At 36.7% G+C, this 64,870-nt stretch overlaps 2 protein-coding genes, 1 long non-coding RNA gene and 1 other non-coding gene across 13 annotated transcripts; 3 read left to right on the plus strand and 1 right to left on the minus strand.

Moving 5' to 3' along the window:
- Positions 1-20,842: 20,842 nt before the first annotated feature.
- LOC110905657 (peamaclein) lies at positions 20,843-21,454 on the plus strand. The gene is made up of 2 exons (XM_022151236.2): positions 20,843-21,001; positions 21,121-21,454. The coding sequence occupies exons 1-2, from the start codon at positions 20,887-20,889 to the stop codon at positions 21,312-21,314; spliced, it is 309 nt and encodes a 102-aa protein (XP_022006928.1). The 5' UTR covers positions 20,843-20,886; the 3' UTR covers positions 21,315-21,454.
- Positions 21,455-27,807: 6,353 nt separating this feature from the next.
- LOC110908835 (U-box domain-containing protein 2) lies at positions 27,808-32,460 on the minus strand. 10 transcript variants are annotated; one of them, XM_022153820.2, is made up of 7 exons: positions 32,224-32,460; positions 31,725-31,805; positions 31,372-31,477; positions 30,986-31,273; positions 30,779-30,895; positions 28,546-30,273; positions 27,808-28,028 (listed from the first exon to the last, which is right to left on the minus strand). In XM_022153820.2, exons 4-7 carry the CDS (start codon positions 31,259-31,261, stop codon positions 27,969-27,971), a joined length of 2,181 nt encoding a protein of 726 aa, XP_022009512.1. In that variant the 5' UTR covers positions 31,262-31,273; positions 31,372-31,477; positions 31,725-31,805; positions 32,224-32,460; the 3' UTR covers positions 27,808-27,968. The 10 variants fall into 10 exon arrangements, with proteins under 10 accessions (XP_022009512.1, XP_022009518.1, XP_022009516.1 ...); XM_022153826.2 differs by having other exon boundaries at positions 28,546-30,261; positions 32,224-32,453; XM_022153824.2 differs by having other exon boundaries at positions 30,986-31,285; positions 32,224-32,453.
- Positions 32,461-39,705: 7,245 nt separating this feature from the next.
- On the plus strand, positions 39,706-42,590 carry LOC110905656. The gene is made up of 3 exons (XR_002573317.2): positions 39,706-39,818; positions 40,827-40,915; positions 42,380-42,590. It is a non-coding gene; the product is annotated as an uncharacterized LOC110905656 (long non-coding RNA).
- Positions 42,591-52,521: 9,931 nt separating this feature from the next.
- LOC118480778 lies at positions 52,522-52,628 on the plus strand. Its single transcript, XR_004863755.1, has one exon. It is a non-coding gene; the product is annotated as a small nucleolar RNA R71 (small nucleolar RNA).
- Positions 52,629-64,870: the final 12,242 nt, after the last annotated feature.

Genomic DNA, 64,870 nt, shown 5'->3' on the forward strand with positions numbered 1-64,870 from the left:
AACGTGGTTTGTTGACTTTTAATTAGTTAAAATCGGTCAAAATTGGCCTACTCGGCCTTGTACTCGGACTCCTCGACCTTGTACTCGGACTACTCGACCTTGTACTCAGACTAGTCGGACTTGTATTCAGAATATTTGAACTTTAAACATGTTTCATTTTAAATTATACTCAGTTTACATGAATTATGCTTATTTTAACATATATATATAATATATAACAATTAATTTTCTTTATAGTTACCATGTCCGCGTACTCCCCGAGTACTCTCCGAGTACTCCGATTACTCCCAACTCCCCAGTCGGCCGACTAGGGACCGCCTAGCGACTTTTACAACACTGGTCGTGATTGTTAATGACTAGTCTAACCACCTTGTAATGTTGACAATAGTTTGACGCTTAACGACCTAGGTGGAGGCTTGGGAAAGAAGCGGTCAAATGAATCAAGCACGAGAAGAAAAGCGTAAACCGGATGAGAGGTAAGTGAAACTTACACCTTTTCTAGAATACTTAATTATTCTATAAGTTATAAACTCGATAAAGATAATATTGGAAATATGGATTCTGACGCGATTGATACGAGTCGGAACAGATACAAAATTGATAAAAACCTTGATGAATGGTAAACATGGGTAAATGGTAATATAGCCATGGAATGACAAACATACAATGAATCTTGAGATGTTACCGTATGGGGTAACTCATAATAAGGATAGGGATAAAATGGTAACTTAGTCGCGTGTCGACAAACATAAGTTAAAGTTAAAAGACACCCTAGGGCGTAAGCCGAAATGGGTTAAATAACGAAATGGTAAATATATATATATATATATATATATATATGTATGTATGTATGTATACCATTCTAAATACACATGCAAAATGTTTGGTCGTTTATACCAAACGGGTCAAAGGGTGATTTTTAGCGCCAACTGACAAATGACGACTAATAAGTACTTGTCAAGTCTTATGCTTACAGGATAATAATGGTTTATGGATTAAAAATGCTACGAATTAGCATATTATGGAGGAAATGTATCGAAACGGGTCAATTGGTTGACCCGAGCCAGGTATGCATGACTAACTTTTAGTTAAATATACGAATTTGGTCAAATGGGTAGCGAAAGTCCTTCGACGTAAAATGAGGGGCTAAAGTTGACGGAAACACCCTTGATGGGTAAATCGGGCAAACGACCCTTAGTGATGGTTTAAGAACATATGTCGTAATCATGTAAGTTATAGAGAAGCATAAAAGTTATAGGCATAAGCCTTTTTGGGTCAAATGTATCAAAATGGCCTTTGCCGTAAATTGAAAATACGAAAGGGGTAAATTCGGGACAAACAATAGAATCACATAAAAGCCACCACAATAGTAGTTGTGGTGGAAGGCCCCTCGAAAAGCAATGTGAAAATATGAAGTTAGAAGTGAATGAGTGAGGTTTATGCATTAAAGCGCTTAGATACCCTTAATGAGTAAAAAATAAGCGCATAAGTATAAACAGGTCAATGATGTATAACAACCCGTGATTTGAACTTCGTGTGATAGAAAACATTTTAATATATGATGTCCGTAGTAATTTAGGTGTATCAAACTAGTTGGTTTGATGAAAGTAGGTAACGGGTCAAAAGCTTTACAAAAGGTTTAATAGTTAAAATAAGGCCGAGGGCTTAAAATCGAGAAAATTTGGAATCCGGATGTCGGAATTTAACCCATGTGATGGAGAATTAAATTACGGACTCATAGGAAAAAGAACCGGGTAAAACGGATGAGTAGACAAAAAGTTATGACACTTTGAAGTTCGTTTTTCGATTAAAACTATAGCTGGGCATATGCAGCACTAGCAACAACACATTCTGTCGAAATGGAAGCGTGGCGTCGCGCGACGCCTAAAGGGTTTTACCGTCGCACGCGGCGACGGGGTAAAATCTTGAAAATTTTGTTTATTTTGATTATTTGACTAAATTACCTTGTTGTACTTGTTATGTAACCATCAAAACTAACTTTTAAGTTGGTTTTGATCATAGGTGAATGTCGAGAGTCCCGGATGAAGATCAAGCGACGAACAAGAACCGAACACACGTTAAATGAAGCTTCCGTGTTAAACCTTGTTTTGTTTTGTTATAAATGAATTATGTAAACACTTACAACTATGTCTTGAAAAGTAAAACATATGGGAATGTAGGCATGACAAATTTTTGAAAAGTCACATTTTTAGCATTAAAATGCGTATTATATTATTAAAATCTTGATTAATTGAGACGGGTGTTACAAGTTGGTAATCAGAGCCCAAGGTTAATGGGTAAAGTGTTCGGTTCGAGGCTTGATCGCAAATCCGGTAAGTACATGTATAGTAATGGTTTTTTTTAGATTAAAGTGTTGTGAACAACACATAGAGTTATTGTGTAATACAAGTTACACCAATCAAATCGATAATTGATAAATATAGCTAAAAAAATTACGTGCGTTGACATGGATAGTAGAAAAGCCTTGTATTATGATACGGGCGTTTAGTGAAGCTGACATTACTAATCTTTGTAAATGTTTTAAATAAAAGGATACTCGCATCTGAAGATGGCGAGGGTGTAACAAGTGACGGATAAGATAGAAGAACGGTCCGAAGTATGACAAGTGGAGCATGCTCACCAAGAACCAAATTGCGTAACAATCGCGAATAAGAATAATGGCAAGGAACGCCCGTCGGGCCAAGCATTACCAGGTGCACGCTTTTAAATTTAATCGCACAAGTAGTAATATGCAACAAACACGTAGGGGAAAACGGTTGCATATATCTGATAAAACCTGAATAGGATATCTATTCAGGATGATGTTTCTAGGAGAAGTTTAACAGAAATATGTGATATTCACGATGATGAATAACAAAGAAGTAATAGTATTAGTTCATATGGAAACTTGGACGGGGGGTAATTATCCAAGTGGAAAACTTTCAATATAATGTTATTGAGAAAAGTAGCGATCACATTAACGAATGTGATTATATAATAGTTTGATAGAAAAGAAAAACATTTTATATCTTCAAACGTAAAAACTAGTAAAACTAATGATTGTTGTTTTGCAATTAAATAAAGTTTTACTAAATGAAATTAGAGATATGAAATAAATAGAGGCGTTACTTACATAGGGTGTGATGTGAAAACTATAAAAAGGTCATGTGTATTATGTGCTAATCGCTTACTCTGGCCAAGTAAGTAGTGGCATATGATACCATGAACTTCTTGTAGCGGACACATTTACGTCCGATGTAGTAAGGACGGGGTGAGTGGGACAAATTAAAAAGTACCCAAATGAATCAAATAAGTAAACTGTTTGATAATAATGTAAACGCACAGTCGGGTGACGGAAGTGTATTACATTAGAATAATGAACCCGAGAGAAGGGACAAAGATTAATGTAAATGACGATATAAATGAATGACTTAAGGAAAATTCGTGAAAATAAATCATTTTGGACGGAAGAGCCAAGGTTGACAAAAATGGGCGGGTAAAACCAAAGTATAGATGATCCGTAAGGTCATAAAAACAAAGGTATTGCCCACACGAAAAAGATAATCAAGGTTGTTAGCTTTGGTCGTAGTGAAGAAAGAATGGCAATGATAATCGTCACCCAGAATATTTAAGGCCGTCAAGGGTGGTCACATAAAGAATAAAAGACATGGTTGAATAAAAGCGATGGATTTCGCTAAGACGATCAAATAAAAATCGAATCGAAGTCTTAGTGCATACCGGAAGGGATGCAATGATAACGACTTCGGTAAAATACCCGATGAATGGATAGGGTTTTTAATGCATGTGCGTAAACCAAGAGACGGGAACGCAGATTTGAAAGTCAAAAGACTCGGGTTTCGAGTCATGACTAAAAGACGATAAGAAACTATAAATAGAAATTTTGATAAATTACGTTCAACTATTTTAAAGTTGAACGAGTCGAATAAAGAATGAAGTTTGACAATTCATAAATGATGAAATTTCACACGAACAAGTCAAACGAATTAAATAAAGAGTAACGCTTGCTAATGTAAGTAAACGCGAACCGAATAAATAAAAAGTGCAAAATATTAATAAACCTATGTAAAGGGTTATAGGCGTTAAAAACATTAAGATAAAAGAACCCGGGTAAAGGCTTGTAAAGAAATATAAGCATGAATCGGGAAACGATGAGCGTAGAACAAACCGACGTGTAAATGACGTAAAGAGTCATAAAGTCGGAAGATTAGTCCAAAAGTAAACGAATGAAGCCTTAGACCATGGTCAAGGTCAACTAAAGTTCAAAAGTGAAAATAAATGATTCCAAACATAACAAAAGATGCTTTGAAGCTATATATATATATATATATATATATATATATATATACATTTGAATATAGACACGAATAAAAGACCATCTACGGGATCATCATAACCTACGGGATTAAAAGTAGAGTTAAGGTCTAAGGGACTAAGAAGACCCTTGGGTCATAAATGGAAAGAAACGAACTGTTAACGTCTCGCCTTAAAAAGGGTGAGAAATCTAAAGAAATAGCTTATGAGGCTAAATGAAAGAACCTACGGGTCAATAGTACAAATCGAGGGAACTGGTTACGACTCCCCATGTAAAACGAGAACGGAAAGGATTAGATTATGGGTTGTCAATTTCCTTGATTTGAGTAATTGAAAAAGTTAAAAAGGAAAAAACGTTAAACTAAAATTCAGTTTTAGTAAGGAATAACGTTTTAACAAATATGAATATTATGAGATGAATTCGGAAAATGATTTATATCAAAGAATAAAGATCTTAACACCGATAGGTGCAAGGCGATATATTCAAAAGAAAGATTTTCGATAATGGAAAGTCGGCATAAACTTAAACAAGACGTGATGTGATCACGGTCACAAAAAGTGATATAGAATATAACCACGTCGTAACGTGAGTTACGGGATATGAAATCAGAAAAACACGCAAAAGGCCGGGTTGGCAATAAGGTATAACCAAATGGTGGGGTATAAAGTGATGGCGACAAATCAGTCTAGCCGTTAAAACCTTTCAAAGTCAGAATAGTGTTACGACTTATATAAAGCGCATGTCGATATAAGATTAGTTGAAGTAAACATGTTAAAAATAAATACAACCGAGGGATCAGATGACAACTCGGTCAAATAAGTGACCAGAATAAGAAATACAAGATGAAAGTATAGGCCTATGAGGCCATACACGTAAAAGGCGCATACGTTTCAAAACCAAAAACACATTACCATACTTTTTGGTAAAATTATTATATACGAGCAATGCTCAAGTGATCACCGAAACTAAGGTTCAGATGATCTGAACCAATAAAGTACGTGAGAAAGGTTTCGGGGATGATAACACCCCGAAAACGGGTTTGGTAATCAAACCCCGTTAATACTAAAAGACGGGTAAAATACTCTTAGTGGTAAAAGTAAGCCGGTAAATATTAAGATTTAAATAAATAAACCTAATATTAAATAAAGATTGAACAAATCCTTTTGAGGAAAAAAAATAAAGTTTATAAAAAAAAGACCCGAGTTAACGGGGCTTAAAACAAAATTAGTCGTAAACCTACCCAAACCCATTTTGTAACTAGGAACATTTGACCCTAGTTATGAGGGTTGGTTTATTTCTATTAAGTGTTGTAAGGAGGTTAAATAAAAGCTAAACTCGAGGGACTTAAGATGTAAAAATAGAAACTTAAGTCTAATATTAGAAAATTAGACATAAGTCACACACACTTAGTGTGTGCATACGTATGTTCGACCAGGAGATGAGCTCCAAGAGCTCTAACCCTAAATCCAACAAAATCAACAAATTGAAGCTCAATTCAAGCCCCAAATCAATGCATGAACACATATAAATGATCACCTAGTCGTGGGGATCACAAGGTATGTTGAATTTTATGATTTGGTGATACTTTGAGATTATGATGAACAAACACAATCGAAATTCTGGAATGAATGTTGAATCTATGAGTGTTATTGTGATGAAATCTTCGTTTAGAAACAAACCCTAGTTGAAAACTTGATGAATTGGTGTCAAAACTAGGGATTTGACAATTACCCTATTATGTGCTAAGTGGGTTTTAAGACAATATGATGAACACTCGGATTAGAGTGTTAAATTGATGAATATTGATGTTATGATATAAGTTCTAAATGTAGTTCATGAACATTAGACATAGAGGTTTGATTTTTGATGTAAATCTTGGTAAAAATAACTAGTTATGAACTAGTTAGTAAATATGTAAAATAATGCACAATAGGTGTTTGTTAAAATGCCTGAATGAGAACTAAAGTGTTGAAATTTAGAGTGAAGCACGTATATGAATGATATGGTAATTATGTAACGCCTCGCGTTTTTGAACTTTCTATTTATAGCTTGTTGACTTGTACTTTCCTATTTTAGACAATTGTACTCTCGTTTATTCCCAAATTTCATTCCGAGACTTGAATCCTAATGAAAAATGCATGATTTCGTTCATATTTGTGTATATATGCTATGTTATGTTATTACACGTTGAAAATATGTTAAGCACGTAAAAACAGTGAAATTCCATCTAAATCCCAGCTCTTAAATTCATTGCTGCCAAGAGATTACCCTAAACCGTACGAAAATTTGGGAATTCGTATGTTAGTTGCGTAAAATCGAATAATTACAACATTTATTAATATCAAACAATTAATTAGATTAAATAAATAAATTATTTTTATTTATCATATCTTAAAAAAAATATATATATATATATATAAATATAAATAACAAATTTTATTAGTTATTAGTTAGCTTAAACTAACTAAGTTAGTTAAACCTTTGTAACATTGAGGTTAACCAAGTTAAGCCTAACTTGGTTAGTTTATTAAAGGGAACAACTAACTGAGTTTGAAAACTCAGTTAGTTCAGTTAAAACCAAAAGAATCAAAAAAAAAGGGGGTATCATGCGCGTGCCAGGGATCGAACCGGTGACCTCTCACTCAACAAACGAATCATCAACCACTCGGTCGGGAATACCACATCCGCTGATTTTAGGAAACCAATTGTATTTAACCGTTAATTACGTTAAATCATATTCAAATTCTTTTAACCGCCAAACCTGCAAAACCGTGTATATGGAAACGTCCAGCCAACTTTCCTTTCTATCAAGATCAAAAATTCCGGCCATCATCGTTAAATCATACCATTTTAACCACCTTTCCTTTTAAAACCAACCCTTCGAACTACTATAAATACCCGACAACCCCCATTCGGAAACCGCACACCCATCCCTCCTTGTCCGAACAATCCCGACACCCTCACACTCACCAGAACCCCCGAGCATCACCACCAGCCACCGCCGTGCCGCCGACGCCGCCGGAACTCGCCGGAGAAGACGACCGGCCGGTAGCCCTTCTTCTCCGATTTCCTTTTTCTTCTTTCGGTTCGATTCTTTTTACTGTTATGTTGTTATTTTATCATTTTATTCATTATTATAGTTGTTATATATACTTATATGAACTCAGTATTTATAAACATTTTTTTTACAATAATCAGAAATTAGTATTAATATTACTAATATTATATTATTCAGAAATATTAATTAAATCAGAATTTATATTTTTAGAATTATTATTAAATCAGTTATATTTAACAATATTACGATAATTATTCCGATTATTAATATTATTATTAATATTATTAAAACAGATTTATTAATAATATTATAAAACAGATTTATTTATTATAATCTGAATTATGATATCAAATCAGAATTATTTAATAATCAGAATTATTGTTCATTTAAATCAGAATTTTTATAACATCAGAATTTAGTTATAAATTTTCAGAATTAGTATTTATTATCTGAATATTTATTTTTACATTATCAGATTTATTATTCTATTAAAATCAGAAATTTTATAATAAATAGATTTACTATTTTATTTAGACTAGCAAAATTATTTTATATATATAAATCAGATTTGTTATTTTAATTATTAATCACTATTTTAAATGCCAAATAATTAGGAATCTTTACTTATAAAATCCAACATTTTAGTAATAATATTTATATCATTTTGGAAAAATGAGTATTTATTTTACTCATTTAGTTGTAAATAAATTGTCTTATATCTTAGGAAACATGTGATTATTATTATGTCTTGTTATTTCAATAATCCCTAAATTCCCAATAATTAATCAAAATACTCAAAATTAATAGGGTAATTCTCTTGTGCAACAACACTTGGAACAATCCTCATATTCTCTTTCCAAGAAATACGCAACGCACTCCAAGGTGAGTATACATGACCCATTTTCGTTTTACACTTTTGGGTGCAATATGTATTACATATCAAACATCACAACACATTAAACATTTTATGCACACTCATTCCATATTCTATGTGACACACTCTATTCATGTTAGACATGTTATGCTACTGTAAACACCTAATGACTATGTGTTCATTAACTTCGTACAAGCCTCCCCTAACAATGGTAGCGCTATAGGTTGAGAAACGCCCCTCCTGTTCTATGAGCAGGTATTGTTAGGTTAAACTATGTCAACCTACTCAAACTCGTTTGGGTACACTTTAATTGCGTTAAACTTTGGTTTGGGCACATAGAGTAACATCGTTTCGAGTATATACTGTTAACATGATATTGTATTTCACATTTGGATATGAGTAAACATTTTAAACATGTACTATGCTATGTATGAAAACTTGTATACTCGCCAACATGTTTTTGTTGACATTATTTTAATACATATTGCAGGTTGAAAGTACAAGATTCAAGAATCAAGCTAGGATGAACTCTAGAAACCCACATAACATTTGAATTATTGTTGAACAATATGTTGTATTGTTTGGAACTATGTATTTCACTTTAGAGTTTATGAAATGAATTAAATAAATTATTGTCACATTTAGTGTTATGTTGTTTTGAGCAATTTGTTCGTCTCATCCCGATGTTTCCGCCATCGGTTGGGGTGTGACAGATTGGTATCAGAGCCATAACTATAGGGAATTAGGTAGGATTGCCTTACCCTTCCCTAGTCTATAGTAGGAATACTCTGATACCATATTGGTATCAGAGCCATAACTATAGGGAATTAGGAATGCCTTGCCTAGTCTATAGTTTAGGAGCTTTCTCACTATGTGTTGCTTAAAACAACTTCTCTTCTATCTTCTTTGCTTCCCTCTACTTTCTTTTGGACTCTTAATATACATGCCTTTCCTAAGGCTAACACAATACACACTTGGAGGCTTTGAAGACACTCTTACAATACAATCGAAATGATTCATCAAGATAGGGGTGATTCCCACACTTGGTGATGATTTTCACTCAGCTATACTTTGATTTTTGCACGAAATCTACCCTCAAGTTAGGAGTGATATCCAAACCTTGATGGGAGTTTTCCATTTCATACTCTAGTGGACCCTTATCTTTTGTTAAGTACCAACCACGTTAGGGTACGATGTTATCAAGTTAGAGGTGATACTCGCATCTTGTTAACTAGTCCCACTCCTTGATTTTCGCTCTCGCCAAAGTCTCGACTTCCCAATCGATTAAGAACGTGTAGTAACTGGAGGGGTTAGGTACCGGTAGTCGGGACGTCCTGTCTAGGTTTGGCATTCGTATAAATCCATTAAGGACCCGTTGCCTACCTGGGGACCATCGATGAGAGTACTAATACCTATTAGGCCAAAGCACGTTTCCTTAATTCGAGAAGGTCTTCGATTCACTTTGGAAGTGTCATACGTTACGTTCCGTGACAATCCATATTTTACGTTAAATCTCTTTTATGTCATCTCAATTATTATGTGTTTTACGTTTGAGCGTTTCATTCATTTCTAGCTAGGAGACACATTTCGCACTATTGTCGAAACCCAAAATAAATAATGATACCCTCTCGTGAACAAATTAAATTTATTATGCTTTCATTATACATATTGCACTATGTGAAAATCTATGACATTTCATTCATTTTATTCTATGCGAACAATAATGTGAAAGACAATGTGCTATGTGATGCATTCATGAAACCAATTTTCCTAAATAAAAATCCTATGATCAAAGTCTCATTTTATAAACCTTTAGATATAACCTTTTCAAAAGTTTCATCTTGATTTCGAGGACGAAATCTCCTAAAGTAGGGGAGACTGTAACGCCTCGCGTTTTTGAACTTTCTATTTATAGCTTGTTGACTTGTACTTTCCTATTTTAGACAATTGTACTCTCGTTTATTCCCAAATTTCATTCCGAGACTTGAATCCTAATGAAAAATGCATGATTTCGTTCATATTTGTGTATATATGCTATGTTATGTTATTACACGTTGAAACTATGTTAAGCACGTAAAAACAGTGAAATTCCATCTAAATCCCAGCTCTTAAATTCATTGCTGCCAAGAGATTACCCTAAACCGTACGAAAATTTGGGAATTCGTATGTTAGTTGCGTAAAATCGAATAATTACAACATTTATTAATATCAAACAATTAATTAGATTAAATAAATAAATTATTTTTATTTATCATATCTTAAAATATATATATATATATATATAAATAAAAATAAAAAAATTTATTAGTTATTAGTTAGCTTAAACTAACTAAGTTAGTTAAACCTTTGTAACATTGAGGTTAACCAAGTTAAGCCTAACTTGGTTAGTTTATTAAAGGGAACAACTAACTGAGTTTGAAAACTCAGTTAGTTCAGTTAAAACCAAAAGAATCAAAAAAAAGGGGGTATCATGCGCGTGCCAGGGATCGAACCGGTGACCTCTCACTCAACAAACGAATCATCAACCACTCGGTCGGGAATACCACATCCGCTGATTTTAGGAAACCAATTGCAATTAACCGTTAATTACGTTAAATCATATTCAAATTCTTTTAACCGCCAAACCTGCAAAACCGTGTATATGGAAACGTCCAGCCAACTTTCCTTTCTATCAAGATCAAAAATTCCGGCCATCATCGTTAAATCATACCATTTTAACCACCTTTCCTTTTAAAACCAACCCTTCGAACTACTATAAATACCCGACAACCCCCATTCGGAAACCGCACACCCATCCCTCCTTGTCCGAACAATCCCGACACCCTCACACTCACCAGAACCCCCGAGCATCACCACCAGCCACCGCCGTGCCGCCGACGCCGCCGGAACTCGCCGGAGAAGACGACCTGCCGGTAGCCCTTCTTCTCTGATTTCCTTTTTCTTCTTTCGGTTCGATTCTTTTTACTGTTATGTTGTTATTTTATCATTTTATTCATTATTATAGTTGTTATATATACTTATATGAACTCAGTATTTATAAACATTTTTTTTACAATAATCAGAAATTAGTATTAATATTACTAATATTATATTATTCAGAAATATTAATTAAATCAGAATTTATATTTTTAGAATTATTATTAAATCAGTTATATTTAACAATATTACGATAATTATTCCGATTATTAATATTATTATTAATATTATTAAAACAGATTTATTAATAATATTATAAAACAGATTTATTTATTATAATCTGAATTATGATATCAAATCAGAATTATTTAATAATCAGAATTATTGTTCATTTAAATTAGAATTTTTATAACATCAGAATTTAGTTATAAATTTTCAGAATTAGTATTTATTATCTGAATATTTATTTTTACATTATCAGATTTATTATTCTATTAAAATCAGAAATTTTATAATAAGTAGATTTACTATTTTATTTAGACTAGCAAAATTATTTTATATATATAAATCAGATTTGTTATTTTAATTATTAATCACTATTTTAAATGCCAAATAATTAGGAATCTTTACTTATAAAATCCAACATTTTAGTAATAATATTTATATCATTTTGGAAAAATGAGTATTTATTTTACTCATTTAGTTGTAAATAAATTGTCTTATATCTTAGGAAACATGTGATTATTATTATGTCTTGTTATTTCAATAATCCCTAAATTCCCAATAATTAATCAAAATACTCAAAATTAATAGGGTAATTCTCTTGTGCAACAACACTTGGAACAATCCTCATATTCTCTTTCCAAGAAATACGCAACGCACTCCAAGGTGAGTATACATGACCCATTTTCGTTTTACACTTTTGGGTGCAATATGTATTACATATCAAACATCACAACACATTAAACATTTTATGCACACTCATTCCATATTCTATGTGACACACTCTATTCATGTTAGACATGTTATGCTACTGTAAACACCTAATGACTATGTGTTCATTAACTTCGTACAAGCCTCCCCTAACAATGGTAGCGCTATAGGTTGAGAAACGCCCCTCCTGTTCTATGAGCAGGTATTGTTAGGTTAAACTATGTCAACCTACTCAAACTCGTTTGGGTACACTTTAATTGCGTTAAACTTTGGTTTGGGCACATAGAGTAACATCGTTTCGAGTATATACTGTTAACATGATATTGTATTTCACATTTGGATATGAGTAAACATTTTAAACACGTACTATGCTATGTATGAAAACTTGTATACTCGCCAACATGTTTTTGTTGACATTATTTTAATACATATTGCAGGTTGAAAGTACAAGATTCAAGAATCAAGCTAGGATGAACTCTAGAAACCCACATAACATTTGAATTATTGTTGAACAATATGTTGTATTGTTTGGAACTATGTATTTCACTTTAGAGTTTATGAAATGAATTAAATAAATTATTGTCACATTTAGTGTTATGTTGTTTTGAGCAATTTGTTCGTCTCATCCCGATGTTTCCGCCATCGGTTGGGGTGTGACAAATTATGCGTAATATGAAGTGATAAGGGTTGTAAACATCATCTTGATGTTGACTAAATTGTGTAAACCATGTGATTGAAAGTAGTTAACTTTTGATAAGTTAATCGAACTAATGATGAAGTCGAATGGCAGTTTCGACATAGAGAATAAGTAGGGTTGAATGGGCGTGATTGTTAATGACTAGTCTAACCACCTTGTAAATGTTGACAATAGTTTGACGCTTAACGAGCTAGGTGGAGGCTTGGGAAAGAAGCGGTCAAACGAATCAAGCACGAGAAGAAAAGCGTAAACCGGATGAGAGGTAAGTGAAACTTACACCTTTTTCTTGAATACTTAATTATTCTATAAGTTATAAACTCGATAAAGATAGTATTGGAAATATGGATTCCGACGCGATTGATACGAGTCGGAACAGATACAAAATTGATAAAAACCATGATGAATGGTAAACATGGGTAAATGGTAATATAGCCGTGGAATGACAAACATACAATGAATCTTGAGATGTTACCGTATGGGGTAACTCATAATAAGGATAGGGATAAAATGGTAACTTAGTCGCGTGTCGACAAACATAAGTTAAAGTTATAAGACACCCTACGGCGTAAGCCGAAATGGGTTAAATAACGAAATGGTAAATGTATATATATATATATATATACCATTCTAAATACAAGTGCAAAATGTTTGGTCGTTTAGACCAAATGGGTCAAAGGGTGATTTTTAGCGCCAATTGACAAATGACGACTAATAAGTACTTGTCAAGTCTTATGCTTACAGGATAATAGTGGTTTGTGGATTAAAAATGCTACGAATTAGCATATTATTGAGGCAAGGTATCGAAACGGGTCAATAGGTTGACCCGAGCCAGGTATGCATGACTAACTTTTAGTTAAATATACGAATTTGGTCAAATTGGTAGCGAAAGTCCTTCGACGTAAAATGAGGGGCTAAAGTTGACGGAAACGCCCTTGATGGGTAAATCGGGCAAACGACCCTTAGGGATGGTTTAAGAACATATGTCGTTATCATGTAAGTTATAGAGAAGCATAAAAGTTATAGGCATAAGCCTTTTTGAGTCAAATGTATCAAAATGGCCTTTGCCATAAATTGAAAATACGAAAGGGGTAAATTTGGGACAAACAATAGAATCACATAAAATCCACTACAATAGTAGTTGTGGTGGAAGACCCCTCGAAAAGCAATGTGAAAATATGAAGTTAGAAGTGAATGAGTGAGGTTTATGCATTAAAGCGCTTAGATACCCTTAACGGGTAAAAAATAAGCGCATAAGTATAAACAGGTCAATGATGTATAACAACCCGTGATTTGAACTTCGTGTGATAGAAAACATTTTAATATATGATGTCCGTAGTAATTTAGGTGTATCAAACTAGTTGGTTTGATGAAAGTAGGTAACAGGTCAAAAGCTTTGCTAAAGGTTTAATAGTTAAAATAAGGCCAAGGGCTTAAAATCGAGAAAATTTGGAATCCGGATATCGGAATTTAACTCCATGTGATGGAGAATTAAATTACGGACGCGTAGGAAAAAGAACCGGGTAAAACGGATGAGTAGACAAAAAGTTATGACACTTTGAAGTTCGTTTTTCAATTAAAACTATAGCTGGGCATATGCAGCACCCAACAACAACACATTCTGTCAAAATAGAGGCGTGGCGTTGCGCGACGCCTAAAGGGTTTTACCGTCGCGCGCGGCGACGGGGTAAAATCTTGAAAATGTTGTTTATTTTGTTTATTTGACCCAATTACCTTGTTGTACTTGTTATGTAACCATCAAAACTAACTTTTAAGTTGGTTTTGATCATAGGTGAATGTCGAGAGTCCCGGATGAAGATCAAGCGACGAACAAGAACCGAACACACGTTAAATGAAGCTTCCGCGTTAAACCTTATTTTGTTTTGTTATAAATGAATTATGTAAACACTTACAACTATGTCTTGAAAATGTAAAACATATGGGAATGTAGGTATGACAAGTTTTTGAAAAGTCGCATTTTTAGCATTAAAATACGTATTCTATTATTAAAATCTTGATTAATTGAGACGGGTGTTACAAGCTTGCACTCTAGCTCCCCTACTCTTCTCCCAAGAAGCCCCGAGTACACCGTCGAGCAACTTCTTCAACAAGCTCAAGCTGCACCTTAGCATCCGCTAGGGGTGTTCATCAAATCGAATATCGAATTTTTGAATTATTCGAATAATTTTTATTTTCCCTTGAATTCAAATTCGATTTGAATTCGATTAAAACATACCGAATTCGATTCGAATAAAAAACCCAATTCGTATTCGATTAAATATTCGAATTCGAATCGAATTCGATTTAATTCAAATTCTTTTAAAACATGTAAAAAACTATTAAGATGAAACATAAGTTTTAAAGCAACCATAAAGCACGATATCACATTAAAAAGTTCCAAATAAAGTACCATAAGAATTAAATTCAAAACAAGAAGTCGGTACTAACCACTCCTCAATTACAAGTTTATATTTATAGGGTTAAAAATCTATTGATAGATTTGTTACTTAGATTTTAGTTATGGCCATGTAGTGGGTTTGGTAATGGGTAATTTTAATACTTGGAACAAATTTTGAAAATAATTTATAGTATAGCCCAATAAAAGTTATATATGTATTATATAGAGTTAAATGCCTGGTTGGTCCCTGTGGTTTGCGAAAATTACAGACTTAGTCCCAATGGTTCACTAATTACATAGTTGGTCCTAATAGTTGTAATTTTTTCACTCGGGTGGTCCTTGTCACTAACCCAAGTTAGATTTCTTAGTTAAATCTGTGTGAAATGTCTAGATTACCCCTAGGATTAAAAATAATAAAACAATTAAAGGTCTTTCTAAATCTGCCATCCTCATCTCTCTCTCTAACATACAAAACCACCTCCACTCTTACTGCCACCACCACAGCCTTAATCGATCCCACATCGTCTGAAAACGATCCCCTGATGTTGTCGGACAGCTACATCGAAAATACTTGTGCACGTTGTCGATTCCGGCCCCGATGTGTGTGTGTGTGAATCGGATGACATTAGATTGTCGTCACCGGATACATTTAATCTAGAAGGTGTTGTTTCTATTCTAGATCGAGCTTCGATCGGATCTGATCTGAAATTCTTGTTGGCCGACGGTCAGATCTGAACTGAATCCGAAAAGTCTGCTTGTTAATGAAGTGAATCTGAATAGGAATTATTTCTTGGGTATATGGAGATGCGATTATTGCAATTTGATTGTTATTTTTCTATTGTGTATGTGTCACTCAGTGTGTGGTTATATTGGATTGGATTTCATGGTGTAGTTTGAATTATATGAAACTAGTTATTTGTTTTCTATTGTGTATGTAAGCAACATCATATTTGTGGAATCACAACCACAGAAAGATACATGCGAAGCGAATAAAATTATGTGATCATTAGGGGATGGAGGTGTGAATAAAATTATGTGATCATTAGGAAAGAGGGGATGCATGTAATGTGTTTTGGGGTTTCTGCATATTGATCAGTTTAAAATTGCAGTAGCGACGACAGTGGTGGTGTAGTGCTTGTGTTTGATAGTCAGAATGTTTGCGAATGAGGTGGCGTTGGGTAGTGGTGGATGGTAATGATGGTAATGCACGGTGGTGGTGATGGCTGTTGGTTTCGGGAGATGGAGGTTGTGACGGAGATGATGATGATGATGATGATGGTGATTTGGGGAGATGGTGGTTGGTGATGGTAGTGCACGGTGGTAGTGGTGGTTTGGGGAGGTGGTAGTGGTGGATGGCTGTTAAAGGGTGGAGTGGGGAAGAAGAAGGGTGGGGATGGGTGGGGCCCACTTTTTTTATAACTTTAGGGGTAAAAAAGACATTACTCACACACTTAACTAGAAAACTTAACAAAGTTTAGTGACAAGGACCACCCGAGTGCAAAAATTACAACTATTAGGACTAACTCTGTAATTAGTGAACCATTGGGACCAAGTCTGCTATTTTCGCAAACCATAGGGACCAACCAAACATTTAACTCTATTATATATAAAAATAATAAATAAAAATGTATAATTTTTATTCGAATTTCGAATTGAATTTGAAATTATAAATTCGTATTCGATTTACTTGACTCGAATTGAATCAAATTCGAATTCTCATAATTGAAACGAATTCTTGATAATCGAATCGACTTTAATCGAATTTCGAATCTTTCGAATTCGAAACGAATTCTGAACACCCCTAGCGTCCATAAATGACCTTTGAAGAAGCCCTTAGATCATTGCCCTTGGCCAGTAGTGTCGTAGCCGCAAGCTTGTCACCATCCCCAAACTTACAGTATATCTTCCCCATGTATGGTGTCTAACAGCCTCATATAGTTGCCCTCCTGGCTCAATTAAGCCAGTAGCTAACAGGAAGTCATGTTTGGCAAGCTACTCCCAGTCAGGTCGGACCACAAGCTCATGTTCCGACAAGTACCCAGGCAGGCACTAGCAAAGTGGGGCAGGAATAAACCTTGACATACCCTCCATGTCTATAGAAAACCAATCTCTTGCTAGACGTATGAAGATGGTTATATAACATCTTACATCCTAAGAACATTTAAAAGGCCGGAGAATATTCTAAGACGGGGGGTTAAAAACTATTGGACATGTCATCTTTTCTTCTGTATTGTCACATTTCCCGCCCAAGGGACAAGTCGGCTATTCCCTTAGATGGCCACGATTTTAAGGCAAAGTTACATGCTATCCATGGTGTGGCTACAATGCTAAAATGTCATGTATGGCATCATTCTCTTTTCTAGAGAATATATAAGAGAAGAGTTTCAACTCCCATAGACGACAAGAATAAAAAGAATTTTATCATTAAAAAAATAATAAAGAAAAATATTAAAGAAGAGCTAAAATGCCATGAGCAAGATACCTTTTATCTTGTCTAGAATATTTCATGGGTTAAAACCACTCCTCCAAGAACATAACAACACAAATTTAAAAGTACTTTAAAAGAATCAATCAAAACCAACAAAATAATCGGAGAATCACAAAAATGGCTTTAAATATCAGAATTACATAAATATTAGTTAACTTACTTTTTTAAAAGATGAATCAGTACAATATCTATAAAACATAACTAACTAATACAAAATCTATAGTGGTAAAAGAATGCATGTCATCAAAAATTTTTGTCATGATGTTTTTTTTTTAACGGTAAACTTCATATATAAGGTTATCATATTCTCTAAATTGGAGAGCTCCGTATTGCCCCTCTTTGGCCAGACTATGTTGTCTTAACCGGACTTACGCTGGCTTCAAAGTTTGGTTTTTTGGGCGTTCCTCGGGAAACCATACCGCCGGCTGCCACTTGACAGTCGTTGTGCCACCACAAGAGCAGAACTCCCTGGCGTAACACACGGTGAGACGAAAACCCGGTTGGGTTCAGGAATCGAACTGACAACCTCACACAAGGCCTAGTCTAAATCCTTCATTGCCTATATCCACCCCAATATAGGACACAAGTAAAAATTGAACTTGAGTATTCATTGAAAATTTCAAGCCTTCTACCACTAGGTCACAAATGAGGGTAAGGAGATTATGTTTAGCAAATATGATTCACCATATCATTTTATTTTTAATGCTCACGGTGAACACAAGTCAAAGCTAATGTGCCATCTCATCACACTTAATGCAACTTGGAGTTTAATACCGTCAAAGCTAAAATGCCACCTCATCACACTTAATGCAATTTTGGAATTTAATACCACCACAAGTGTGAATGGTCAGTGAGAGTCAAAGTGGTCGTCACAAAGAGAGAGAACGAATAAATAATAAAGTATATTGTTCACTATGCTTATTAGTTAGCTGAATCGGGCGGTGTACACAGTGGCGGCAGCAACCTGCTGGAACATCTGGCTGATGAGGAACGCAGTTATCTTCAAAAGTAAATCTCCTGATATCGCAAAACTAATCAGTGATATTAAGGCCATCTCATACACTTGGATAAAAAATCGAGCAGGGTTGTCGGATATATCATGGGAGAACTGGAGAAATTTCAATTTCTAATGTAATTGTCTGTATTTCTTTCCTGTTTCCTGTTTCTATTTTCCACTGTTTGTACTTTGCTTGAGCACCTTGCTTAAGATTTTTATAAAATACCGCCTTTATTCAAAAAAAAAAAAAAGTTAACTAGTGAAGGTGATACATTTGATTGCTATCAGTTTACAATTCGTTTCGTTACAATTTTTGTAACAAAACAGATACTCGATATAGCAACGGTAAGAGATATGCTCAAAAGGATATCGACACGTGTTATACATCAATTAAAAACCATAAAAATGAATAGCAATACCGGTTCGGATAATAATGGTACTGTTGTTATTCGACTAGAATTGGTTCACTTCTTCACGACACCGGTAGGAACGTCAGCAAAACCACAAAATTTCTTATTTTGTTAAATAAAAAAAATTACACGAGTCCAAGTTGATACATAAATTTGTTTTTACATGACCACGATACATCACATCTAAAAAAATAATAATTTTATCATATACTCTATTTACAAACTTTAAACATAAAATAAAATAACAACAAATATAATAAGGTGGGGTCTATTCGCACACGCCCTTAGTCTATTTAAACACTCCAAAGCGCCCCGCTATGGCCAAAGCTGGGCGCTTTGGTGTAAAGTCAACAGACAAGGTCTGACAGGTTCAGTCCTTGTCTGTTAACTTTACACCAAAGCGCCCCGCTTTGGCCTAAGCTGGGCGCTTTGGTTTTTTTTTTTTTTTTTTTTTTTTTTTTTTTTTTACATTTTGGGCGTATTTTAATTTAATAGATGAAGTTTGATTTATGTGTGGAGGGCTTGTTTGTACAAAACTAAAATATCTAAAGCCAAAGCATTGTACAACTCTCAACGCATAAGATACAAGTTAATGTAAATGTGTATGTTAGATCAACATCATTTTTTTTTTTTGAAAGGTGAATTTCTTTAATCATTGTCGTCTGTGGGACTTGAACCCAAGACCTTCTCATTCCCAACCTAGGTGTTTTAAAGGCTTTGCCTTTGCCAATGGACCACCACCCTTTACTGTCCTTTTTTTACTTTTCTTATTAACAATTCATGTAATGAGTGTAAATAGGACAACACGGTACAGCCTTGCAGTGTTGCAGGGAAAGACTAGAGTACCTTTCCACTGTTCAATTAATTCCCGCCCAAACAAAATTGTTTGTTTGTGTATTATAATCACGTTAATTCTTTTACAATCCAAGAGTACGTTTGTGTTTGTTCAATATATGCGTTACATCACGTTAAAAGCCGAATGTCACTGACACGACCCAATCAGATTCAATACGCACTTGTATGACCCAAATGACAATATACATCATAATACTACAATTAATGAAAAAATACGTCATGTACATGTACGGTAGGCGGCTAATACACATAACACTACTCATAGGAGTACTTGTGCTTTCAAAACGAAATGATACGATATAATGGAATACGACATCACACGTAACCGATTTGATCCGGAACTTGCAGTATAGTCCATATATATTAAAAAATAATGTATAATGGAAAAAGCGTAAAATTTAGACTATTATCGACGCGTTTGTGAATTAAAAACAATTTTAAAAAATTTAAAAAAGACCCATAGCGCTGCGCTTTGACCTAAGAGGGGAGTTTTGCCCGAAAATTTAAAAATGTAAAAAAAAAAAAAAAAAAAAAAAAAAAAAAAAAAAAACCTCAAAGCGCCCCTCTTTGGCCATAGCGGGGCGCTTTGATGTAAAGCAACAGACAAGGTCTGACGCGGTCAGTCCTTGTCGGTTGACTTTACACCAAAGCGCCCAGCTTTGGCCATAGCGCGGCGCTTTGGGGTGTGAAAATAATTTTCTCCGTGTGTAAATAGCATGATCCTATAATAAATGGAATGTAAAAAGGACATAGGAGTTGTTGAATCAATGAATCGTTCGTACGTTGTTTGATAGCATCCATGTGGAATTGACGTTTACTCATGGTCCAACAAAATCACATGGCTCGTCCACCCACTATTCCACTACCACTAACCAACAACCACTATATATACCAACACATAACACTTCATTTCCTACACAATTCAACAAAATGAACCACCTTCCGTTATCGATCCTCCTTATCGCCACCCTCCTCTTCACCGCCGCGATCGGTTCCACCCCCACCGCCACCACCGGAGCGTCTCTGGCCCCTTCCCCAACCCTAGGTAAGTATGTTTAACCATATCATTCGTTAATTTCTAGTACGATGTGGTCCATTTTGGTGTTTAGATGATAATGTCACCACACATTAATTTGAACCTTTTGATGTGATTTGAATTTGTAGGTACGTTTGGATGTGACACAAAGTGTGGAAAACGGTGTGCGAATGCAGGATACAAAGAACGATGCCTAAAATATTGTGGGATATGTTGCGATAAGTGCCAGGGGTGTGTTCCTTCTAGTCCGTACGCAAACAAGGCCGAGTGCCCTTGCTATCGCGACTTGAAGAACTCAAAGGGGAAAGACAAGTGCCCTTAGTATAAAGATCTACTTCATGTTTCTTGATGCGAGTTGATAATTATGTTAAATTGTTTGGTTATTTGAAACTTTGAGTTATTTATAATAATTATGACGGACGATATTGTGTAAAAAGGTATGAGAACTCTCTCGTCTTAGTTTGTTTTGTCTTATGATGGATTTTATCTTTATTGTCACTAAAATAAAATGTGAACAATTCACGTATCTACTTTGTTTTCATGTATCAGAAGTTTCATTTCCAAAGTATAATATCTCGCGTACTTTTTATTTCTTTATGAAACAATGTGGGTTCAAATCTTGCAAGTACTAGCTTAGGTGGTATTTAGGTGTAATTTTTTTTTTGTTTAAAACAAATAAACGGAGAATAAATATGAGATACAAAAAATAACTCATCGTATGTCATTAGTGTACAAGATTATCACATAAATATACTGAAAATTGACTATTTTCAGCGTATAATATGGCTAAATTAACAAAGATAAATGCGAGTCTTAATAGGATTTTCGATATACTAATCTTTGTTAAAAAAAAAAGGATAAGTGTGAATTTTGACTAGTGGAAAAGGAAAAAAATAACATTTCAATATAGTACAAAAAATTCTTTTGACAATTCAATATAGTCAATGAGGTGTTAAATGATGTAATTATTACTATATATTACTAAACGAATGAAATGAACAGTGATTACTATATATTACTATATATTAATAAACGAATGAAATGAACAGTGAATTTAAGGGGGGTATTTAAGGCTTTTAATTAACCCATAAAAACATCCACCACTTCCCATTCTGGCGGTAGAAAGAGATAGAGAGAGAGAGTGTGTGACGGAGGGAGAGAGAGAGAGCGTGACATGGAAGGCTTAGAGAGAGAGAGAGTGAAATGAACAGTGACTTTGAGGGGGGTATTTAAGGCTTTTAACCCATAAAAACATCCACCGCTTCCCATTCTGGTGGTAGAAAGAGATAGAGAGAGAGAGTGCGCGACGGAGGGAGAGAGAGAGACCGCGACACGGAGGCAGAGTAAGATAGAGAGAGGCGCGGCGGTGATGGAGGAACCGGCTATGGTCTCCGGTCGATGGTAATGTTGCCGATCAGTCGCTGAAAGCAAACTTGACGGCCGGGGTTCTAGGGTTCCGGTGGCGGTACCGGTGACTCTAATCGGTCGACTCTGGAGACGGAAGGGGAGACTTGAAGGTGATCTTGAACTACCACAAGTACCTCAGATACTTGAATCGTATTTCAGCGACAATTTCGGTAAGCACTTTTGGTCTGCATGTCTCCATTTATTGGGTAGATCGGCTCATATAGTAATGATTGGAACCATTGTGTAAGAAGTACTATCATGATTCTACAAAATACGTTATATAAATTATAAGAAGGCCGGGGTTCTAGGGTTCCGGCGGCGGTACCGGTGACTCTAATCGGTCGACTCTAGAGACGGAATGGGAGACTTGAAAGTGATCTTGAACAACCACAAGTACCTCAGATACTTGGATCGTATTTCAGCGACAATTTCGGTAAGCACTTTTGGTCTGTAAGTCTCCATTTGTTGGGTAGATCGGCTCATATAGTAATGATTGGAACCACTGTGTAAGAAGTGCTATTATGATTCTACAAAATACTTTATATAAATTATAGAGTTAAATGCCATTTTAGTCCCTATGGTTTGGCCATTTTTTCAGTTTAGTCCAAAGGTTTCATTTTTAACCTGTGGGTTCGAAAAGGTTTCACAGTTGCCATTTTAGTCCACTTGGTTAACTTCATCCATTTTTTCTGTTAACGAGAAGGCTAAATTGACACCTATACCCAGTGTTGTAGAGATCGCTAGGCGTCAGTCGGGCGTTGGAGTACTGACTAGGGATTAATCGGGATTAATCAGGATTAATCGGGATTAATCGGATTGGAATTTATATATATAATTTTTAAATTTATATATATACACATACATTAATGTCAATATAATACTTAAAAATAGTTCAAAATTCAAACAACTATAAGTTTAAAACATAACAAATCAAGTATTTAAGATTCAATACACACATTAATATCAATATAATACTTACAAATAGTTCAAAATTTAAGCAACGAAGTTTAAAACATAGCAATTTAAGTATTTAAATATTCAAACATTAACACATCAGTCATGACATTATGGAATATGTTTTAATGGCTTAAAACATTTTTTTTTTTTGCCAGGTTAGAACTAAACAACTTGGGCCATTTATTTAATGGTTAAAAACATTTGTTTGGGCCAGATTTAGGAAACACTCCTACACTTTCTAAATTTACATCTACACCCCTTATTCTTTAACTAAGTTACATATTCACTTTTAACTTTTGGTAATTGACAACTTTCACCCTCCAAACTTTTCTGCTTAACAACTTGACACCTCATTTTGTTTAAATTACTCTTACGAGTTTACACCGCAAAGTGCGGCACCTTATTATATTTTTTTCTATGCATAACCACGTTAATGCCTAAATTAGTTTTACGACTTTATATCACTGTCTAAATTAATTATTTTTATGACTTTACACCACAACGACCGAAACATACTCTTTTTTTAATCTATGTCTAATCACGTTAATGTCACGAACGTAACGTGTGTAACAAAGTAAAAAACTAGTAACGTTACATGCAACGTTAATGTTATCATCGTACACTGTAACTGCAATGTTATACAGGACCTATATTTAGAAGATGAAAGTTCATCTCTATCATCAATGGATTTAGCCTGGGCGTTTATATTAGATCAGATACGTCGAAGCACACATTTTCATATGATTAATGCATCATATAACGCGTCGCCAGCTATAAACAACTAAGAATTCACCACCGCAACGCATAGCCTATGCCAACAATCTAATTCATATCACATTCCCTTCTCCATCTGTATCCCCATCCTTATGATTTGAGAAAATGTTTAACGTTTTCACTCAATTCGACATTCCATCTCATTCTTTATATGTATGTATAATGTATATATTTTGTGAGTGCAAAATAAAGAAAAACATAATAAATAAATGAATAAATAATTCCTATTTAATTGAACAGAAATAGAAATGCGGTGTAGGTTGTTTTTAAAAGACAAAACAAAAATTAGAAATACAGGTAAATTTTAGTAAAATTAGAAGGACGTGGACAGAGAACCCAAATTGAAGAAACTAAGGTAAGTATGAGTCAAATGATGGGTAAAGTTCTTGTACAAATAATCTTAACATACTAAACATACAAATTGAAGGAAAACTCAAAAAGACAAGGTGACATTTTTGTAATTATCAATAACTATCAAAGTTACTCTACAAATACCTCTAAAAAAACCTAACCACTCCCCCCACCCCCAAAAAAACCTAAACCCCCCACCCCCCAAAAACCTAAAAAAAACCTACCCCCCCCCCAAAAAAAACCTAAAAAAAAACCTAACCCCCCCACCCCCAAAAACCTAAAAAAACCTAACCCCCCACCCCCCACCCACAAAAACCTAAAAAAACCTAACCCCCCCCCCCACCCAAGCTAAAATGCTAAAAACTAAACCCCCAAAAAACCTAAAAAATCTAAAAAAATAAAAAAAAACACACAAATTATTTTATTTTATTTTTTTAACATTTTTTATTAAAAAATCGCTACTTTTAGTAGCAGCAAAAAAAAAAAAAAAATTTTTTTGCTAACGAAATGTAGCGATTTTTTAATAAAAAATGTTAAAAAAAAATTGTGTTTTTTTAGGTATTTTTTGTTGTAACTTTGATAGTTGGTGGTAATTACAAAAATGCCACCTTGTCTTTTTGGGTTTTCCTTCAATTTGTATGTTTAGTATGTTAAGATTATTTGTATTTGATCTTTTGCCGTCAAATGATATCAAATAGAAACAGGTTATACTAAAAAGCTTTTAAAAGGTTATAATCACTCGAGTTATAAATATTTAAACAAGTTATAATCACTCAAGTTTTAGTATTTAAACGATGTTTTTAGTAATGTCATACGTTAATTGGATAGATAGATGTGTTTTATTTTTTTAACGGCGAAGCTTCTATAAAAAAATATAGAAAAACCGGGCCAGCAAGTAATTGGAACCCGAATTACACTATTACATCTCTAACATTGAAATCGCTCCACCAATAAAAAGATAAGAATTTTTAATCATGTCCGTCTTTCTATTGTAGTTGAGATTCTGGTCATTAAAAGTCTTATCGTTTCTCGCCTTCCAAATCTCCCAAGCCGCCACTTGCAAGACCTCCCCAATAATTATTTTCCATATCCTTGAGCCGTTCATCTCCAAAGCCACTCCCAAAATCTGATTAACCGTTGACACTTGATCCGGGAATGGAATCTTTAACCAAGCGAAAGTGGTCCACCAAACCAATTTAGCGAATAATCACTCCCACCAAACATGTAACACGATTTCGTCCCTAATGCCGCATCTCCAACATAATACGTTATCTAAAGCAACTCCGCTGTTTAACAACCCCGTTTTAGAAGGGATCTTGTTCATTATAGCCCTCCAACAAAAAATATTTATATTAGGTGTGACCCAATTATTCCATACTCAAGTTTGCCACATATAACGAATCAGGCCCAGAGTCATTCCAAGCCCAACTGCCCATTTTATTTGTTAGATACTTCCCTCAGCTCATTTTGCAGATCAGGAAATTGTTGGGCTTCAGGCCCAACTGCAGGCGCACCATTGGGCTAAAGACGCATGTGAAAGTGGATTTGTGGTGCTATACAAAAAAAAAAAAAAATTATAATTAAAATCAACTTTCTTCGTGGGCTTAATTATTATGAGTTAAGTTAATGTATAAAGTGTAAAAAGTAATTACTTAGAAACTCAAAATTACGTATAAAGGAAATAACAATTGCAAATTGTGCATAAAAAAATAGGTATAAAGGAAATAACTAATGAAAATTACACATGAAGGGAAATGAAAATTACACAGCCTATAAAATTATTTTTACACATTGTACGTTAACAACCTTTTGTATTAAAACATTTTACTTATTTTATTATTTAAATCGTGCTTGTGAATTTTATATACCCCTTTTAATACCAACAATTAGGTAGATATTATGCATTATCTTTACCTCCTTTTAACATATTTAAAATTGACCAAAATATTTATCTCTTACAACATTCACATTCTATTCTTTATCTTTATCCAATAATTTAATTAAATATTATCATTCCTTTAATTTATCTCTATTTTTTTTTTAAATCTCCACCTACCTTTAAATTTTTTTTAATTTTTTCTTTCTTTTATTACATTTAGAATCTTAACTACTAACTACTTTTTCTTCTAATATTTTTCTTTCTATCATTTGATTCGTATTAAGTTTTTAGTAGAACGACTTCGGCTTAGGACGGTTCCGGGTCAGAACCGGTCCATCTAAAATGGCCATTTTGGTTCAGGTTAAGACGGGTCGAATAGAATTAGCAACCATTTTGCTCATATGACTGACTAAATGATACCCGAGCCGATCATGGTGAATCCCAATAAATAATAAGGGATTAAGCAAACCTGATGTATATGTAGTTGAATAGGATTAGCATAAAACAAAAAAACAAAACAATTGCATAATCAAACATCAACATGCATCTCATATTTGTTAAATACACCTGTAAGAAAACCTGAATGGAGTATGAACTTAAAATAAATGGAGAACCAAATTTAAAAAAAAAAAAATTAATGGGCTCTGCTACATCTAGCTGAAGTCTATTTGCTGCACAGATGGATATGATCATGATGCTCACAATGGTGATGGTATATAAAGGCATGGTTATAAAAATCACGCCTAGCCACCGATTAATCGCTAGTTGGAGGTTCACCAATTAATTTTCATCTAATTGGCCAACTAATTGCTAGGTGGTCAACAGTGGTCAAATCTGGTCCTAATCGAATCGTTGGCAGTCTAGCAATTCTGGCCAAAACCTGTAAATTCCAACAATTGATCCTATCTACCTCAAAATTTGTGTCGAAGAAGGTGTTAAAGGTTATAATGTCTACTTAAAAAAATTACATATCAAATCTCAATCCGATTAATCACTAGTCGGTACCCCACCGACCGACTAGTGCCTAGCGATTCTTACAACTCTAGTTTATATGAAGAACGAAGACTACAAGCAATACACACGGTGAAATTGCAAAATGTGCTTTTATGCAACTATTTATCACTAGATTGGTGGCATGATATAACTCAACTTAGTGTATAATGATTTGTCATCTTATGACTTTATTCAAGGCAACTGGTTTGCACAACTATGTGAATGACTACCCAATAATACACAATAATAATGATCCAGACAAAAGTTATATGAGTATTCTTGACAACAATCCTAAAAGTACTATAATCAAACAACCATATACAATAGTGTGTTTGAATCGACAATTAGAGACAAAGGTCTAGATTCTGTAAAAACTAAAATGGAGTCGGAAAATTACTTCAAGTTTATTTTGTAACATCACACGAAAATAAAAGAAACAACGCATCCAAGATCATAAATATCAAACTAATTTATTTTGTATATGTTATCATGAACTTTCGTTTAAAAGTAAACTGTTTTGTTACATCATAGAATCATTGTTACATAAAAAATGTTTGTTAAGTATACAACAATAAATTTGCAACTGTATACACAACTTATCAACTGAATTTTCCCCTATCTCCTCTCAGCGTTGCTACGCCGCTGGTTTCTAAAGTAGCTAAGTAACGATTGAGCCTGCAAGATAACAAAACCCGAATAAAAAACAGTTCCAATATGGGGTGTATGGGAAAAGTAACAATAAAAAAATAGGAAAATGCCATTTTCGTCCCTGAGTTTTGGCCAGTTTTGCGACTTTCGTCCAAAGGTTTGTTTTTCCGCATCTGGATCCAAAAGGTTTAAAATCTTGCCACTTTCATCCAGCTTGTTAACTCCATCCATTTTCTCCGTTAAGTCAAGGGTATTTCCGTCTTTTTTGTTTACTTGATGGGCAATTCGGTTTTTTTTTTACTTTATTTTACAAGCATTTAGCATAATATACAAGTATTCAGAAACAAAAACAAGTAGGTAAAAAGATGTAAATACCCTTGACTTAATGGAGAAAAATGGATGGAGTTAACGAGCTGGATGAAAATGGCAAGATTTCAAATCTTTTGGATTCAGATGCGGAAAAACAAACCTTTGGACGAGAGTTCAAAACTGGCAAAACCTCATGGACGAAAAATGGCATTTTACTCAAAAAAACAAAAACTACCTTTTCCTTAGCTCTCGGGGTACCCGTGCGCGACAACATCACCAACGGTGGGACCGCGCCCTCTTGAAGCACCATATTACAAAATCTATTACTATTAGTACACAACTGTAAGAGAGCTGCAGCAGCATTCTCCTTTCCTCGAGCCGAACCGAGTTCCAACACTTCAACCAGCATTGGAATCCCATTCTCCTGACCAATCTTGGCTCGGCCCTCGGGAATCGTAGCGAGATTTGATAGAACCGCAACTGCCTTATCAAACAACCCAGTTGTAGGGTCCATCAACTCGACAAAAAACCGAACCGCACCCTCCTGCACGATATGCGCCTTGTTTTCGTGAAACGTTGATAGGTTGAATAAAGCTGTGGCTGCATCTTTCTTTCCCCGTAGGGTCCCGTTTCCTAATAAGTTAACTAGCGGCCCGATCGCTCCAGCCCGACCGATTTTTCGCTTGTTTTCTTCGGTTAGTGAGAGACTATAAAGTGTTGCAGCTGAATTTTCTCGTGCCACTGAGCTCCCGGTTTGGAGGACGTGAATTAACGGTTCGATTGAACCAGAATTACCTATTACAGCTTTGTTAACTTCGTTTATCGATAAGTTTAAAAGGGCAGTGACGGAATTTTCTTGGATATTTTCGTCGGGTGAATTGAGTAGGCTGATTAAGAACGGGATCGCACCACAGTTTGCTATTACATTTCGTATATCTTTATCGTTTCTCGCAAGTACTCTTATTTCAGAAGTAGCATTCTTTATGGTTTCAAGTGAAGTGCTACTTAAACACTCAACTAGTTTATTGACTTGAGTTTCAACTTCACTGATATCGTTTCGGGTTTCAGTAACCGAAGAAATGTTTCTTGGTACTCCAAATCTTTCACTTGTTCTGTGCCGTATTTGATTTCTTAATCGGTTTCTAAATCGAGGTGAGTATTCGTATTCGTGCTGGTTCGATTGTGTGGCGACAATGGCGGGCTGAGCCTCTGCCACCACCTCTTCCGGTGAGCCTTCGTCCGCTCCACCGCCAGCCGAAGATTCTTTCCTTGCCGGTGATATGGATGAAGGTCCACCGGAGCCCTCATACTCATTAAATTCATGTTCATTTCCCGGTATTTCAGGCATGGAATCTTCTGACGATGAACACGCATGATGGTCTTCCAAACAACATTCTTCCTGATGGATCTCGTTAGACACAATTACGTTCTTCACATTGTTGGAATCACACCAACTCGCAATTAACGCCTTAACGGTGTAATTAGGAATAAGATTAGTGTGTACAAGCGTTTGCATTGTCTTAGGGCAAACAGTAAGACCAAGATCAATCCAATCACGGATATATTCCCGTTCATACGTTTGTCCTGACGCTACGATTACCGGATCGGTCATGAGTTCAAGCGATAACGGGCAACAAAAGTCGGGTGGGATTGGTACCGTGTTGCAGCTCTGTGATTGTTTCGTTTCAATAAAGCAATCGTGCATGTATGTAACAAGATTAATCATTTCTTCGATATACTCTACATCCGTTAACTTTTCTAACTGTTCAGCATTCTCCTTTAAGTTTTCGAGAGCTACTAACTCGATTAAAAGTTCTTGATTTGACTTTAAGCTAAGCGAATCAGCTATTTTTGACCGGATACCTGAGCTCGGTTTCGTGCCCTCCGCTTGATCTTTTATCGCTTTGGAGACGATATCCGATGGCTTTTCGTATCCCATATGTTTAATTTTCTGCATGCAATGCTGCAATCAATCATTTTAATTAAAATGAGGTCAAGAACATAACCGATTTTAACTAAAATGTAGCTTAAAATGCCATTTTCGTCCCTAGGGTTGTCCAGTTTTGCGACTTTCGTCCAAAGGTTTGTTTTTCCGAATCTGGATCCAAAAGGTTTGAAACCTTCCCATTTTCATCCAGCTCGTTAACTCCATCCATTTTTCTCCGTTAAGTCAGGGGTATTTCCGTCTTTTTTAAGGTTATTTTGAATACTTGTACATAATGCTAAGTGCTTATACATAAAGTGAAAAAGACCGAATTGCCCTTTAAGTTAACAAAAAAGACGGAAATACCCCTGACTTAACGGAGAAAAATGGATGGAGTTAACGAGCTGGATGAAAAATGGCAAGATTTTAAACCTTTTGGATCCAGATGCGGAAAAACAAACCTTTGGACGAAAGTCGCAAAACTGGTCAAACCTCAGGGACGAAAATGACATTTTACTCGAAATGTTATAACTTATAAACGTACCTCAAGTGACGCTGAACTCAGTTCATCAGGTAGCAGTCCTTCGCATGATTGTAGCAGGTCAACAAGGTCCAACCCGTGAGTCTGAACTTTTGTTAACAACGAGTCAACCTTCAAAGCCTTAAAATTACAAAAACGGGTCAATAAACTATGCACCAAGTGACGAAACTATTGAATTCAAACTTGATAGGTCAAGTTATAAGAACATACAAAGTAAACTTTACTCATTAACGGATGAGTATCTTCAAGAACCTTCCGGAGTTCATCAACAGACTGATTCATGCCTGCAAAGTCCTTTTCTAGCGATTGTTCTGATGTCACATCAGCATCAACGATAGTGTCGAGTATCGGCTTAATCAACTTCAGTACTTCTTCAATCATGATGTAACACTTTTCGACAATATCACAAAATCTGTTATCTTCACATGACAGATGAAGAACACTGGATATGTTTTCAAGAAGCGTTTTCAACAGTGATATCTCCATTACTGATTGCACCTACGTAAATAACTAACTATATTGATGAAAGATGTATTATTACATGAATGCCACCAAACTATTAACGCGATTGAAAAGTAAATGCAAACATCACTAACCTATCTTTGGAAATGAGTGATTTGTAAACCGGTAGGAACTTGTTCACATTGGCGATTTGTAAAGATGCAAAATCGACTGATGAAAATCTCTTGGAACTCTTACCACCTTCAGTATTACAGAAGATATAAATTATAATGTAAAAATTAAAAAACATGATAATCTGCGAATAATTCATGAACATCTTCATCAACATCATACAAATCCTCATCACATCAATAATCAATCAAAATTCAAACCTAACCAGTGAAACAAATCAGAAGTCATCTAAACATGTATATCACATGTATCACATGAATTATAACTGCCACAAAGCTATTAACGCGATTAATTAGTAAATGCAAACATTACTCACCTATCTTTGCAAACAACTGATCTACAAACCGAGAGGAACTTCTTCACATTGACGATCCATAACGATGCAAACTCGTAGCACCTTCAGTATTACAGAAAACATGATATAACATTGAATTAACCATATATTTCACATCAACAAACATCATAATCTGCATATAACACATGAATATCAATAAATCAAAACCTAAACAATGAAACAAACAACAATTCATCTAAACAAGCCCTAATTAGTAACTACAATCGACTTACGTATATTATCCGAACGTCGTAAGCCACATAGATCAACAGAACAAGTATGATTCAATATTTCAATGCAATAATCGTTGAATTCGACTATATAAATGCACGAAGACCGAAGAAATTTCAACGACGAGTCATAGTTGACCAAAACATCGATTCAAAACGCGTAAAAACGACTATTGAATAAGTCTAACAGCGATTACGAACAGGAACAAAACGAAACCCTAGAAATTGAAATTGAGAGATTAAGAGTTCACCTGCAGAACTACTTTTGGTTTATTTGTGTGTTGATCTGTGAATGATTTGAAATTTGTTCGTTGATGATTTGTAAGCAGATGAATGTAGATGTTGTGGTTGAATGATTGTTGCAAATTTAGTTTGAATTTGTTGTGAGTTTTCATCATTCAGTTGATGTTCTTGTTTCATTATGATGATGATTTAGTTATTTTTGTAGTAACAGAATTGAGAATCCACTCATCGTCAACTCAATGAACATGAGGTCTCTATTTTATTTATTTTCCTCATGTTTCTATGGTCAACGGTCAAGATTGACTTCAAATTTTTAAGTGAAGTTTAATAGTTTATTAATTCTTGGTTTTTTTACTAATTATTCACCTTTTACTTAAAAAAACACTTTTTTTATAACTTTATAAAATGTTTAGACGAATCAGAAACAGAAAGTGCTACCTAAGGCTGACGGCTGAGACAATTAAGTGTTCTCCGTCAACCAACTTAGACAGAGTTGGAAGGTCGAAAGTCTCCGGCTTGGATATATCTTATGACCTTTGGCGGGATTGATGTAGTGTTGGATAATGTCTATTTTAGTAATTTTTCTTAATTATTTGGTGAATTAATATAGAAAGGTGTGTTATAAATAATAATTTTGTTAAAATAAAAGAACAATTTTTGAGTGAGTTCTTTCAAGTTTGTTTTTTTAAGGGGCTATTTGGCAACTTCTAAACCATTAAATGTTGAACTATTAAGCGGTCTGAACCATCAAGAGCCAGTATAATGCTTAATCGTTCAGAGACAAATGTCTAACCATTCAGATGATAGGTTTTAACTATTCAGACTCAGTATAATGTTTAACCATTCAGAGGCAAATGTCTGAACTATTTAAACATCTGCTCGCGAAACAAATAGTCTGAACCATTAAGCGTTGAACCAGTAAGAGCTCTGAACCATTAAGAGTCAAATGTCTGAACTATTCAGACATCTGCTCGCGAAACAAACAGTCTGAACCATTAAGTGTTGAACTATTAAGAGGTCTGAAACATTAAGAGGCTCATTAAAAGCTAAACAAACAACCCTAAATTTTAATAGTATTTAGTTTGGTAGGTTGATATCATAAATAAGTTAAGGATGTTGTTACTCTAGGTCTTTAATAATCTTTAATTTATATGTATTATATTCATCCTCTTTTGCAATCTCTCTTTTCCCTCTCTCTCTCTTTTTTCCGATCGCCGGAGGCTCGACGTCGGGAAGATTCCTTGGTTAGTGTGTGAGGTCGCCTCCATTGCTGGCTCTGACCTCTCATCCTAACTAGTGTCTTTTCCCCTCCATTCGCCGACGGGATTTGAGAGTTCTTGTAGTTGGTCTTTTTAGGAGGCAACCTGTCGGCGGCTCGACGAAGTAAAGGTGGGGGGATAGCGGCGGTGGTATAACCTGACCAATACATCGCGTTACTGATCTAACATTACCACTGCTCCTATCTCTTTGTTCCGGCTGCTTCCATTCGTTGTCCGGGCGTTGTCGTCCTGCTCGTTGTCTTTATGGACGAGGAAGGTCCGTGGCTGGACCCACATCACCACAGGAAAAGGATCTCTTCCTCTTCTTCTGGGAAGCAAGGAAAAGATAACATCACCAAATTTTTTGTATCGAATCTTCCTCTGGGATGTACTCCTTGGGAAATCTCTGAGTTCGTTAAGGTGTTCGGGGAGGTCGCTGGGGTTATTTGTTTAGCTTTTAATGAGCCTCTTAATGTTTGGGAAACCGGTTCGGTTTTGTTAGTTTCAGAAACGTTCGGGACGCCAAGGATCTGGAGAGAGCCTTAAACGGGACGAAGATGGGGAACTCGAAACTTATAGTGAATATAGCTAGATTCGCTGTAGAAAACGCGGGTCTGTTTGATAACTCCTTTGCGCAGAAGAAGGATATTCCAGCGGCCCCTCCTGTTGAGAATAGGGCTAAAGAACAGGTTAGAAATCAAGCATTTATCAAAGATGGAGGAGGGAGACTCTTCAGTGATTTGTTCCGGAATGGAGGTCAAGAGAAACGAGGGAGCTCGTCTAAGCTTCATCAAGAAGGTTCTGTAGTGGAAGTTCATGATAGTATTTTAGCTTTCCAGGAAATCGTTGGTTTGGCGGCTGTGGGGAAATGTAAGAACTTAAAGATTCTCAACAATCTCAGTTCATTGGTGTCTAAGGCAGGAGGTGGAGAGTTCAGTTTGAGTTATTTAGGAGGTTTATCTGTCCTGTTTAAATTCGCTAGCGAGGAAAATTGCAACAAGTTTGTGTGTAATCACCTCCTGTGGCAAGACTGGTTATCATCTTTGGATCATTGGAACGGGCAATCTCTGCCGTTTGAAAGGATTGCGTGGCTCAGGGTGATCGGAGTGCCTATTCACTTGGCGGCGGATAAAGTTTTTGATTCGATTGCTCGAAAGTTCGGGAAAGTTATCCATGGATCTCAACGGTCGCCGGAGGATGTGGACTTATCGTCAAATTGTATCGGAGTTTTAAGGGGGGATGGGGTTAGAATTGCCGAGGAAATTTCTTTGATTTGGAAGGACAAAAGGTTCATAGTGTGGGTGGAAGAAGAGATGGCGGAGTGGATTCCGGATGGGTTCGGTGAGGAAGACCTGGGGGAGGAGGAAGTTGACTCGTCGGAGGATATCAGGAAGTCGTCGGAATTCCACTTCGACGATTCGGAAGCCCAAAAGGTTGCTAAGAACGTGCAAGAACCGGCTAAGAGCTTTAATGATCCGTTGGTTGAGATGCATGGGGACCCTTCATTGCATGGGGAAGTTTCTACTCGGTCGGGGGAATGTAATAATTGTTCGTATAATAACGGAACGAATTTGGGGGGAATTCCCGAGGTCTTTCCTGATGCTCAGAATCCTTTTAATGACGGAGGGGTGGTCCCCCCGGGCCCAACCTTGGGGAACAGTAAGAAGGTTAAAAAGAAGCCCTTTAATCTCTTTAAAGATAAGCACTTGAGGAAGCCCATATTAGTAAGCCCGGCCAGTAACACGACAGGCCCATCAAGAGATCTAGATTGGAGGCAGAGGAGCCCAAGTTCTTTTCGTGGCCCGAAGGGCTAGCTACTTATTCCATTTCTAGAGGTAGATCGGTGAATCCTAGGAACCCAGACCCGGGTCCCGAAAGAAAAGATGATATCGGCGTTGGTCTTATTAGTGGGACTGTTGAAGAAGGAACGCAGAGTGGATATAGAGCCGGTTCGGATGCGGTGCCAGAAACCCAAGTTGTGGGAACAGAAATCAGCAAAGGGGAGGAAAGATTGCAGCGAGAGATTGAGGCGACCATTGATCTTGGGAGAAAAGTGGGAGCATGTCTCGATGAGCATTCTAGTAGAATAAAAGAGAATCTGCTTGGTGAAGGTAATAATGTTGTGTTTAAATTAATTTTCTAAGTCTGAATGTTATAGGTCTTGGGGGTTGTCTCAAAGAAAGTTGGATTAAGGGTCTGAAAGTTAAACACAAATTGAATTTTTTGGCTTTACAAGAGACCAAGATGGAGGATGTTAATAATTTTAAGGTCGAGAATTTGTGGGGAAACAAAAACTTTGGTATGGATTTTTTTGGGTCTGTAGGTCAATATGGGGGTATTCTGTGTATGTGGAATCTGGGAATTTTTGTGATGGAGTCGTCTATCAAAAGGAGATATTTGTTGGAATTAGGGGGAAATTGAAAGGTAGTGGTGATGTGCTTAATATTGTTAACGTATATGCCCCGCAAGGCTCTGCTGCCAAGGCTGCGCTTTGGAACGAAATTCTGGTTATTATGGGGGGGTTGGGATGGTAAACGGATTGTGGCAGGGGATTTTAACGTGGTCAGGAATGAATCAGAGAGAAAAAATTCTGGGTTTAAAACGGCCTGTGCAAAAAATTTTAATAACTTCATCGCTCAAGCTAATCTTTTGGAGTATGACATGAAGGGTTTCAGGTTCACATGTTCGAGAGATAACGGTAAGAAGCTCAGTAAGCTTGATAGAGTGCTGATTTGTCATGAGTTTTTCAGTAAATGGCCAACTGCTGTGCTCAGAGCGATGCCTTTTCTTTATTCGGATCATTGTCCTCTTATATTGGAAGCTGGGGAAAAGAACTTTGGGCCAAAGCCGTTCAGGGTGTTTGATGTTTGGATGGGAAAAGAAGGTTTCAGTGAGGCAGTGGAACTTGCAGCTTCTTCAAGTCCTTCTTTCGGTCCTCCTGGTAGACGGCTTATGGAAAATTTACTAACATTAGAAAGGCTCTTAAAGTTTGGCGTGATAACTTTATCAAGAAAGAAAGCAAAGATTACTCACGTGCGATGGAAGAGATTGAGAATCTGGAAAGCTGTATGGATGTTCGGGGCCTCTCCGAAGAAGAGGAATGGGTCCTGGCTGAAAATAGAAAGGTCATTTTGGATTCGGATCTTAAAAAATGCTCTGAGGCAAAACAAAGAGCCAGGGTCAAGTGGGCTTCGAAAGGGGATGCAAACACTAAATTCTTTCATTCATTGGTCAATCAAAGGAAGGCTGCTAACCTAATCCCCGGGTTGAATATTGACGGGAGGTGGGTTTCCAAACTGGCTTTAGTTAAAAAGGAGATTATGTCTTTCTTTAGCAATCGGTTTAAAGAGGAATGGGTAGTGAGGCCTCAGGTTTTGTGTGAAGATATGAAGGTATTGGGGGAGGCCGATAAAGAGCTGCTGATGCAAAATTTTTCGGTCGATGAAATCAAAATTGCGGTTGCGGATTATGGTAGCGATAAATCCCCTGGTCCGGATGGTTTGAATCTAAGGTTTATAAAAAAAATTTGGCACTTGTTTGAGAAGGATTTCATAGAGATCCTTGACTCGTTTTACGTCAATGGAGAGTTTAATGTGGGGAGTGGTTCTTCTTTTATTACATTGGTCCCAAAAATTAAAGACCCAGTGGAGTTAAAGAACTATAGGCCTATTAACCTAATAGGGGTCATTAGCAAGGTGGATCCCAAGGTTCTCGCAAATCGCATTAAGAAAGTGATTGGATCAGTTGTGTCTGAATCTCAGTCAGCGTTTTTAGAAGGTAATTTCATTCTGGATGGTCCTCTCATTGTTAATGAAATTCTCAGGTGGGGAAACAAGTTTAAAAAGAAAGGTTTCTTTTTCAAAATTGACTTCGAGAAAGCCTACGATAACGTGAATTGGAATTTCCTCCTAGATACCATGTCTAAGAAGGGATTTCCTGATCGTTGGTGTCTTTGGATCAAAGGAATTCTCAAATCGGCTCGTTCCTTAGTGTTAGTGAACGGCTCCCCGACATTTGAATTTCAATGCTTCAAAGGCTTAAGACAGGGAGATCCCATTTCCCCGTTTCTCTTTATCTTGGTTATGGATGTGCTTTCGTGTATGTTCGGTAAGGCTAAGCTGGAAGGTTTAATCAATGGCATTAAGTTGCCCAACAACGGTCCTACTATCTCCCATCTCTTTTATGCTGACGATGCCATAATCATTGGGGAGTGGTCGAAAGAGATGGTAGTCAATGTGGTTCGGGTTCTTAGAGTTTTTCATTTGTGTTCGGGGTTGAAAATCAATCTAGACAAATCAAACTTGTTTGGGATGGGGGTGAGTTCGGAGGATCTCGGGGAGATGGCTTCTTTTATCGGGTGCAAACTGGGTCGTTCCCTTTTTGTTATCTAGGGCTTAAAGTGGGTGCCAACATGAATCGGGTTGCTAATTGGAACCCGGTGTATGAGATTTTTGATGCCCGATTGTGTAGTTGGAAGGATTCTTTATTGTCCATCGGGGGAAGAGTTACTCTTATCAAGTCGGTGCTAGAGAGTCTTCCTAATTATTACTTCTCATTGTATAAAGCTCCTAGCAAAGTCATCTCGGATTTAGAAGCGAAAATTAGAAGATTTTTGTGGGGTGGGAATGAGGAATCCAAAAAGCTCCATTGGGTGGCATGGAATACGGTTACGCTTCCTATAAATATGGGAGGTCTCGGTCTAAGCAAGCTGAAAAATATTAATGTCGCGCTTCTTTCTAAGTGGGGGTGGAGACTAAAGACGGAAAACAACAAACTTTGGGTCAAAGTTGTGGAGGCTATTCATGACACAAGACTAAATTGGGATTTCATTCCTTCTAGAAATTCGATGGGAGGGGTTTGGTGCAATATAACAAGGGTCCTTTTTTAAGTTTAAAGTGGACGGGAGTCCTTTGAGGAATTTTTTTAGAAGTAAGGTGGGAAATGGGAATAACACAGCTTTCTGGTTGGATCCCTGGCTGTATAATGAGCCGCTCAAAACTAAGTTGCCAGAGTTGTTTATATAGAAATTGGTACTCAGAGTTTTTATTCATTTTGGCATATGCCTTTTTTCTAATGATCAAATACAAAGAAGAATAGGCCTTAAATAGGCAATACAATAGACGAAAACGAAGGAAACTAATAAAAGAGAATTAAAATAATGGCTGGAGATATGAATGGATCTTTGATTGAGAGGGAAACAAGGAGAGATAATTATGCACAAAATAATGCATTCTCAATACTCCCCCTCAAGTTGGAGCATGAAGATTTCGAATGCCCAACTTGCTCAGTAAAGAGTTGAGGTGCTGAGCTCCAAGGGCCTTGGTTAATAAATCTGCAATTTGATTTTTGGAGCTAATATAAACTGGTTCAACTTCTCTGCTTTCAACTCTTTCACGGACAAAGTAACAATCCATCTCTGCGTGCTTTGTTCTCTCATGGAAGACTGGATTGTTCACTATATGCCTAGCCGCCTGGTTATCGCAGAACAAAACAGTTGGTTCTCCTTGTTTAGCATCTAATTCACTCAACATCCACCTTGCCCAAATCACCTCGCTGACAGTAGTACCCATGGCTCTGTGCTCTGCTTCTGCAGATGATCTTGAAACTACTGATTGCTTCTTTGACTTCCATGATATGGGCGCTCCTCCAAGAGACAATAAGTAACCAGTTCGAGACTTTCTTGACAAAGGGCATCCTAACCAATCCGCATCACAATATGACAATAAGTTCATGCCACCTTCTTTTGGTAACAATATACCTTGCCCTAGAATTGATTTCAAGTTCCGCAGAACTCTAGTTGCTGCATGCATGTGGTTCTGGCGAGGGTCTGTCACGAATTGGCTGAGGACATTCACTGCGTAGGTGATGTCCGGTCTGGTGGCCTGCAGGTAAAGGAGACGACCAACTAACCTCCTGTATTGACTGCTATCCACTTTATCTTCTCCTTCTCTAGGTTTACACCCTTCCAGGCTGTAACACCCCAAATTTCGTAAGATATATTACAATGTTTTAATCACAATATTTGGCGAAAAGAAATGATAAACATAGAATTCTACCATTAGTAAAGTTTTATAAACTATGAAAAGTATAAAACATATGTGCACATGAAGTTAACCAAGTTAGTATGTTAAAATGAAATAAATGCCATGTTTTAAAATATAAGGGGGTTAAAATGAAAGATGTTATAAATAAAACACTTGACCAAAAATTAGTCAGTGTTTGGTGAATGGTGTACGATCGAGAGAAGGGGCAGGGGAAGAACAAAACCCTAATCAGCCTAAATTCATCAAATTGAAAGGGGAATTGAGGGCTATTTGGATGCATGAACCAAGAATGTTGATTCCGTAAGCGTTTCTAATATCAACTAAGTCAAATTTTGTGGTTTAAGTAAAGTTGGATGAAGTGGGTTTGTGAAAGCTGTGATTTTATATGAAATTTAGGATGAATAAGTGTTAGAATCACCTTATGAAACTAGAATTATGCTAGAATTTCAGATTTATTTTGATGTTCATATGTAAACCCACTTGTATGAAATAATGTCATGGATATGTTGATGGAATGTGTGTTAGATTAGTTGTAGAATTGGTGTGGGAAGATGATTATGGTAGATTGATGATATATGAACCTGAATTAAATAGAAAATTTCATGAAAATGTTATATATGATGACCTTGATAGGATATGGTATGAATGTGCTTGAGATACTTGTACACTAGGCTTGGTAGATAGTACGCACACCAGGTGTTTGATGAAATGCATAAGTGAAACTATCGGATGAGATTTGATGTAAACAAAGAATGAACATGTATAGAAAGAAATGATGATTGTACATGGCAATGAAATAACATAAGAAGTGTGCTTTGAACATGATTCATGTAGAAGTTTCGGTTTTTGCTTGTATGATGCGGTGATAGTATTGGTTTGGAAGTTGTTTTTGACACATGAATGAAATTTAGGTTAATGCGTTAGTGAGTGACTTATCACATGGGAAATAAAATACATATGAGATCATTAGTATGATCTAGAATAACAATATGAGTTTGTTAGTTTGGAAGTGTGTATGATGGACACTTGACTTTTGAAAATCAATAGTGTAGGAGTGTCATGGGTGAGCCTTATGACACAATTGTATGAGGAGAGAAAATATGAGCTATGTAATAACAAATTATGTGTCATGAATGATGGTAATTAATTTACGTGGAATTGAAACAAGGTGATTATTAGTACGTGTCTTATTTATGTGATAATTGATTAACAAAAGTCAAGTGTAGTATGGTCTGAAAGTAAGATGAATGAATGTATGTATGATCATATATGCTAATCATGTTGTGATGAACGTGACGACATGTATAGATAGGAGTCATCTCAACATGGACACAAGCATGGAAGGGCAACGGGTCAAGGGTAAACCCGGAAGCTATGCACGAACTCGGACGCATGAGGTAAGTAAACTCCCGGACTCCCTTTTTAGTAGTAAAAAGAGATTTACTTACATGATAATTGATAGAAGTTAAGTTGTAATGTGTTGTTGATGATAATGTCAAGTAAGTAGTATTAAGTAAGTGATTTTCGTAATCACTTCTTGGTTTGTTAAGTAATATAATGTTTTAATTAATTAAACATGATGTTTGAGGTCAAATGTGTGTTGAAGCCTTTCGTCGTAAATGATGGGATTAAAGTTGACTAAAACGCCCTAGATGGGTATATGGGGCAAACGATCTTAAAAGTAGTTTAGAAACGAGCCATTCGATTAGTATAATGTTTTGGTCAAGTGTGAAAATGTGGAGTATGGTTTTGTATGTCATAAACCACTTAATGCGTAAATACTCATAACGGGTCAAAATAAGCTTTTGAGCGAAATTGCGCTAAGAGTAGGCAAGATATCCAAGAATTCAATCCTTTATGATAAATAACGTTGCTATTAAAAGGTTCCTGAGGAGTCGAGGTTAAATAATCAGATTATTTCTGATAAATGCAAGAACGGGTCAAAACTTGTAAAAAGGTAATAAGTCGATAGTGCGTAAGATAAGAATTTTCTTAATCCGGATATGGGATTTCAAGTTTATATGATAGATTGTGAATTTACAAGCATGTAGGAAGAAACGGGAGGTTAAACGGGTAAACGGTTCAAAAGTTATGCGCGTTTTAGTGCGTACGGAAGACGAAACGGAAGTGCAGAAAACTGCAAATTCTAGAGGGCGTCGCCGACGGGTATGGGGGCGTCGCCGACGGGCTCCAGAAAGTGAATTTTTGGCTGATGGGTTATTTGACTGTCTACAGGGATTTTTGGCTACGGGTAATTGCAAGGGCCGTCGCCGACGACCCTAGGGCCGTCGCCGACGCCCTCCCCATGTCCAAAAAGCTGAAATTTTGTTATTTAAGTTGATTTATGTATCGTAGGTTTCGGTTTGTTATCCGTGGTCTTTGGCGAGCCTTCCAAACATGATTTCGAGTGTTCCACTTGACGTTTATGCGTTGTAAACCCAAGTCTAAGCTCAATGCAATTAATATAAGAATACGATAGATGCAAGTAATGAGGTCGGATATGTATTGCATGTAATTTGGTATACAAGAACATGTTCGAAACAAGTAGGTATGAATACATGATTGTAAGTATATTTGAATGTATGTAGGAATGTAGACGTGTATGATTGTAAGTATGTATGTGTGGAAGTATGTGCGAACGCGCAATTTAGATGCATTGAGAATTAACATTACTAATAATACACTTGAGTTTAGAGTATAATGCAAGAATGAGAATGTCGGATTCTTATGAAGCTGAAGCTGACCTCGGAACAAGAGACTCCGAGAGAGTAGTCGAATGCTATACGAAAGTTAATTGTGTGAGATTAGGGTTGTATGAGTTTTTCAATGACTAACGATTAAGTTGTATATGATGTTCACAGGTACCACACGGATTCCTTCCACTACTAACGAAGATGAGCGGGCATAGATCGAGTCGAATAGCAGGGATTATAAGGAAAGAACGGTTACGTAGTCTTAATTTTGTAACGCATTAATTTGTAAATGGAAGTGAATTTTGTAAGCTTCTTCATGAATGTGTGTATTGTTATAAAATCATAAAGAAATTTTTAAAGCTATTTTTCCGCTGCGTTATCTTTAAGTTCTTACACGATGATCTTACAGGGAATTGTTCTTATTACGAACGGGTCATGCCCGAATATTTTCTAAATAATAGTATGGTAAAAATTACTTTTCGGATTAAGAAATATGGGCGTTACACAGGCCACTATCCCTCAGGATATCTAGCGTGTATTTTCTTTGACTCAAGATCAAACCTTCCTTAATACGAGAGACTTCGATTCCAAGAAAATATTTCAACGGACCCATGTCTTTGATGTTGAACATCTCGTCGAGCTGATCTTTAGTGTGTTGTATTTTTACAGAGTCGTTTCCAACTATGACAACATCATCAACATATATAAGCGCAGCTACATAGGACCTTTCTGACTTATAAATGAATAGAGAATAATATGCCTTTAACTGTCTGAACCCGAGCTCAACGAGAGATTTTGTGAATTTTTTATACCAATTACGTGACGCCTGTTTCAAACCATAGATCGATTTTCTTAATCTACAAACACGAGCCTCCCCTGTTTAGCAAAACCCTCTGGAATCTTCATGTAGACTTCTTCCTCTAAATCCCCATGCAAGAAGGCATTATTCACGTCAAGTTGGTGAATCATCCAATTTCTTTTCACAGCCACGGCCAACAAGGTACGAATGGTAACCAACTTTGCAACTGGTGCAAATGTATCATGATAATCAACCCCTTCGAGTTGAGTGAAACCCTTCGCCACCAATCTCGCCTTATATCTATCCACCTCTCTGTTTGGTTTGTACTTGATTCTGTAAACCCACTTTGAGTCAATCGCCCTTTTGTTTTTGGGCAACGCCTCAAGAGTCCAAGTACCATTTTGTTCAAGGGCCTTAATTTCTTTCTTCATGGCTTCTCGCCATTCATGGTTCAGTGATGCTTGACGAAAAGTATTGGGCTCATCGCATGAGTCGATAGCTGACAGAAAAGCTTTATGGGTGGGAGAAAAATTATCATAAGAGATGTAACAAGCTAGAGGATGTACCGTGGATGAACTTTGATTAGCTGTGGGTCGAGTATGGTCTATCGATGGGGGAAGCTTATGTGTTCGGTACACCCTGAATCAATGATCCAGTTGCCATCATCGCCTAATCTAGCCCCCATGTTTGCCATCCACTGGATTATCTCGTCATTCGTGAACGAGCTAATGAACTGTTCGTACTTCTCACGGTTTAATCCCAGGATTGGACTCGATTGATTTAGGTTGTCGGCAGCGGAATTGGATTTAGTTCGGCTCTGGTCATCACCGGCCATGGCGGTGAGCAGGAAGGAGTCAATTGAATGAGAGGCGAAGAAGAAGCCGAAGTATATATTTTTTTAGGGTTTAGGAACCTGCTCTGATACCATATAGAAATTGGTACTCAGAGTTTTTATTCATTTTGGCATATTCCTTTTTTCTAATGATCAAATACAAAGAAGGATAGGCCTTAAATAGGCAATACAATAGACCAAAACGAAGGAAACTAATAAAAGAGAATTAAAATAATGGCTGGAGATATGCATGGATCTTTGATTGAGAGGGAAACAAGGAGAGATAATTATGCACAAAATAATGCATTCTCAATAGTTTAAGCAGGAAAAAAACAAGAGGTGTAAGGTTTCGGACCGAATTAAACCTGAGTCGGCCAGTAACACTTCCGGATCGGCTTTCAAGTGGGATTGGAGCAGGAATTTATCGACTGAGGCTGAGGTCATCGAACTGGTAGATCTGTGCAGCAGATTGTTTAACGTGAGGTTGGTTGATAGGCCGGACTCATGGGAATGGATAGGTGCTGAGGATAAAATCTTCAGTGTAGGGGCAGTAAAAAGAATCCTGAATAGAAGTGTGCAGCCGGTTGTTTCTTCCGCGGTTATTTTAGAGGAATGTAAATGGTTGCCGGAGAAGATTAACATCTTCATGTGGAGATCAGCTCTCAACAAAATTGCGACAGTGGAAGCCCTCAATCACAGGAACATTCAAGTTCAAGACGACAGGTGCGTTTTTTGTAATGACGGGGAAGATTCGGTCTCTCATATTTTCTCTTCCTGTTATGTGGTGTCGGTCGTGTGGAACCAAATTAGCAGATGGTGCAACATTCAAAACTTGTTTTTCTTTGGGTTCAAAGATATCTTGGAGATACATGAGTTCGTGGGTTTATCCGGGATCAAAAAGGAAGCTTTCAAAGGCATCATAAGGATTGCGGTTTGGTGTATTTGGAAAGCTAGAAACAAGAAAAGGTTTGATAATAAAGAGTTTCGGATCAGGGGTATATTTAACGAGGTGAAAGCGTTAGGTTTCTTATGGTTTAAATATAGAAGTAAATGTAAAGTCATCGACTGGGTAGAGTGGTGTAAATTTGTAATTATGTAGGTTCGGTGTGTTGTTTGGGCCCTCGTTTTGAGGGTGTCGTTTTTTGGTGTTTCAATGAAGTTCTCCTTTCAAAAAAAAAAAAATATTTAGTTTGGTTAGGTTGATATCATAAACAAGTTAAGGATGTTGTTGTTACTCGAGTACAGACAAATGATTTTAATGCTGTTCACTAGTAGGTTAAGGGTGATGTTGTTCAACAATTGCTTGAGTTTGCCTACGATGAAGGTAACGTTGAACAACCACATGATTTGTGGTTTAAAATGTGATTTTGTTCATCAAGAATCAGTGGCGAATCTAGAAAATTCTTATAGCGACAACGTTTAAAAAAACGAGTAAAAAATCGGAAAAACGTCAATTTTTTTCAAAATTTACACTGCTGGCGGAGCATCAAAGGGTAACAAGGGCTGCCCCTATTTACAAGCTAAATCCGTCTCTGTCAAGAATTGTTGTCTAATTTTGAATTTTGAGTTCACTTGAAGTTTTCCTCTAATTCATAGCTAATACGTTCAAAACGCGTTTTGTAATATTTGAGGCGTGACCCAATATATCTCTTGTGACTAGAACAAAATAATATAGAATTTAGCTAAAGTGTTACAAATTAATTGCTAGATAAAGATAGGTAGAAGAAGTTGGAGGCATGAGGGGTTACCATGCATTGCTGTAGAGGAAGAGTGTAGGTTAATTCAAATCAAATGATGAAATGCAAACAAAGTCGATGTGTTGGTGAATAATCTTTTCTTTGAACGGCGGAATGACTCATTTATTTGATTGCTTTCACACATAAAACCCCACTTTTTTTTAGCAAACTTTGGTGTTTTTTCAGGATGTTAGGCTACACGGTATGGAGGTTAGTCCTCCACCATTTTGGACCGGCGACGAACCAAACACCACGCCCCCCCTCGCCCCCGGTCCTCGTCCTGGGCGTCCTCTGCTCGACGTTGGGGACGATCACAAGCAGGGGCGAAGGATAAGAGGGGCGGGGAGGGGCGCCCGCCCCCCCCCCCCCCCCCCCCGAATTTTTCGCTCAACAGTGTTATATATGTAGTTTTCGTATAGAAATTTGTGGGTATATACGTTCCCCCCCCCCCCCCCCCGGCCGAAAAATTCAAGCTTCGCCACTGATCACAAGAAGACAAAAATTATCCCCCCCTCTCACACACCCCTATACATACAATATATATATATATATATATATATATACACACATTTTAGGTCTATCCTCTCATTTCCACACCTCCATCCTCTTTGCCCCATCCTCATGCCCATCCTACGTGTCGCTTACGTGGCGGATCATCCTCCAAAAAAGAACCATCACCATACCGTATAGCCTTAATTAGCAATCTGATTGTGCATGGGGCTTTGAAACCTTTTGGAAATTGCTTTATAGAAGCAATCAATCATTCTTGAGGCATTTGATCTATCACTTGTGCACTATAATGCTAGACTTTTATCTTTTAATTCTTTTCATATAAAAAGAGAGATAATATATGCTTAAGATATTCATATATTATTATTTCGAACACAAGTGGTTATGTATGATATATATTTAGATATTTCAAACATATGAACTTATTATTTGATATTACTATATATATTATATTAGGTTAGAACCCCGTGTATTACACGGGTTGAATAAATGTAACTTTATATATTAAACAATAAAAAAAAGTTATATTTTTATGAACCCCGTATATTGTACGGGATAAATAAATGTAATTTTATATATCAAATAATAAAAAAGTTATATCTTTAAAAACCATGTGTATCGTACGGGTTAAATAAATGTAATTTTGTATACTAAATACTAAAAACGCCGTATCTTTAAAAACCATGTGTATTAGACAGATTAAATAAATGTAATTTTGTATACTAAATACTAAAAACGTCGTATCTTTAAAAAATCCGTGTATAATCGGGTTGAATAAATCTACCAAATAATAATAAAAAAAATACTTCCTTAAAAACCTCGTATGTTACACGTGTTGAATAGATCTAAAAAAGAGTTATATCTTTAAAAACCATGTGTATTACACATATTAAATAAACGTAATTTTGTATATTAAATACTAAAAACGTCGTATCTTTAAAAATCCCGTGTATAGTCGGGTTGAAAAATCCACCAAATAATAAAAAAAATTATATCTTTAAAAACCCCGTGTATTACACATGTTGAATAAATCTAATTTTACATAGCAAATGATAAAAAGTTATATCTTTAAAAACTTCGTGTATTACACACTAAAAAAGTGTTATATTTTTAAAAACCTTGTGTATTACACATATTAAATAAATATAATTTTGTATATTAAATACTAAAAACGTCGTATCTTTAAAAATCCCGTGTATAGTCGGGTTGAAAAATCCACCAAATAATAAAAAAAATTATATCCTTAAAAACCCCATGTATTACACATGTTGAATAAATCTAATTTTACATAGCAAATTATAAAAAGTTATATCTTTAAAAACCATGTGTATTACACATGATGCGTGTGTAGTGTAATATATTTTTGATGTATATTTAAGCCCCTTTTTACACTTTTAGCCAAGTTTTAAATTTATAAAACACGATATTTACTAACACTAAACACACATATGGGCAAGTGCACCCATCGTGGACGTAGTATAGTGTTGGTAAGATACCGAGGTCGTCCAAGGACACAAGAGCTTTTAATACCGGTTTATCCTCAACGTCTAATCAAATCAAAAAGTGAGAAAAATGTTTTAAACTAAGAAAAATAAAAACTAACTAAATGCTGAAAATAAAAATAAAGTAAAAACAGATAGACAAGATGAATCACTTGGATCCGACACGTGTATTAGTATAACCTTTGATTATTTTCGCACTTTTGCACTTGTTTAAGAGATTATCTTAGTTATTGTAGTAGGCCCCTCTTTTGAAGGCGACGTTACCCTCAACCCAGTAGTTTGAGTCAGCAAGGATACAATCCTAAAGGGTCGGATTATTGAAAGATAATGAATTAAGTTATTAATGCAAATTGTGGTAGGCCCCGCTTTTGGCGGTGACGTTACCCTCGGCTAAGTAGTCTGAGTCAGCAGGGATACAGTCCTAAATAGCCGGGTTATAGTATTAATAGTAGTTAACTTATGAGGGGGTCAAAGAGTTTGGATCCCCGCCATCCAATACCTATGGGTATTGAAGGAGATCCTACTAAATTTGACCCAGGTCCCAAGCAGGACCTCTAAACGCTGAACAAGGGCAAGACCTTTACCAAACCGTTCCCTTAACCCCCGACCAGGTAGCCAACATACCTCCATATAGACCGTGGAGATATGAATGGTGAAAATCTTTTATTTTATATAGACAGTAAAATAATGCCAAGACACCACGGACAAACGATAAGGAAAGATCACCTTCAACATAAGTAACTAGTTATTAAAGTCATTAATACAAAACCAAATAAAAAGTGCAAAAGATTAAAAATAAAAAGTATTATACTAAACACTTGTCTTCACCAAGTGATGTAAGAGACTTAGGCAAACATGGCCTTGATTGTCAAGAACTCTTACGATCAATCTTGGATCCCGAGACGACTCACACACTCTACGATGGACAATGGATGATGGTGGTGGATGATGGTGTTATGGTGGTGGTGGGTGGTGGATGAGGTGTGAGAGAGGTGGTGTGCCAAGGGATGAGAGAGAATGAAGCCAAGCTCCTCTATTTATAGGCTGAACAGAAGGCTGGACACGGCCCCGTGTCCGCTGGACACGGCCCCGTGCCCGTCTGACATTCTCTCACTTCATTAATTGTAATTGCGAATTACAATTAATGCGCCTGCTGTACTTTCACCACGCCCCCGTGCTCGCTGGACACGGCCCCGTGGTGGGCAATGGAAGATTCTACTGGTTTGTCTTTTCTGCTGCTTCCTGGGCACGCCCCCGTGTTCGCTGGACACGGGGCGTGTTCAGACTCTGTTTCTTCTCCTTTGCCTTGGGAGGTGCCGTTGAGGGTCCGGGCAGTCCACTTTTGTTCCTTTTCTTGTATTTATGGTAGAATTAGTAGTCTTTTTGCTTCTTTTGTGATTTTGAGCTCATTTCATCCTGAAAATACAAAAGGAAGACAAAAACACTCTTTTTCCAACATTAGTACTTAAAAAGGGTTAGTTTTATGCCTTAATTGATGTGATTTATATGTTGCATTTTACACACATCAAATACCCCCACACTTGAACTTTTGCTTGTCCTCAAGCAAAACTCTTTAAATGTGGCTTACACTCCCAAATGGAATAGGTAGAAGAGAAGTTTTTTTAGCTTGTCCTAGAGTGTCGGGAATCCAAGGTTTTTATAGGTTTTATTTTTATTTATTTACAATCCTATTCGTTATGATTTATTTTGAACGTTTCATAAGATGAATTACTTATTTGGGCATAGCATGCCTTATTAAAATTCCATATATATACAAGTTCACATACCTCACGGGAGATCACTCAACACTCGGCCGAAGGTGTATATTTTAGTGAATCACTCGAGAGCGGCACGGAACTCACGTCTTCCATAGGCTTGCCAAGCAATCAATCCTCCTCCTTTTTAACTTTTTACCTTTGTAAATATCAAGAGGACTTTTTGGGGTGAAGGCTTGGGTTTAAAGGTGGGTGGTTGGTTAGTGGTTAGTAAAAAGGGCGAAAATCGTAACAAGCGTCGGTTTTCGTGAAGTACCTTGTTTTTAGTGACTTTTTATTTTGAAGTATTTCTCCAAACAAGCTTTTATAGCTTTTGTTTGTTTTTGACTTCATCATCATCATTTTTTTTTTTCGATCGTCACATAAAAAGGTGAGTTTACGAAAAAGCGATCTTGTTACTAAAAATAAAAAGGTTTTTGGTGGGTAAAAAGGGTTTTGGGGTAATGAAATGAAAGGTTTAGGCTCAAAGGGGCTATCTAGGGGGATTTTGGGTAGGTAAAAAAAATGAAAAATAATGGTTTTGAAAGAAAAATGGTTAGTCCTAATGCCTCCATCATTTACTTACTTGGGTTTAAGTTGGTAAGGACCGGGAATGTATCGTCGTGGCAAGTTCTAGATTTGTAAGGACCGAGCGGCTATTCACACAAGAAACGAAAAATGAGCATTTAATCTAAATGTGTGTATTTTTATGCTCAATAAAGGCTCAAAACTCACTTTTGTGGGAATGGGTTTTTAATGTGACCAAGCACATATAATCGAATTTTTAACTAGACTTGTTATACCGTTTCATAATTTTCTTATGTTGGTCCCTTTTTTTATCACGACGCTATCGGTTGTAAACTTGTAAAAATATAACCTTTTTAGAACTTGTTATTCCCAACTTAAACTAAGACAAGTGAATAAAAAAAAATGAAAAAGTTTTTGAAAAAATTTGGGGTGTTTAGCGGTTCCAATAGAGTTTTGTGTAAGGCTTGTGTTTAGGATTTTGCAAAATTTCAAGGGTTTTAGCATCCCCCCCCCACACTTAAATTACACATTGTCCTCAATGTGTCCAAAAATAATGTTTTTGGTTGATTAGAATGTATAAAAGTGGGTTAAAAAGCAAAGATTTATGTTACTGGCATCCTGGACACGGCCCCGTGGTGACCGGGCACGGCCCCGTGGTCAAGTGCCAGTAACAAAAATTACAGAATTGAAACAGAAGCCTGGACACGGGGGCGTATCCGCTGAACACGGCCCGTGTCCAGTTACCTGAACTGGGTGATTTTCTGCAGGGGCTCAGCACGGGGCCGTGTTGGTTGAGCACGGCCCGTGTTGAGCCTTCTGTGATGGAGATTTTTGTCGGGTTGCTCTGTTCTTCGTGCATGGTTCCATTTTTCTCGTTCCCTTTTTCATCCATTACCACCATGAGTGTGTTTTATTCTGCAAAAACTAAAAGATTAAACTAAACTAAGGATAGATCCGCGGAATGCCTCCGTGGTGCGCCACGTTTATAAGGGTCCTTGGCTAGACCCGATTCCCGGTTATATATCTTCTGAGTGGAGTGCCTTGCTTCCCAAGTTACACCGTCGGAGAGCGGCATCCAAGCTTGAATCAATAACCTTCATGTAATTGACTGGGTCGTCGTCCTCTATTCTCTTCCCAACTCCGAACTTCACCTCATCGTCCCCATACCTCAAAGTCAGTGTCCCGTCATTCATGTCTACCACTGCTTGTGCTGTGGCAAGGAAGGGTCTCCCTAGGATAAGGGGGACCTCGGTGTCTTCCTCCATGTCGAGTATGACAAAGTCAACTGGATAAACGAATCTGCTTACCCTTACCAAGACATTCTCGATGACACCTTGTGGGAACTTGACTGATCGATCAGCGAGTTGTATGCTTATTTTTGTAGGGCTCGTGGTTCCCAAGCCAAGCCTTTTGAACATCGATGAGGGCATGAGGTTAATGCTAGCCCCTAAGTCGGCCAAGGCATTGCGAACGGGTGATTCCCCTATTGAGCATGGAATCGTGAAACTTCCGGGATCGATTTTCTTTTGGGGTAGTTTATTGAGTACGAGGGCAGAGCATTCTTCGCCTAAATTAACTAATTGCAAATTTTCAATTTTCTTTTTATGTGTAAGGAAGTCCCTCATAAATTTAGAGTATTTGGGCATTTGGGTTAGGACTTCGATAAAAGGAATATTGACATGCAATTGTTTTAACAGACTTTCGAATTTTGCGAACTGCTCATTGGTCTTTTGACGAATTAACCTACCGGGGTACGGAACTCGAGGAGCCTTGGTAGGCTCTGGTGATGGGGGAGAGTTCTTTTCCTGCAGATGTGTTGGCATTGTTTCTTCCGTTGGTGGAGGTACTTCTGCAGGCCCTACGGTGCGGTTTCGTAGTGTGATGAGGTGAACTTGCGCCTTTGGGTTTGTTTCGGTATTGCTAGGTAATGCGCCTTGCGGTCTCTCGGAAAAATTTTGTGCTAGTTGATTTATTTGTTTTTCTATGTTTTGAATGCTAGCTTGTTGATTCCTAAAATTAGATTCTAATTGTAGAAATCTTTCCGAGTTTTTCTTATCAGTGTCAGAGACGAGGCGAGATATAGTATCTTCGAGCCTTTCTCGTCCACCTTGTTGTTGAGTGAAATTTTGTGACTCATTTCTTGATTGCTGAAAGTTTGTTCGTTGGGTTTGTTGGTTACTACTATTGCCGGTTTCCCTCCAACCAAGGTTTGGGTGGTTTCGCCATCCTTGGTTGTAAGTTCCCGTTGGAGGATCCGACGGCCTAGGTCTATTATCAATGTAGTTTACCATTTCTTGTTGATCGTCCGTTTCTTTCATGCAACTCCAATTTTCATGTGACCCACCACACCCTTCACAAGCCATAACCGAGACTGTTTTTGTCATTTCTAATTTTTTTATTTTTGAAGAAAGGGCCTCGATTTGGGCTTGTAAAGAGGTGCTTTCGTCGACCTTATGGGCGCCCGGGGCGATAGACTTATTTCCCCGGGGAGTGTGCCATTGAAAATTGGTTTGAGCAATTTCCTCAATCTGATTATATATTTCGTGTGGGCGTCGATTACCTAAAAGTCCCCCGGAGCTAGAATCAAGTGTCTGCCTAGTGTGTGGCAACAATCCATTGTAGAAAGTGGATACTTGTTGCCATATTGCGAGGCCGTGATGGGGACACTTGCGTAATAGCTCCTTGAACCTTTCCCAAGTTTCATATAAGGATTCCTCGTCCTCTTGTGAGTATGTATTAATTTCAGCCATTAATTTAGCAGTTTTAGAAGGAGGGAAATACTTATATAGAAACTTTTGGGCTAGTTCATCCCAGGTGTTTACCGATCCAGCTGGGAGGGTGTTGAGCCAAGCTTTCGCTCGGTCTTTTAGTGAGAATGGAAACATACGGAGGCGGATGGCGTCGTTTGATGCTCCATTGATCCGAAAGGTATCACATATTTCTAAGAAATTAGTTATATGTAGATGAGGATCCTCGTCCGCAAGCCCGTGGAAGGTTGCGGAGTTTTGGAGCATTTGTATCAAATGCGGTCGAAGTTCGAAGTTATTGGCTTCGACATTCGGAGCATTGATAGCGGCGCCTAGATTACCTACGGTGGGCCGTAGATAATCCATAAGGGTACGTTGGTCCGCCATTGGGGGTGGATCACCCGAAACCTTCTCTTGGTTTTTGGCTTTTAACCTTTTTCTGAGAAAGCGTTCGGGTTCTTCTAGCGGTTCCTTTATGTCTTTATTGGAACTGGAGCTCATACACTACGTGAGGATGGCGTCGGGTTCCAAGTCCTGCAATAAAAACAGAAAAGAATGTTGGTCAGAAGGTTCACCACGGCCCCGTGTTGAGTGAACACGGCCCCGTGGTCGGAATTACAGTGATTGTTTTTCAGATCCCAGTTACTGGAAGTTGGACACGGCCCCGTGTTGCACCGGCACGGCCCCGTGGTCAGCCTTCTGTAACTTGAAAAACAAAAACTGCCAGTAACGTTGCTGAGCACGGCCCATGTCCGACCAGGCACGGCCCCGTGCTGAGCTCTGCAGAAGCTGAAAATCTAAAAAAAAAAATCCTAAAAAATTAAAGAAAAATAAAAATATGATTAGGCCGTTGATTCCTAACTTTCTTAAAATCCTTGTGTCCCCGGCAGCGGCGCCAAAAACTTGATGCGTGTGTAGTGTAATATATTTTTGATGTATATTTAAGCCCCTTTTTACACTTTTAGCCAAGTTTTAAATTTATAAAACACGATATTTACTAACACTAAACACACATATGGGCAAGTGCACCCATCGTGGACGTAGTATAGTGTTGGTAAGATACCGAGGTCGTCCAAGGACACAAGAGCTTTTAATACCGGTTTATCCTCAACGTCTAATCAAATCAAAAAGTGAGAAAAATGTTTTAAACTAAGAAAAATAAAAACTAACTAAATGCTAAAAATAAAAATAAAGTAAAAACAGATAGACAAGATGAATCACTTGGATCCGACACGTGTATTAGTATAACCTTTGATTATTTTCGCACTTTTGCACTTGTTTAAGAGATTATCTTAGTTATTGTAGTAGGCCCCTCTTTTGAAGGCGACGTTACCCTCAACCCAGTAGTTTGAGTCAGCAATGATACAATCCTAAAGGGTCGGATTATTGAAAGATAATGAATTAAGTTATTAATGCAAATTGTGGTAGGCCCCGCTTTTGGCGGTGACGTTACCCTCGGCTAAGTAGTCTGAGTCAGCAGGGATACAGTCCTAAATAGCCGGGTTATAATATTAATAGTAGTTAACTTATGAGGGGGTCAAAGAGTTTGGATCCCCGCCATCCAATACCTATGGGCATTGAAGGAGATCCTACTAAATTTGACCCAGGTCCCAAGCAGGACCTCTAAACGCTGAACAAGGGCAAGACCTTTACCAAACCGTTCCCTTAACCCCCGACCAGGTAGCCAACATACCTCCATATAGACCGTGGAGATATGAATGGTGAAAATCTTTTATTTTATATAGACAGTAAAATAATGCCAAGACACCACGGACAAACGATAAGGAAAGATCACCTTCAACATAAGTAACTAGTTATTAAAGTCATTAATACAAAACCAAATAAAAAGTGCAAAAGATTAAAAATAAAAAGTATTATACTAAACACTTGTCTTCACCAAGTGATGTAAGAGACTTAGGCAAGCATGGCCTTGATTGTCAAGAACTCTTACGATCAATCTTGGATCCCGAGACGACTCACACACTCTACGATGGACAATGGATGATGGTGGTGGATGATGGTGTTATGGTGGTGGTGGGTGGTGGATGAGGTGTGAGAGAGGTGGTGTGCCAAGGGATGAGAGAGAATGAAGCCAAGCTCCTCTATTTATAGGCTGAACAGAAGGCTGGACACGGCCCCGTGTCCGCTGGACACGGCCCCGTGCCCGTCTGACATTCTCTCACTTCATTAATTGTAATTGCGAATTACAATTAATGCGCCTGCTGTACTTTCACCACGCCCCCGTGCTCACTGGACACGGCCCCGTGGTGGGCAATGGAAACTTCTACTGGTTTGTCTTTTCTGCTGCTTCCTGGGCACGCCCCCGTGTTCGCTGGACACGGGGCGTGTTCAGACTCTGTTTCTTCTCCTTTGCCTTGGGAGGTGCCGTTGAGGGTCCGGGCAGTCCACTTTTGTTCCTTTTCTTGTATTTATGGTAGAATTAGTAGTCTTTTTGCTTCTTTTGTGATTTTGAGCTCATTTCATCCTGAAAATACAAAAGGAAGACAAAAACACTCTTTTTCCAACATTAGTACTTAAAAAGGGTTAGTTTTATGCCTTAATTGATGTGATTTATATGTTGCATTTTACACACATCAACACATATTAAATAAATGTAATTTGTATATTAAATACTAAAAACGTCGTATCTTTAAAAATCCCGTGACGGGTTATATAATAAATGTAATTTTGTATATTAAATACTAAAAACGTCGTATCTTTAAAAAAAACCCTTGTATAGTCGGGTTGAAAAATCTACCAAATAATAAAAAAAAAATTATATTTTAAAAACCCCGTATATTACACGTGTTGAATAAATCTAATTTTACATAGCAAATGATAAAAAGTTATATCTTTAAAAACTTCGTGTATTACACGGGTTATATAAATGTAACTTTGTATAGTAAATAATAAAAAATGTTATATTTTTCAAAACCCCGCATTTTACACGAGTTGAATAAATATAATTTTGTATACCAAATAATAAAAAAGGGTTATATTTTTAATAAATTAGGATAACATTTAATATTAATTTATTATTTATATATTTAATATAAGATAAGTAGGAAAGAGAGATATTTGTTTTAAAAATATATTAAATTAACAATTTAGATTAGAGGATAATATTTTATTAAAAGATGATAAGATTTAATATTAATTTACTATTTATTTAATTAATATAAAATAAGTATAAATTTGAGGATACCTTCAATGAATGACATGTGTCCAAAACTTGGTTTCTTGTATATTAAATACTAAAAACGCCGTATCTTTAAAAAAACCCGTGTATAGTCGGGTTGAAAAATCTACCAAATAATAAAAAAATTATATCTTAAAACCCCGTATATTACACGTGTTGAATAAATCTAATTTTACATAGCAAATGATAAAAAGTTATATCTTTAAAAACTTCGTGTATTACACGGGTTATATAAATGTAACTTTGTATAGTAAATAATAAAAAAGTTTATATTTTTCAAAACCCCGCATTTTACACGAGTTGAATAAATATAATTTTGTATACCAAATAATAAAAAAGGGTTATATTTTTAATAAATTAGGATAACATTTAATATTAATTTATTGTTTATATATTTAGTATAAGATAAGTAGGAAAGAGAGATATTTGTTTTAAAAATATATTAAATTAACAATTTAGATTAGAGGATAATATTTTATTAAAAGATGATAAGATTTAATATTAATTTACTATTTATTTAATTAATTTAAAATAAGTATAAATTTGAGGATACCTTCAATGAATGATATGTGTCCAAAACTTGATTTCTTTTATTATAGTAGTTAGATACATTATACATAATATTAAATGTAAATGTCGGTGAATTTTTCATAAGTAGCCCCTTCTTTTTCTCCGGATTTTACTTCAAATAATTTTGCCCACATTAACAACTTTAGTTATCTCATGGATTAAGAAATGAGCATTTTGGATTTTACTTTGTATATTTTTTCCTACCCCTCCACTTTTTAAATTGTCATTTTATAGCCCCTATTTCATTTTACAAATTTTACAAATTAATCCATTCAATTTTAATGTTCCAACTTTAGCACTGTACCATATGTAATACACGATTTTAGCCTATCAAGTTTTTTACTAACTTAATTTTTCTTCAATAAATTCGGTTGGATTATTTCTTTTTCAAAAACTAATTTGTTACTGTGTTTAAATACTTTGTAAAATATCATTTTGACACCCTCAAGTTTCTAATCTTTCGAGTTTACCCCTTTCGCTCATCTACTTTAAAAATACTATTTTACGTGCGTATTTTCACGTGTGTATTCACATTTCAAGTTGTTCTACGTTTCGACGTAAACTTTTTTTTTTATGAAAATGAGTCAAGTCAGATATAATACATTTCCATACTTATTTTATGTATGTTTTCAGTTGGTACATATTTCAACTTCATTGCAACAAGCGATGGGTAAAAGTGATATTATATTATATATTATACCTCATGACTTTGGTTCTTTCACTTTGCCAAACATTCATGTTTGCCAGGTGTGATTTCTTTTGTTATTTTGTAGTTTTGTTTTCTTTTTTTAAAGCTATAGTTAATCATTATCTCGGTTTTTTCTTTATACACGTTTTATGTTTTTTTTCTTTTTGTACTTTCCTATGTATGAGAGCATTCACATCCCTTTCGTCGAATTTACCCTATAACTCCACTAAAAACAAATATAGTTTCTCTTTCCTTTCAATTAAATAATATATTTTATACCTTTATCATTACCTTTTGTCTCTCTTCCATTCAAAACCACTTTCAAAATATATTACAAAATTATAGAGGTAAACAATGTCCCCTTAAATATACAGCTGAACATTAACATTTTCTCTCTTCTCCACTCACAACCACTTTTTATAATATAAAAACCTCCCTCACAAAATTTGGACGGATTGTAAATGCTCTAAGTCAGGTCACTCACATATAATACGCTATGATTGTACCGTATAAATTCGATTTGCTTTACGTTTTGATCCAACCATGATACTTATATATGTTACATTGAGTTAAATCATATACGTTGAAACATATTTTTTCATATGATTAACGCATCACATAACGCTTGAACTACTTCATTTGATATTTTGAACGGGCCCGCAGCGCATTATCCGCGGGTTATATGACTAGTTAATAAAGGAAATGAAATGAATAGTGATTTCAATATTATAATAATATGTAGTTTTTTTAATACTTTTATTATTTTGATATTATAATAATAGTTATTTTTTTACTTTTTAACTTTAATCTTTTTTTTTTTCATATCAGGGATTGGGATAAGCTTGGTGTCAACCTGTATCGAACCAGTATTGGTATCAAAATTACCAGAACGGTCATGTTCGGTATCAGTACATGAAGGTAAAATCCGGCACTAATACAGAAAACGTCAAAAGTTGGTGCCGAATTGATATTGGAAATCTTTTGGTTCGGGAAATTCAGTGCTGCTACCCGGTACCATTTGCTCATCCCTAATCACGGTTATCGTACGAACAACGGTATCGTACAACATTTTTTTTGTTGATTTTCTTCAACTTTTAATTTTTTTCTTTTTTTAGTTTCAGGGGTAGGGATGAGTTCGGTGCCAACCGATACAGAGTCGGTACTAATACCGAAAATACCGGTTACGGTACCGGTATATGAAGGTAAAAAACGTAGTGAACCGGTATCAGGAATGCCAAAAGTCGGTACCGAATTGGTACTTAAGATCTTTCGGTTCGGCAAATTTGGTATCTGTACCCAGAACAATTTGCTCTGGAGAGATGACATCATCTTCGTATCAGCTAATGATGCACTTTGCAAGGAGTTTGAAGAGGTCATGACGAGGAAGTTCGAGATGAGCTCCTTAGGAGAGATGACAATGTTTTTGGGCCTGCAAGTCCATCAGAATAATCAAGGAATCTTGATTCACCAAAGTAAATATGTAAATGACGTTCTTGCAAAATTCAGCATGACAAATTCAAAGACGATAGACTCCCCAATTGCAGAACGGCCGTTGTTGACTGAGGATCCGGAGGGAAATCCTGTTAATCAAACGTTGTATCGCTCCATGATTGGCTCACTGATGTATCTGACTGCAAGTCGGCCAGACATTTTGTACGCCGTTGTCAGTGTGCTCGTTATCAGGCTAACCCTAAACTCTCTCATCTAACTGCTGTTAAAAGAATTTTCAGATATTTGAAGGGAGCTCCTAAACTCGGACTCTGGTATCCCAGAGATTCGAACTTTGATATGTTTGCCTTTTCAGATAGCAATTTTGGAGGAACTGACAGGGATAGGAAGTCTACATCAGCTGGATGTCAGTTCTTGGGAGATAGACTCATTTCTTGGCAGTGCAAGAAGCAGCAGACAGTGTCTCTCTCCACAGCGGAAGTAGAGTATGTTGCAGCATCTGCCTGCTGCTCCCAGGTTCTTTGGATGCAACATCAGCTGGAGGATTACGGTTTGACTTATCTTGATACAACCATTTATTGTGATAACGTTGCCGCTATCCAGATCACTAAAAACCCTGTTTTTCACTCCAAAACCAAGCACATTGACATCAAAATTCATTTCATAAGAGATTGCTTTGATAGAGGTCTTATTAAACTTGAACAGATCCATACTGATTCTAACACAGCGGATCTTTTTACTAAACCTGTCAGCATCTCTAGGTTCAATGTGCTTGTAGACCTCTTGAAAATGATTCGCTTCACCGACTGAGCATAAAAAACATTTATTGTATATAACAAATAAAGGGGTTTTTATGTGTCTCATCTGGTAAATTTGGGCATAAAGTATTCTACTTTTGCACAAATTTACAGGGAGAAAAAGTTTCTGGGAAATGAAATAATTCGTGTTAAAGAACTTGATTAACACACGTAAGGTTTCAATGTTAAACAGGCTAGGCTCCACTGCGATGTGTTGATAGGTCTACCGCTCAGAAAGCAAAAAGAAGCAAAGTGATACAAACATAATGGACTGGACATCTCGTGGGTAACAGACCAACGGTGTATGATTTCATGGTCTTAAATCCTGCGTTGATAGATAGCAAACATCTGAGGTTTCGGGTCTTTATACTGAGAAATCATCCGGGATATCAGGGCTGTCCCTCTGTTGCATCCAGACTATATGCAGACCTAGGCACAGTCAGGATATCTTGCTAAAAGAGCCATAAAAAGGGCCAACACCTGAAAATGGAAGAAATCTCACAAAAAAAGGAGAATTTCGTGAGCTATCATAGCCAAATTCGTACCGTTTAAGGTATCTGTCTCGCCCTCGTCAGAACTTCCTTGGTCTCTCTGCTGTACGGAAGTACTGACCTATTCACTAGGAAGTCTGGCGTTGAAAAATAAAAAGTATGATCTCAGTATACTCACCTGCTACGATGAACCGTTGTGCTTAACTTGATCGCGGGGGTATGCCTTGGAATGGGACACACAGATGTTACAGTATAATTCTACCTAAAGCGTACCACGAAGCAAAAAATTGAAGTTTGAGCGGTGGATTTAAGAGGACAAACATATCAACAATTTCATGGACCGGTCCAAGTAAACGAAGGGCTGAAAAGTGTCCCTTAATCAGTTCGAGAATGATTTGATCCCGTGGCAGTCTTCCCAATATCACCCCTACGTTAGTACCTTGTGCATATTATTATTTTATTATTTTTAAATATATTTTAATGGTGCTCAGTGGGTTGTTTCGTTGATTTTGAAGGGGGTATTTTGCTATCTTGAAACGGTGATTAAAATAATAATAAAAAAATCGGATCTAGATGGCCCACGGTTTCGGATGGGACCCATCAGGAATTGACTTAGTCAATCCTGAACAAGCCCATCATTCCGGACCAAACATCCGAAATGGGCCTGACCCATAAGCCCATTTCAGAAGTATTTAATGTGAAAAGGACAAAGGTCCGAAACACATTTCGCATCATTTCGGACTAAGATTCTCTCTCAAACTTCTCTCATTACGGACGATTACGGATTGATTACGGACTGAAGGTATACCATTCCGGATCACAAAGAAGCATTACGGATGATTCCGGACTGGGAGATCATCATCACGGATGATTCCGGATCACGGATGATTCGGGATTAGGAGATGTTCACTACAGATGATTTTGGACGGAATGTCAATCCGGATGAAGAGGTTCATCCGAAATGAACCCCATCATTCCAGACCTTAACCATTTCTGACCTGACCTTTGACTTGGTCCTTGATTTGAACCTTTTCAAATGGACCTTTGGACTGCTTTTGTAACAAGTTGCTTGTGTTTAAGTTTTCGATGTGTTGATTTTATTAACTCATCGTTAACTCGAATACAAGTAACTTTCATATTAAAAATGATCTAACGACGACGTTTTAGTGCAGAAAATGGCCGGTGCAATATTACAAGAAGGGAACCAACGGCAATTGGAAGTCAATGAATTTCATAATCAAGCAGGATTCTTATCAGATCCTCCGGCAGATCAAGTAGAGTTATTTAGATCCTTAATCAGGGGTCTGAACATCTGTCCTCTCACGCACGCTTTAAGAGCAAATCCTGTCATATGCAGTAGCTGCATTAATACATTTTGGAATACAGCAAAGATAAACAGGCAAGGAGCAGGATCTATTGAAGCTACAGTGCAAAAGACAAAGATTATTGCGTCTGAAGTAGTGATTGGAGAAGTGTTAAGACTGGGAGATCAGCCGCATCATCCTACATTATATGATCAAGCTAGAGTTCAAGCTGCATTAAGAAGGATGAGCTATGAAGGTGGATATCCCACTGTGCTGAAGAAGCTATTTCCACCATGCTGGAGACTTTTAGTTCACTTTTTCCTTCAATGTATTGCTGAAAACAAGGGTGGATGGGATCAGCTAAACAAGACGCAAACATTTGTTGTTGTGGCATTAGTGAATGAATGGGATTACAACTTTTCGGCCTTCATCTTTGATAACATGAAGAAAATGTTAGATGATCCAAAGAAGAAGATTTTTATGCTATACCCAAGGTTCATCCAGATGATTCTCGACGAACGATACCCTACGTTAGTCAAGGGGCCGAATTACATCAATTTGAAGCCAATGGGGTCAGGATGCTTTGAGAACGCATGTAAAAACAAAAGAGCCAAGCATCATAACTTTGAAGCAAGATATTCTCTTGAGAAGCATGGGAGGTTTGCTGACGTTGTGCAAGGAGCACCTGTCGCACCAGCTCCTCCAGTCGTTCCTGTTGCTCCAGTTCCGCCTCCAATCAATGCACAAATAGCGGAAGAGCATGATGTGCAGCTCATGCAGCAAGTACAACAGGCGGCTGATGATGAAGATGAAGTTCTTTTAGTTGATTCTGAATCCGAAACAGACTCGAGTGAAGAAACAGACTCTAATGTCTGATAAGGAAGAAGATGTCGTTCGATAGCTAGTGCCGATGACCTCTGATAATCTTGCAGCTTTGATTCGAAGTTTACAGGGTGGCGATGGAGACCCTCCATCCATCTCCACTGTTGAAGTTCAAGAAACTGCCGTTGTTACTGAAGAACTAGTTCAAAAGAAACAAAGAACCAACACCGCACCTAATGACACTCTTTCTGGGCCTTCGACTGCCCCTGAGTCCACTCCCATTATTGATCCTCAACCTGATCCACCATCAACTGATACATTGAAGAAAACAAACCTTGAAGATCCAGACTTGTATGATTTCAACTTCGATTTTGAAACCACCCCCTCACAGCCAGGTAGTTTAAGTGGTGGTATTCATTTTGAAGCAGGAAGTTCTAGTGGCGCTCATACAACTGAGCATGATGAAGCTGCATTTCGATATGCAAGCTAAAAGAGACAAGTCTATGAGAGTGATAGCGATAGTGATGAAGAAGAATATGTTAAAAGGTTGAAAAGGCGTATGGTGATACTGGAACAAGATGGAGAGCTAAAAAGTGCTCAGATTGTTTCTCTCCAACAAGCTGCTGCATTGAAAGAAGCCCAGATCTCGTCTCTACAATCTCAACTCACAAACAGAGATCTCACCATAGATCAACTACAAGGTGATGTAGGGATGTTGATTTCGACTGTCTACGATCTGAAGGCAAAACTTGAAAAGAAATTTGGAAATGAGTTTGCGGATAAAGAGGATGAACAGTTTTACGTTGGAAGACCAGAGCAAACTCTAGAGCAAAGAGCAGCAACTCATGCAGCAGCTGAAGCTGAACATGCAGCAGCTCTAGAAGCTTATCTGGCTGCAAAACCAAAGAAGCGAAGCAGTAAGCCCAAGAATAGAAGAGAGGATAAAGAGCGAGAGAAAGAACAAGAGAAGCAAAGAAAGAAACAGTTGCTGGTGATGAAAAATCAAGATATGAATCAACTTGATGAAAACTTTCATTTAAAGGATCCCTCGACAAGGCCTGGCAGACTTGTGATGGAATTAGGATCTACTCATTACGATGAAGTGGGAAACAAATCAGAAGTGGCATGTTAGAGGTATGAACCAGACAAATAGATGTGGTTGATTACTCGAAAGAGTGGGCATAAAGAATATTATGGCAAGGAAAGTCAATTTGAATCTTGGACTCAGATTGACTTGAAGACACTGTTACTTGCTCCTTACTATGATCCAGATCTAAGCAAGAAATGCAGAGGTTGGGCATTCCACTCACGTATTGAAAAGGAAGTGAGAACAAACTTTGCAACCATGAAGACTGCTGAGCCAATAGTGAGAAGAAATCCTGGTGTTCGTGATTCTTTCACCAGAAGGACTGTGAAATCAATCATCTGACCTCCCACTGATAAAGAGAAGATCATTCCACTTACAAGAAAGTTTGAGAAAGGAATATTGAGGAAATTCAAGTTCTAGGCTTATGATCCTTATCTGGCAGAAGCTGTCATCGAACTGAAGAACAGTCCATCAGGATCCCTAATTCTTATGACCTGAAGAGTTTTCATGAAGAAGACATCTTGGTTCTCACACATCATCAAATCCGAACCAACGAAAAGTATGAAGAATGTGCCAAATCTTGGACAAGTGCAGCTGCCAACATCTTGAAGAATTATCTCTTTGCTGATCCTCCACCAGGTCCACATGATCCAAGGGTTTGATGCGTCTACTTATCCAATAAACCTAGGGGGAGATTGTTAGGCCCTTAAAGGTTTATGGATAAGTAAATTAGTGGATTAGTAGGAGTGTGGGGTTAATTATGGGGTTTTGGGCCTATTTGGGTAGTCATGGGCCTAGGGTTTAGGGAGCATCCTCCCTAATCCTTTTCTATAAATAGTAAGTGTTGTCATAGGTGCATGGTTGGTGATTTTGGTGAATCTTGTATTAGACAACAAGCTTTGTATGCAAGATTTGAATCATTTGAATAGATAATCATCCTTCTTCTTCATCTCTTTGTTTCTTTTACAACTTGTTTGTGTGATTCTGCCACCTTACGAGTTGTGCGATATCATTGTGATCTCGGTTTCGGGACTTACAATCTCTGACCACAGGTTTCATACGAACAACATCGTTACCATACAACTTTTTGGTTGATTTTCTTTCGGTTATCTTTTAGTGTTTTTTTCTACATTTTTTTATTCTTGTCAGTAGTTCCGTTCGCAACACGCTCATAGTGATTTCAAAACACATATAAATACAGACTAAATAACAAAAGAAATTTGCCGCAACGCGGCGAACTTCTTTAAACCTAGTTCTATATAATAACATTTCCATTCGTGAACAGTACTAAATTCAATTTGGTATTTTTTATTTTAATTTTAATTTATTTTATTCTATATAATAACATTTTCATTCGTGGACAGTACTAAATCCAATTTGGTCATTTTCTATTTTAATTTTAATTTATTTTATTTTATAAAGGTTATAATAATGTTATTTCTTTTTATTTAGTTAATTTACGTTTCTAATCTTTAACTTTAATAGAGTTATCATACGATTCCTAAAATAATTCTTTTTAATAAACGATTTAGATTTATAATCCTGAACTTTAATAGATTTAGAGTTAACTGCCAAAATCGTTCCTGAGGTTTGGGCAGGTTTGCCATTTTCGTCCAAAATGACCTTTTTGTACCATCCCCCCCCCCCCCCGGTTTGACATTCCTAAAATAACTTAGTTAAAAAACACCGTTTAATGAGGGGTATGTTCGAAATTTTACATTTATAAGTAGGGGTATTTTGGTCTTTTGGCTTTATCATTTTATATACTATATAAAAATGTATATCTGATTACTTATTTCCATTTATATATTATATTCAAACCAAAAAAATATGATCATCATGCT

The sequence above is a fragment of the Helianthus annuus genome, chromosome 7 (assembly GCF_002127325.2).
Source record: "Helianthus annuus cultivar XRQ/B chromosome 7, HanXRQr2.0-SUNRISE, whole genome shotgun sequence".
NCBI classification, from domain to species: Eukaryota; Viridiplantae; Streptophyta; class Magnoliopsida; order Asterales; family Asteraceae; genus Helianthus; species Helianthus annuus.

Bases quoted from the DNA above. Each gene is read 5' to 3' on its own strand.
- LOC110908835 (XM_022153820.2), bottom strand. From the start codon at position 31,261: ATGGAGATATCACTGTTGAAAACGCTTCTTGAAAACATATCCAGTGTT. The intron at 30,896-30,985 runs GTATGTTCTTAT...TGTAATTTTAAG, and splicing joins TAATGAGTAAAGTTTACTTT to GCTTTGAAGGTTGACTCGTT. The intron at 28,029-28,545 runs GTAGTTTTTGTT...GTTATCTTGCAG, and splicing joins CCCCGAGAGCTAAGGAAAAG to GCTCAATCGTTACTTAGCTA.
- LOC110905657 (XM_022151236.2), top strand. From the start codon at position 20,887: ATGAACCACCTTCCGTTATCGATCCTCCTTATCGCCACCCTCCTCTTC. The intron at 21,002-21,120 runs GTAAGTATGTTT...TTGAATTTGTAG, and splicing joins GGCCCCTTCCCCAACCCTAG to GTACGTTTGGATGTGACACA.